General features: G+C 52.2%; 1 pseudogene; it reads right to left on the reverse strand.

Moving 5' to 3' along the window:
• Positions 1-12,767: 12,767 nt before the first annotated feature.
• LOC117030763 (uncharacterized) lies at positions 12,768-39,763 on the reverse strand (annotated as a pseudogene).
• Positions 39,764-71,854: the final 32,091 nt, after the last annotated feature.

The following is a 71,854-nucleotide window of genomic DNA, read 5'->3' on the forward strand; positions in this document are numbered from 1 at the left end:
GCAGGGGCAAAGGACAGTGTCTGGCCCAGGGCGTCTGGCCCTGTGGACCCGCAGCACCTGCTATGATGCAGGGATCCTTGGGACCCTGCTCAGCAAAGACAGATGTTGTCGGGGCTCTTTCAGTCTTCTCCAGAGGCTCCTGCCCTGACCGCTCGGACCCCCCAGGCCAGCCAATCAGCTCGCTCTCGCCTTCCTTCGCCTTCGCTCGCTCATGCCCTCTGTCTCTCACTACCGCTCGACTCTGTTCCACTTGTGTTTCTTTTTCCCTATGGCCTTCCCCATCCCCTGAAGCGTCCCCATTGCTGTTGAGCCAGACCTACTTGTGTTGGTGTCGGAGAAGAGAGACCAGACCAAAGTGACCTAGAAAGCCCTTTGGGGAGATGGGACAGGGGCGTCCTGGGCAGCAGTGCCCGTGGAGACTCGGCCCCAGGAAAGGAGGGCACCCCGGGCCAAGGGCAGGCAGCGCTGCTCTGACATCCAATGATTTCCCTGGATGAGGGTCTGGCTCAGGAACGTGGGCTTTCCTGGGACAGGGAGGTGAGTGGTGAGAGGGAGAAAATGTCCCTTGGTTTGGGGAATCCTGGAATGTGGCTGAGGCCAGAGGTTGAACCGTCACAGGAAGTAGAGGTGGCTTTTGGAGTTTTCCTACCACAAATGGGGGCGCATCGGGAAGGGGAGAGAAGTGGCCAAAGGGAGCAGCCTGTGTGAAACAGGCGGGAGGAGCAGGACACCAGCCAATCTCAGGTCTTCCAGCGGGTCCAGGGGTCCTCAGGAGACAGGTGGCCCTGGACACACCATCTGGGCACCATCTGCAGCACCCCCTCATCCTTGGGAGTGTTCACTGTTCCTGCAAGGAGCTCTGTCTCTCTCCCTGTGGGAGACCATCAGGGGCCAGAAGCCCCAGAATCCTCACCAGTGGTGACCAACCTGTGCAAACATGCCTCCATCTCCAGGGCTTGCATCTCTGTCAGGAAGTCCCCAGGCTGCACCTCCTGCATCACCATGCACGAACACCTCCCCCTACTGGTCCCTCAGCAGCCTAGGGCACCGACTTCTTCACCAAAAAGTGATGGGGCACGTCGTCGTCGTGTGGCCAGGCTCTGGGGAGCCTGCTTCTGAGGAGCTCAGAGCCTGCTCTGAGGGAGAAAATGCAGACACCGTGTTTGCCCGAAGAAAACGCCTCTAATTCAGGCTTGGAAGACCAGGGGATATCCCTCTGGGAAGGTGACTTGAGCAAGAGCTGAAGGGTGGTTCAGCAAAATTCCCAGAGGTCGGCATCCAGTGACCCGCCCAGTGAGGGCTCTGAGAAAAGAGGTGATGAAGTCATCCGGGAGCTGCAAACAGGGCCGTGAGCAGGAACGTGGGGAAGTGGCCATAAGAGGCGGCTTGGAGATAGTGCGGGAAGATCTCAAGAGCTGCCAATCAAGACGACAACAGCAGGGTTTTCTGGAAGGCAGTGTAAGGCCAGATGTATAGATCGAGTAGGGCTCTCAGGCTGCTGGGAGGAAAAAAGCCAGACTGGAGGCTACAAGGCCAGTGAGCTGGCGGCCAGAGGGGTCACGGTGAGAACGCACGGTGGCCTAACTCGGGCAGTGGGAGTGGAAAAGGAAATTTTGACAGATCCAAGAGCTCCAACAAATGTCAAAGGAGCTGATTTTGCTGATGGATCCCCCACAGGAAGTGACAGAGAGGGTGGCACCAGAGAAGACCCTCCAGGATTCTGTTTTGGAGAGATGGGCAAGTTGTGGTAAGTCTCCAGGTGGAGAACATAGGAGAGGAAGGTTTGGGGTAAGACCATGAGCTCTCATTTCTGGTCATGGCACAGTAACTCTAACTGGATCAAACTGTCTGTCACAAACAATGATAAAACTGGGCAGAATATATGAATCCATCATTTACAACACTGTATCACAGGCAGGGCAAGACTGTGATCCCCAAGAAAAGAGAAAACATAAGACAAGGCCTGTGATCTCTCTGGATCTGTGCTTGGGGACACATCCCTGATCGTGGTGCAGTGAGCGGACTTCCAGGTAGAACTCGGCGATCCCATTGAACCGAGGGGGCAGAGATGAGAGTTGGGATTTCTGAAGCAGCTAGACTCTACAGGGCTGGAAGCAAGAGAACAGGAAGGTGCATAGAGAGGGGAAGAAGTTCGTGTGAGGGTCCCTGGGCGTTGGGAAAACCACCTGAGGCGTAAGAGGTTGCCTCAATCCCTAAAGATCTGAGAGTGGAACAAAGATGCTGGATGTCAAACAGTGCCAGGGGACTTGGGTTCTTGCCAGAGTGAAGAGACTTCATGAGCACCAGCTATCTAGCTGTGACACTCCAAAGGCCTCACCTTAGTAATAAAGACCACCTCTTAGAGTAAAGACGACTGTAGACCTTCCATAACAAAGCTGAATTTGCAGTTCAGTGCTGGTTTCTCCCCAAGTTAGAGAAGTTTGGGAGACATGCCGGCTTTTCACTGATCTGCCATCACAAAGAAGAAAGCCAAGATCACAAACATTCAAGTAATCAGTCAGTAATTGAACTGCCTGAGAGAACAAAAATCAACTCTTTTCAGAGAAAGATACCTGAATCCAGAATTCCTACCTTATCATCCATATTGTCTAATACACACAAAGAAACAGGAAGATATGACTCACAGTCAAGAAAGAAAAACAATGAGCAATAGAAATCAATCCTGAGATGGCCCAGATAATAGATTTAGCAAACAAATCTTTCAAAGCAGCTCTTATAACTATCTTCCAAAAATTAAAGAAAAATATGCTTGAAGAAGTAATGGAAATTATAGTCTTAGTAAGGGAACAGATAAGGAATCTAGGCAGACAAAGAACCAAATGGAAATTCTAGAACTGAAAAGGTAGAAAGGTTAACATACACAGTTGGGGATACGGGTCTGAAATTCAGCAGGGAGGACTATGCCCCCAACCATAGCCTCACCCATTTTTGCCCCTTTTGATACCCAACTACTAATTCCAGGCTCCTTGTGGAGCAGAGAGAGGTGTGGGGATGCTTCTCTGCCAATCAGGGCTGCTTTGAGAAAACCACCAGGGTTCCAAGCAGATGAGTTCTCCTGCTCCCTCCTCTCCTTGCAAAATATGCTCTGTGATCTTACTTGATTCTGGAACCAGCAGGGACCCCCGATGGAACCAGAACAATGGGAGGGGAGTAGAGAGAGTGGCAGCTGTCAGGAGCTTCTCTTGGCAACCCAGTTCCCAGGGCCTAACGGGAAAAGGAATCGCAGCAGGGCTGCTAAGGTGAGCACAAGGAGCTCCCCATGCAGTGGACAGGTAATGGTTAATAGTGGCCTGTATCTGAGCCCTTACCTGGGCAGGCACTGTGCTGAGCATGTTACACGAATCGCCAAAACAGCCTCATGAAGAGATAAATCCCATTTTCCAGAGGAGGACACGGAGACTCAGAGAAGTTCAGTGACTAACACAAGGATAAGTAGAAAGTGGTAGGACTAGGATTCAAACCCAGATCTCTGACTTCAGAGCCTGTGTATTTAGACTGAGGTGAGTGCCCATCTGTCCTTCAAACCTATTTCTTCCAGAGTCATCCTGATCTCTGCAAATGACTCATCATTTCCCCAGTCGCTCAGACCTAACACCTGGCCATCGGGATGGATGGGAGAATAGACAGATGGGTGGATGAGTGGAAGGGTAGAGGGGTAGGTGAATGGGTGGGTGAGTGAGTCGGGGGGTGGGTGAGTGGGTGGGTGGCAGATGGTTGAATGAATGGATGGATGAATAGATGGATGAATGGATAAGTGAAGGGTAGACAGACAGATGGGTGGATGAGTGGGTGGGAGGGTGGATAAGTGGAAGGGTAGAGGGGTAGAGGGGTGGATGGACGATTGCGTGGGTAGATGACTGGGTGGGTGGATGAGTGGGTGGATGACGGATGGATGGATGGATGGATGGATGGATGGATGGATGGATGGATGGGTAGAGGGGTAGATAAGTGGAAGTGCAGAGGGGTAGGTGGGTGGATGGATGGTTCTGTATAAGAAGGGCCCCTACATCCTCCCATCCCTCCAAAATGGTTACTTTTATGGCTTCTTCAGTGTCACCCATTGAAGGACAGCTCTTTTGTATGCAGGGGGAGAGCAGGAGGTCCTGGAGGATAGGCCCAGCCCCTCCCACCTTCTCCACACACATTCCTCTTCCCTTTACGGTCACCAACCCCCCCATTAGGCCTCACACCCTGGCACCCGCTTGAGGGGCTCAGCTTTCCGGAAGGCTCTGCCTGAACCAAATCTTTGTGATCCTTGCTCGCCCACCCACTTGGGAGACGCTGCTGCCTTTGGCCTCCCCCTCCCCAGCTTCCCAAATCCAGCCCCCCAGCCGGCCCCCACCCCCAGCACAGAGCCAGGCCTCGTCACCGCAGCTGTCCTCACTTACAAAGCCTGACTGTTCGATAAGACTGTGCCAGCTGGAACGAGACACTTCCCGTCCGACGGGAGGTTCTGCACGGAGCCTGGGGGCAGCTGTCGCTGGGGGAGCACGGAACCGGATCTGGGGCCTGCTCGGGGCCTGCACCCTCCCTGGGTTCCCCCTCAGCAGAGGCTCTGCCAGGGACCTGGCATGGGGGGTCTGGGGGGAGGAGCTTTTGTTGTCTGAACCCTCTGAGACCTGATGCTCCGGTACCTTAAGAAAACCTGCCCCTTTAGGAGGCACAGGGGTCTGGAGCTGCAGCAGGGCGGGACGTGGCCCCCTCCCAGGGGTGACACTGTTCTTGGTGGTCATCAGATACCAGGGACCAGAGCAGAGACTGAAGGAAGAGGTGAAGGTCAGTATATACAACAGGCAACAGAGGATGGTCACCCACAGCCAGGATGGGCACCGGTGTTGGCCCAGGAGGCCAGAGCAGTGTGTTCTGGCCGAGTCCAGCCCTGAACCCAGCAGGAAGCTGCTGCATCTTTTCTGGAGCAGCCCCCTGCTGAGACTGCCCAGGACAGAGGGAACAGTCGCTCTCTGGCCCCTCAGCTGCTCACACCTTCTAAGCACTCATTCCATGGTGATTTCCTGAGTCCCTACTGTGAGTCAGGCATGACGTTACCAAAAGGCCTGGATCCCTGCCCTCATGGCACCGATTTTCTCAGAGCACAGCCTCCTCTGACTGGTGTCAGCCCTGCCCACTCACCTGGCCCAGACCCCAGGCCCAGACCCCAGGCCCAGACCTGAGACCCAGACCAAGACCCCAGGCCCAGACCCCAGGCTCAGACCTGAGACTCAGACCCAGACCCAGACCCCAGACCCAGACCCAGACCCAGACCCCAGGCCCAGCCCCCCAGGCTCAGACCCCAGGCCCAGACCCCAGGCTCAGACCTGAGACTCAGACCCAGACCCAGACCCAGACCCCAGGCCCAGACCCCAGGCCCAGCCCCCCAGGCTCAGACCCCAGGCTCAGACCTGACACTCAGACCCAGACCCAGACCCCAGGCCCAGCCCCCCAGGCTCAGACCCCAGGCTCAGACCTGACACTCAGACCCAGACCCAGACCCCAGGCCCAGCCCCCCAGGCTCAGACCCCAGGCCCAGGCTCCAGGCCCAGACCATAGACCCCGGCGCCAGCCCCTGGACCCAGCCCCCAGCCCCGGCCCCGGCCCCGGCCCGGCCCGGCAGAGCGCTGCTGGCTCTGATCCCTTCTGAAAGGCTCTAATTACATCCTGGGAGAAACAATTAGAATAAAACTAAGGTCTCTCCCCCCCCCCTCAGGCTGGGCCTGTTTAATAACGTAATTAAATACACAGAATTATAATTATAACGTTAATATTTCCTTTCCGTAATGCCGGCACATTCTGCTGGAAGAAATCTCTGTTGGGAATGAGAGCTTCCCACAGCCCCCAGCGCCTCGGTCCGAGGCTGGCCGCCCACCGGCCTCCCTGCTGGGCCCCCGCCTGGGCCCACCCAGTCCCGGGGCCCAGCAGAGCTGGCAGGAGCCCCAACCAGGGGAAAAGCCTCGTCCTCTCCATTCCGAGTGTTTACAGTGAAGCTCAAACCACACGATGGAAATTACTCTGAAGTTCCTAATTGCACATTTCCTTCCTACGACCATTTTCTTTTGACAGTCGACTTTGAAAACGTTCACCACTTAATTCTCCCCAGGCAGGAAAGGGGGAGAAGAAAGGAGGCTGCTGAAGTGAGAGACCGCTCCCCCTGGAGGGGCTCCCACTTCTCTGGGCATCTCCAGTGGGGACTCTGGCGTCCCAGGACAGTGAATTTTCCCCCCACCGCATCTCCCACCCCTACTAGGTGACCTGGAGCAAGGAAGCTTTTGTCTCCGGAGTCTCATGTCCTCATTCATAAATTGCGATTAAGAATATTCACCTTGCCAAGTAACAGTGTGAGGTGGGCTGGCATATAGTAGGTGCTCAGTAAATGTTAGGCTCTTCCCTCTCAGCTTGGACTCTTCCTACCAGGGCAGTGAGGACCTGGGACAGTGCCATGCCTTTTTTGTGACTCAGTTTCTAGATCCATAATAAGAGGGAAATAATAATGGCGTCGACGTCATTCGGTCGTCCCGAGGTGTGTGGGACTTACCCCTCAGAAAGGGCATGAAACAGGGCACAACACAGAGGAAGCCTTAGCAAGTGTCGGTATTGATCCCTGGTGGTCCCTGTGGAGGCGGCTGTGGGCTTGGAATCGCACAGACTTGGGTTCCAGTCCTGGAGGTACATGTACCTGGGAAAGCCACCCAGCTTCGTGGACTCTGCATCCCCGCTGGGGAATGGGAGCGGTAACACACGGTTGTTGCAAGGCGCGAGGCAGGCCATGAGCGTGAAGGTCGCAGCAGAGAGCGGGCTGGACCTCACACCCTAGTCGGCGCTTCAGACCTCCCAATGCGTGACACGTATTTATGCTGAATTCCCACTGGACGGGGATTCCTGGGGCATCCCATTCCTCTGGCCTCCCACTAATGAGGCCATGATCGCAGAGTAGAATAGACGATGATGGTTGGAGGACGGAGAATGAGATGGATTTGAGATTCATGGTAGGACATTGAAATGCTGGAAAGAAGTGGAAGAATCTGAGAGCTGGATCCAAGAGATACAATGGACATGACCCCCAGGATAGGCTTTGGAAGGAGACATCAGGGGTGACGGCCACTTGTAAGGCTTGGCTCCATTCCCTGGGATCGGGAGCGCCATGGAGGACAGGTTGGCGCTGGCGGGGGGATCACCAGTTTGGTTTGGGGTGTGTTGAGGGTGCCCTGAGCACCAATGGTGACACTGAGTAAATGGCTGAGAGAGAGAGAGCTGGAACTCAGAGGAGAGAGCACAGCTATGAGAGCGCCGGCAGTTACTGTCCGTGTTTTCATCCCAGGGTCACATCAAGAGCTGGACAAGAACCCAGGTCTCCACTACCCCTCACCCCACCCCGAGACTCTTTCCAGCCCTCCCTGCGGTTTTCCAGGAGGACCCAGGGTAGACGAAGCCCAAATAGGAATGTTCCTTTGAAAATACGAACACTTTCAGCTGTTTTCTCTTGAATCGTTGGCAAAAGCCCAAAATCTATACTTTTTTTAATGCTGCAAAATCATAGCCAATCTGCCTTGGTCACTAACACTGAGAAATCGGAGGCAGCAGACAAAGGACCCTTAGGACGTTCCCAGCCCTGGTTGGCCTCCTGCGTCAGAGCAGGCACAAGCGAGCCGGGCACCAGCGGTGAACGGCAGGCGCTGTCGCTGGAAGGGCCTGAGGGCAGCTAGTGGGCCTGCGGCTGAGGCACCTGCCCGCTCTCGATGGAGGGACCCTTCTGGAGGGACCACGTCCCCTCCACGCTGAAGTCACCCACTGCATATGAGCACTGGGACCCCACCTCTTTCTCTCTGTCCAAGACCTCCCGCTGAGGCCAGAACTGCTAACCACGCAGCCCAAGGCTCTCTCTCGCCCTCGAGAGACCTATACACAGCAAAGCCACAGCACACCGCAAACTGAACCCCCGTCGTCACCTCCCTTCCCCCAGGTACTCCTCCTGCATCCGAGCACGCCTGGCACAGGTTATACGTGCTCAGGGTGTGAGAGGAGTTTGGCTGGTAACTGATTAAAGTACCACGATTATGCGGGGACTATAGCAGTTACTAAGACCCAGGCACAGGGGTGTGGGGAGCCCGATGGAGGAGAAGGACACCGGTGGCCTCCAAGCTGGGCCTGGGGGTGTGGGTGATTTGGGCCAAAGAGGGGTTGAGGGTCATATGGTCCTGATGGGAGAAACTGTAGGAAGATACTTACTCCTGCCTACCCTCTGTCCAGTCCCACTGCCTGCTGGGCCTGGCTGGGCAGGACCTAGTGTCCCCTGGGTCTTGGAGTGAGACGAACCGCTGGGACCCAGCACCGCCTGGGAGGCACCGCCTGGGAGACACAGCCCTTTGCCAACGGGCCCGGCTCTGAGGGAGCTGGGTGCCCACTGGTTTCTGAAGCAGCACATTCTAATTCTACGGGCTGCTGCTGTGACCTCTGCACCCTGCAGCTAACTTCCTGGCAGCAAAGGGAAGTGGCATCCAGTCTCCCAGCCACACCCCTGGGGTCACAATGACTCCTCGCCCGAGCCCCTCTGATTCTCTCTCCTCTGTGCTCAAACCTTCCGCCCTCACTGGGGTCTCCCTCGGGTTGCTGCCTCACCGGAGTGAGACGAACCGCTGGGACCCAGCAACCTGGCCGGCAGGTTGCGGATTGTGTGGCTCCTGCTTCCTGTGTCTCCAACCCAGCCGCCAGTGAGAATATAGTGGTATGACTCCCCTATCTATGGCTCCGTGGGTGTTCCTTTTTGGCCTCACCATGTCCTGTGTTCTTATGTGGGGAGTGGGACCAGAGACCCCGCATGACACCCTGCATGACACCCTTCAAATATGTTCTTACCACTCCCCACCACCAGCTAAGCCAAATCTCTCTCCCTGTCACCTCCTCACAGCTCAATCCAGGTGCTTCTGCTCTGGGATGCACCCCCTCCACCCTCAACTGGGCGCCCCTGGAGCAGCTCGTATCCTGGGTGCCATCCGGAGGTCTCCACCCCTCGCCAGGCGGGACAGCCTGTGTGCGTGGGAGGCATTGGGGGCCTGGGTTGAAAGCTGGGTCTCACAGTCAGGCAGAGCCGGGTGCAAATCCACACAAGATTGGGGTGGGGGGGGCCTCAGGCTGATTATCCATCTCCACAACCTGCAGCTTCTCCAGATATAAACATAAGTTACGATATAATGTGTCTTATAGGGTTTTCTCTCATCCATGTAACAAATATTTATGAGCACCTATTATATGCCAAACATGGTTGTAGGTGTGGGAGAGATAAAACAGTGAGCAAAACAGCCAAAGCGCTACCGCCAAACTGCCGGCCTCCTGGTAGAGAGGGGCCTAACTGCATAAACTGTTCAGCATGTCAGATCATGCTGAGTGCTATTGTCTCAGGGGTGACTGCAAACAGGGGGTCAGGGAGGCTGACTGAGCAGGCCTTCATTTGAGCAAAGACCTGAAGGAGAGGAAGGAGCAAACCATGTGGGGGTCTGGGAAAAAGTGTCCCAGACAGAGGGCACAGCAAGTGCAAAGGCCCTGGGGTAGGAGGAACAAGCAGGGAGGCCATTGTGGCTAGAGGTGTGTGGGGTCAGAGAAGAGACAGGAAGAGGCAGGGCAGGGAGATGTGTGCCCTGTAGGTTTGGTGAAGATTCTGCCTGTTTTCTCTGAGGTGGAGCCACTGGGGGTGAGCCGAGGAAGTGTGCGACATGACAAGGCTCAGATTTTAACCAGATCGGTGCCCTGGGGGCCAAAGGAGGGCTCACAGGGCCGTGGAGGGTCTGTGCAGAAAGCCAGGGCAGCTTGGCCCAGAGGGGAAAGGGCAGGGGTAAGAAGTGGTCAGCTTCTGAATGCAGTGAGCCCAGCACAGGCCAGAACACGTAGAGGGCTTCCGAGCACGCCTGGCACAGGTTATACGTGCTCAGGGTGTGAGAGGAGTTTGGCTGGTAACTGATTAAAGTACCACGATTATGCGGGGACTATAGCAGTTACTAAGACCCAGGCACAGGGGTGTGGGGAGCCCGATGGAGGAGAAGGACACCGGTGGCCTCCAAGCTGGGCCTGGGGGTGTGGGTGATTTGGGCCAAAGAGGGGTTGAGGGTCATATGGTCCTGATGGGAGAAACTGTAGGAAGATACTTACTCCTGCCTACCCTCTGTCCAGTCCCACTGCCTGCTGGGCCTGGCTGGGCAGGACCTAGTGTCCCCTGGGTCTTGGAGTGAGACGAACCGCTGGGACCCAGCACCGCCTGGGAGGCACCGCCTGGGAGACACAGCCCTTTGCCAACGGGCCCGGCTCTGAGGGAGCTGGGTGCCCACTGGTTTCTGAAGCAGCACATTCTAATTCTACGGGCTGCTGCTGTGACCTCTGCACCCTGCAGCTAACTTCCTGGCAGCAAAGGGAAGTGGCATCCGGCAATACTGCCGACCCTCCTAGGCAGTGCAGGAAGAACATTCTGGAGACAAGCACACGGGTGGTTTATGGAGAGGGGCTCATAAACCGCTAGTCAGCGGTTTTCAGTTTGACGTGTTTGTCGATTGAGAAGTCGTAGGGTGACCCCAGTCCCCAGCTATTGTGTGAGGGGAGCAGGGGAGGACGGAGCTCCCGACAGGCCTCCCAGGAACTGGATCTGTGGCTCCAGGCGAGTCCCCTTCCCTCTCAGGGCCTCCGTGTCCCCTGCCTGTGTTACTGGGTGGATTCCTGAATGGAGAGCTTCCACCCTGACTAACGTCTGTGGGAGGCCTGTCCCTCCACCGATGGGGAGCACCCCGACTCCAGGCTGCCCAGTCTCCAGCCCTCTTCCTCCTCCCCTGCTTCCTCCACCACCCGTCCTGAGCCCGCAAACAAAACTGCAGCACCAAGAGTGGCAGGGCCCCCCGGGAGCCCTTCCTACACCAGCCTAGCCCTCAACGACTCTACTACATGCAGACGTGCCTACAAACGACATTGATATATCTCATAAAGCCAAACCAAATGGGTCCCAACGCACTTTCTCGTAACCGAATCCCAAATACGTCTGCGGCCATGCTGGTGCCACCTAACTCAGGGGAGAGGTGGCAGAGAGAGTGGGAACGGAGACAGTGGTTGTCACCAATTGCAGTTAAACTCTGCTACTTTTGTATGTGATGCAGATGTGTGTGACCCAGACCAGGCCTGGGGAGGACCCTGCACGAGGGGGTCCTGTCCAATCTGCCTCACCATGGATCGCCCTCTGGCTGCTTGGGGCCTTCTTTGGTCCTAAGCAAGTTGCGAGGTGCTCCCAGCTCCTGCCCCCGCCCCCCTAACCCAGGGGCTCTCCAGATGCCCATCAGGGTCCCTGTTCACTGACCACACTGGAGGCAAGGAGGCCTTGGAAACATGTTGCCATGTGCCCAGCGTTCTGCCAGCCCATGCCATTTTGGGAGAGCGTGCGTTCCTTCTGAGAAAGTTCCATGTGGAGAGGCCACCAGGTGAGGTGCTAGGGATGCCGGCCTCCAGAGCTCTCATAGGTCTCCTGTGCCTGTGAACAGGCCCCAGAGCCTCCCTAGCGGCAGTTTCCTCACCTGAGTGCTGGGACCTCGCCTCCCTCACGGCTCTACCACTCCAGACCCCATCTCCGCATGGAACGGCCGGAATCGCCTGTGCCTTCTGCCCATGGCCCTGCCCGCTCCCCTCACACGTGGGCCACTTTCATACGGAAACAGCTGGTACCACTTGAGCTCTCATTTCGTGCCAGCTGCTTTACATAGATTATATATCTTAGATCGGCTTACATACATTAGCTTATTTAAGTCTTAAAACCACCCTGCAATGGAGTTATTGTTACCAGATGAAGAAACTGAGGCTCAGAAAGATTGTCAAAGGACACACAGCTGGAAAGGGACAGCCTGAGCCCAGAGCCTCTGTTCTTAACCACTGAACTACACTGCCTCCTTTCCAATGAAGCAGAGAGGGTCCAGAGAGGCCAGGAGCCTGCGAAAAGTCACACAGCAGGATACTGGTTGCACCTAAAGCTGGGATTCCTAGCTCCCCGCCCTCTGTTCCTGCTTCTACGAAGTCGGACAATTAAGTTCGCAAACTTTCCACTGTGTAAGTGTATGGTGGGAAGTTCACGAACTTCATCATCTGACCTCTATGTCCCCATAATCCAGGTCCTTCTGGGCGTAACATGGGCAGGCTTTTCCTGGGAGAAGACACAAAGGAAATCCCTCCCACAATGAGGTACCCCATAGATTCCTGCAAAAGAGGAATACAATCTTATCAAAGAACATAATGACTCATGCCAACCCACCAAGTCAATCAAGAATCATCAGGACTGTAATTTCTATCAAACTATAATTAGCTGAATTTCCTTTTGTAATCTTGGGAGTCCGAAGAGAGTGCAGCCTCTCATCGAAGCCGTGAGTAATGATCCCACCTCTCGTACAAAATAGTTAGGAGTAAAAATGCGCTACAGCTCCCTTGGACGTTTAAAGAGGAATCATTAATGTAAAGACGCAAGAAAATTAGTGAAATTTCAAAAACAAAACAAATGTCGCCTTGTTGGGACACGGGCTCCCGGAGGGAGGGATGTTTGCAAGGCTGTCAAACCAGGATGGCATTCTGGCGACAGCCACCTGCTCCTTGGGCAAGATCCATGGAGAGTGGGTGAGGAGTGGGATCGGCGTCCCCCCAGCGCTGGCCCAGTGTTGGGCAGACTGAATGCATATGAGAAATATGTGCAGAACGAACGAATGAATGAATGAAGGAGTAGTGTGCAGGGGAGAAGTGAATTTGGCAGGTGAGCCTCTTCCCTCTCCTTGGCACAGTGAACTCCAGTGTGCTGGGGAAGGGACCGGTGTCCCCAAGTGCCCAAGTCTCCAGGTGGCAGACCTGGGACCCCACAGCAGTGGGGACCTGTACCACCCATCCAGGGGCCACCTGGTGCAGTGAGGGTCAGAGAGTTCCTGGACCAGCCCAGGCTCAGAGGGTGTCCGTCCCTACCTGGGAGGTTACACTATCCCACCTGCTGTCCCTGCCAGGGTTCCAGGGACTGAGACCCTGGCCCATCTGGCTGGGGCAGGCAGAGTGCTCGCCATATGCTTGGCGACTGCCTGAGGAGATTGCAGGAAGGTGGCCCTAAGGCTGAGACTCTGCATGAATGAAGGAATGTGTGATAGGAAGTGACAGTGGTGACTCAGGGTGACTCAGCCTGGAGCCTGCCAGGGGCCAGCTGAGCAGCTGTCTGCGGCCAGGGCAGCACTCACCCGCCCAGTGCCCCTTCCCCCAGAGCCACCTCTCTGCCTGGCTTCACGCCTACACAGTTGGAGGAAAGAAGGTACGTGGCAGGTGCCTAGGCTGAGCCTAGGAATGGAGTGGGGAGAGCCTGTGAGCAGCAGGGGAGATGGCTAACACAGGTCAAGCGGCTGAGAAAGCTGAATGGAGAAGAGGCCCCACGGCTCCGGGTCCTCGCTCCGATCGTCGATTCCCCAGGCTGCAGACCAGTTGGTGGCGGGCATGGGCATCGTGCCAGGCAAGCCAAACTTCTGTCCAGGACGACCTGCTAGCTCCACCAAGGTCTCTGCCAGAATCATTTCACATTGCCAACGTTCCATCCTTGAGATGGACTCAGACGCTTATTCCCCTATCTATCAACCCACAAATTCATCTATCCATCTGTCCACCTGACCACCTACCCATCCAAAGTGAAGTCTTCCTTGCGGCCTGGCCATGACCTCAGCATCTGGAAAATACACACTTCATCCTGTGGCCATTCATGTTCCATTCTCCACATCCATCTATCCAGCCAGCCAGCCAGCCATCAATCTATTCATCTGTCCATCCATTTGTTCACCTACCCATCCATCATCCGTCCATCTATCCATCTGTCATCCATCCGTCCATCATCCATCCACCTATCATTTATCCATCCATCCATCCATCCATCCATCCATCATCCATCCATCCATCCATCCATCCATCCATCCATCCATCCATCATCCATCCATCATCCATCCATCATCCATCCATCCATCCATCATCCATCCATCCATCCATCATCCATCCATCCATCCATCATCCATCCAGCCATCCATCATCCATCCATCCATCCATCCATCCATCATCCATCCATCCATCCATCCATCCATCCATCCATCCATCATCCATCCATCATCCATCCATCCATCCATCATCCATCCATCCATCCATCATCCATCCATCCATCCATCATCCATACATCCATCCATTATTCATCTATCCATCCATCCATCCATCCACACTCTCATCCATTCATTCATTCATTCACACATTTACCCACTCACTCATGTACCCTCACTTAGACCGTCCACACAGGTGTCAATCCATTTATTCTTCAACATACCAGTCTGGCCATCCATCCATCCATCCATCCGTCCCTCAATTTTTAATTTAGTGAACCAAGCTTCATGAGCCTTGACAAGGTAGCTGGTTCTGCACTTCCTTTCCCCCCAGTCTTCCATCCCCCACTTCCTCCTCTCCAGCCATGAAACCTTGTCCATTCCAATAGCTTTCATGACTCAGATCATGGCCCATGCCCTTCGGGAGCTCGCAGTCACAAGGGACAGACAGCATCTGGACCCGGAAAACTCTAGACCAGGAAAAACTGCTACCTCCTCTTTCCCCCTCTCACCTTGTCAACTGTGGATCCCTTGGTCGTCTTCTTCCTACTCCTGCTGATCTTCATTCTTCATCTGATTTGGGAGGGAGGAGCTCCCTAGTTCCCCATTCTCCGGCCAGCTGGCTCCAGGAGAGTGGGCTTGAAACCTCTGGGAGAGAAGGCCTGGGGTCCCAGACCCCGGGGCAGCAGTGAGTATGAGCAACGCCTGTGCTTCCTGCCTGTCCCCAGCCTGTCCTGCCCAGTGCTTCTAGGTACAGTCTACGGTCTTGGCTGCAGGTCCTAATTAATTCTGGACCAGCCCAGCACTTTGAGATTGCTGGATAAGAGGGAATTCCAGATGGACAGCTCAGCCTCATAAACCCATAATTGACTGTTTTTATAATCATAATAATACCTTACAGCTTTTGCATTTCAAAGTGCTTCACTTCCATGAGTGGATTTAATGCCAGCAAGCAGTCATGGCTGGGGGTCAGGAGGGCAGTGAAGAGTGACCCTGGACAAGACTGTCCTCCAAGAGCCTCAGCCTCAACTGTGCAGGGAAGGCAACGGCCACCGGGCTGGTGGCACGAGGTCGAAATGAAAGCCTCTGTTGGAGAACCCAGCGCAGTGCCCGCGGTGCCTGACAGGAAGCTGTGGTCAGCCGGGTGAGGGTGGCAGGGCCAACGGGCTGCCCCACCTGCCGTTGAGAAACCGCATCCTCTCAAGTGGTCCAGAAGTGCCACAGACTTGAGGTTCCATGGTGACATCCAGCGCCTTCCCCCTCCATCCACGTCCTACAGGGGACTCCTGAGCGTCAACCACCATCTTTTCTCTGTTAAATTGTCATTCTCTGTTATTAACTGTGAGACACAAACAAGCTCATTGAAACAGTCTCCACAGGTAACAAATGGCCATGGATGAAAGATGGGACCTGCAAACGCAGTCGGGACCAACGTGGCTGAGTGCAGGCGAGGACCCTGCACCATTAGCTGCAACGGAGACCTTGATGGCTGCTCAAGGTCACCTCTGAGCCCTGTTCGTCTGGGTTCCAGAGCCACTAGAGCCTACAGACAGGGAGCTGCTGAGATGTCCCCGGGGAGAGTCCCCGGGATGATGCCTCACCCCAGAGAAAGGGGGCTCAGGCCTGGGTGACAGGAGCAGGGCCGCCTGTGGCCTCTCACTCTATAGTCCTTTCTCTTTGGTTCAAGGTCAGGGGCGAAACTCTGTTTTTACCCTGCCTTCACTCTTCCCAAAATGGCCAAGCTACAGGGTCTTAGATCTCTCTCTGCTCATGGTCTTGGCCATCCCTGTCCACTGGGCCTGGGGGTGTCGCTGCCACCCCCTGGGGTAGCCCACTGCTCTGTCAGGGCTTTCCTTGGCAGGAGGGGTAGCCTTGCCTCCCCTGTCAGGCCCCCCTTCCCAGGCGGTCCCTCCTCAGCTACCTGGCCCACCAAGGCATCCAGAGGCCAGGCCTGACTTTCGACTCAGCTGGGCCCCTGCGTCCTTCCCAACCTCCCTTGTCTTGGGCCTCCACCCCCAGGGCACTCTCCTCCCTGGCTAGCCCAATGGCCCTCCAGTCCTCCAGCTCACCAGCCGTTCCTTGATTCCAAGCCCTTAGGCAGACTGTACCTCTGCCTGGAACCCCTCCCCCACTTTGCTGCCCCTCCATCTCTTCCCCTGGCTGATGTCTCCTCACCCTTCAGCAGTCTGTCCAGGTACCCCCTGGAATCACGTCAAAGACACCGGCATCCCAGGGGCTCCAGGACCAACTAATGAGTGAAGAATAAGTAACACTAGGAGACCCTCCAGGTTCCCCTGTAGACATCTGAGCCGTGGCCTCAAGAGGAGACATGTCGCTGGGTTTAGGAGTTTGTACCTTAATGGACATCATTCTCTCCTTGCTTCTTTATCTTCCTTCATCCTTGGATCCATCCCAGCCTGGAAGGTGAGAACCACAAAGAGGAGTGGGCCCATCAGGTAGGAAGCCGGCTGCCCCACCTGGGCCCTGGCCTCCTGGCTGCCGGGGATGAAACCCAGTCCCCGGAAGGACCAAGTCCTCTGTGGCCAGTCCCAGGCTCCCACCCCTGCCCCAGCCCGCCAGGGAGGGTGAGCCAGGAAGCGGGAGGGAGAGAGATGAACACCTGCCATTTAGATTACAAACGAAGGCCCTCTTCATCACCCCCCACCCCAGCACCCCTGCCGCCCCCTGCCAACCTGCGAACGCCATGAACTGGCCACAGGGCTGGGGGCCTGAAAACCCAGGCAGGACACGGGAACCAGGCAAGTCCTGTTTTTGTGAATGAAACAGCCCAGCTTCCTGCCAGCCTCGCCTGACCACTCTGTAACCTCGAGGGAAGCGCTGACAAAGAGGGGAACTTCAAAATCTAAGAGTGAGTCAGACAGAAGGGAAAAAGAGAGCAATTCTTCTTGGGTTACATGAAAGCCTCAAACTGAGGTTTGCCCCAGAGCTGGAATTGCAGACCTGGCCCCTGCAGGAGGTCCCTGGACTCAAGTAACCTTGTCTTGTCTGCTATATTAGGGGTCCTCTGTCCCCTTATACTCCATTTGGGTAGGAAAGGGGCGCCCTACATTTCCTGTCTGGGGCCCTTGACAGGGGCCAGCTATGGAGGAACACGTCTGGTCCTTCACCCATTCACTGTTCATTCAGCAAATTTGTGTTGAGCACCTACTATGCACCAAGACTTCTGCTGTGAACAAGACACGTAGGATCCTTGCCCTCAAACGGCTGACATTCCTGCAGTGGGGGAACCAGTTAACACACAAGCAAACGGAGTAGAGTTGTGCGTTGCTATTTGTGCTGCAAAGGAGGTAGCAAACTGCTTTTACAGGGAGAACCTTGGAGCAGGTGACATGAAGCTGAGCCCTAACAAAACCCTGCAAAAAGCAGGGGATGTGCATTCCAGGCGGCGGAAGGGGCTGCCCGGGAGGCAGCTCAGGGTGTTCTAGGAACTGCGGGAGGCCCCTGTGACCAGAACAAGGCAGGACAAAGAGGGTGGCTTGCAAAGTTCTGTGGGACTTCTGGATCAGAGCTTGGGCAGGGCGTCTGGCCAAGCAAAAAGCAAGGTCACCGAATGCCCGGGGGTTCCCGTCCTGCAGGCAGTCAGCTTTGTGGGGAATCACAGGCCCCTGTCCCTGGGAGCAGGCAGGAAAGCCCCTCCATCCTGGGGGAGGGAGCAGGATGGGAGAGAGGGGCTGCCCACCCAGCTCCGGAGGTCCTGCCAGAGATACCCCCAAGCTTCTCCTGACCAGGCAGACTCCCCCACTGCCTCGCCCTCTGCCCAGACAAATCGGCTCTGCTGTCCCTTTAAAGGGGCCTGAGTCAGAGTTAAGAATGAAACTGACTCATGGTGGAAGGGGTGGTCCCTGGGCTGGCCAGGTGCCAGGGCAGCAGCAGCAGAGGAAGCGGTGACGGTGACCGCAGCTGCCTGTGTGCTCTGCTGCGAAGGGTAGAAACCACAAAACGCCATTTGAATTCCACTGTGCAGCGTGACTCGTGTAATGAGGTAACCTCTCATAATGGGGGCATTCAGGACCCACGCGGGCCTGCGGGGCTGCGGGCCTGCCCCCCAGGGCCAGCTGATGGTGATGTCATCTTCCGTTAGGAGTCTTCCCCCCCACCCCCCCAGATTAAGGACTTGAAAAAAATGCACCAGGAAACTAAAGTGAGAGCCAGAGCGGAAGTCTTGGTTTATTTATAGTCGATAACTTATGTCCGGCCTGCTCCTCAGGAGGCCCAGCAAGGAGGATAAAGAGCCCAGAAGAGGGGGTGACAAAATGCCCCAAACCCTGGGATAATGTGGCGCCTTAGAGCAAGCCTAAAACTCCACTCTGAGCTCCCTAGCAGCCAAAGCAAGAGGGGAACAGGGTGCGGTAACATGACACCACGGGAAACTGGGACCCATGGAGCCTGGGTTCAGAACGTGGCCCTGCCACAGATGAGCTATGAGACCTTAGGCAGACTCTGCTTCCTCATCTGAAGATGGAGAAAAGAACGCCGAATTGGTTGGGAGGGCCACGCCAGGCACTCGGCACTGTTGTGTGTGTTTTAGAGCCTCTGCTGGTCTAGGGTTTATAGGTAGACAGCACAGTTAGCCCACTTCCTACATCCACCTGCATGGCAGACATCACTATACGCTGCAGCTCAACTTCCCGCAGCCAGATTCTGCCTCACAGTCCCACCCAGTCTCCAGGGGGCCGCCACCAACGTGTCAAAGTCTGCCTGGGGACACACCTGCTTGTCATACAGGCTTGTAACTAGTTGAAGAGGCCTAAGTATCTCAGTCATCGTAGGAATTCCCACCACCTGGCCCATGCCTGTGCATGGTGGGCCCTCAATAAAAATTGTCTAGTAAAGGAGGGAAGGGGAGAAATGGGAAGGAGAAGAAGGGGAAGGAGAAAGGGAGGGGTAGAGGAGAGAACAGGAGGAGCGAGGGGGCGGGGACATGGACCAGGGCAAGTTGTTGGGCTTCTCCGGGTCTCAGTTTCCTCATCTGTTAAATGGGGATTTTTAGTAACTGCCTCATGGAGTGGTCTTGACCATTCAATGAGGCTGGACATGCACACAGGAAGTCCCCAGTGGGTGAGGATGAAGGTGACAGAGACAGGCATCACTGAGAAAGGCCGGACACTTGAGGTGGAGCATGGTGGCCCCGGCCGGGCCAGTCCTCCGAACTCACAGGTCCTAGACCCCCAGGGTCTAAGCGCTCAGCCGGACCCAGAGGCCCCCAGCACAGGGCCCAGTCGGAGTAGAGAGGGGGTCATGGTGGGGGGTTTTTCAGCCCTTCTTCCCTCATCACGGCCAGAACAGTTGGAGTCAGCCCACGGCTGCAGCCTGCCCCACTCCCGGCCTAAGTTCACACAGATCCTCTTGCTGCTGGCCGTGAGGCTCAGCGAGGTGTCAGCCACGTGCTGCGTTCGTGCACGGCCAAGTCATTTCCGTCCCGGGCCCGTTTCCTGTACACCTCCTCACACCACGACCCAATGGCCTTTCCAACCTCCACATGAAAGGCTCATCTCTCTGTGAGCAACATTTGGACCTCGCAGAAGCTATTTCCCAGGCTCCCTGGTTCCCGACTCGATGCGGGGCTCCTGCTGATGTCAGTGGTCTGCCTGACGTGCGTCCGTGTCCCTGCCTCCTGGCCGGAGCCCGCATCACCAGACACCGTCTTCCTCTCTTTTATCCCCTGCACGGGATCCAGCAACAGCCGTCACCCTATGAGACCTGTTCCCCAGAGAAACAAATGTCTCCTGCCAGGCGGCCAGGCTGGGTGGGGAGGAGAGGCCACAGGGACCCAGCTTTGGATCTCTGGTGGATGGAAAGTCCATCAGTCCGCCAAGCAGACAAGAGGGGACAGTTCCTGTCCCCAAGGGGAACAGATAATAATAAGCCCAAACGTCAGCAAGTTGCCTTTATTGCCATGAAGGAGGCAGATTTGGGCTGAATCAGAAGTGTCGGCAGCTGCTCAAGAAGTGTTCAGGAAGGCCCAACTGAAAAGGTGACCTTGAAATAGAATTACAGGAAAGACGGAGCCACGGCAGGAGGGGGACACCATTCCAGGTGGAGGGAACAGCATGTGCGAAGGCCCATGTGGGGGAAGCTCAGGGAGGTGGACGAGCAGGGCCTGGAAAACGGGCTGGGTGGGGACAGTGTGTGAGCAGGACAGACCTCTGGGAACTCATGGTACCAAACATGGTCCTAGGAGCCCAGGGAAGTCATCGGAGGCTGTGAGCGTGGCATGACACAACTTGATTTCCTACCTGAGAAGAACATTCCTGTTTCTAGATGGGTCCTGACTTCCATAACCCACGTGGGAGTGGCTCGGCAGGAGCTCAGACACATCTTTGTTAAGGAAGAAGGACCAGACTGCTTCACCTCCTCCTCCACTGAAGAGGGGGACGGGAGGCTGCTCTGAGCCTGGGTCGCCCAGCCTCCAGGCCCCCTCACACCTTCACCCCACAAACCCAGAACCTGAAAGGTAGAGAATAACCTACCCAAATTCACGGGGACAGTCCCAGCCCAGGTATTCCTCCCACTGTCCCGGGTGCCGCAGTGTCACCTTCTCTGAGAAAGCGGGTGGCCTTGTCCCCTGGGTTTGCCTGCCCGAGTTTACTAGCTGTGGAGGCTCAGTAGGATGCTGGGGTCTTTAGCCCTGGCTCTGGGCACTTTGGGGACCGTTCCACCCTCTGCGTGAGGTAATGACCAGGCAGAAGCCAGCTGGGCGTTTTGGGGGGGAGGGCTGGAGGCTGAATGGCATGTGGTGGTCTAGCCTTGGCATTGCCTTGGGTGGGGGTGCCCAGCAGAAGAGGACCTGGACGCTCAGCAGTGGCCCCGACCCCTCCCAAAAGGTCTGTTGATCACACTTCCAAAATACCTCTGAGTCTCTACCTGCAGCCCCACCTGCCTGGTCTGACCACGTCCAGCTCTTACAGGGCCGGTGACCTCAGCCACACAGCGGGTCCGCCCCCCTCCCCAGCCAGTTCTCCATGCAGCAGCCAAAGGGCTCTCCTTAAAACATAACAAAGTCCCTGCTCAGACCCACCAGGGCCCGGCCACCTCGTTCTGGATGAAACCCAGACTCTGTGCCGCCTGGAGGCCCACGTGGTCACAGGGCTGCTGCCGGCTCTCCCCCGCCCCCCTACCCCAGCCTCACCGGGCTCTGCCAGCTCCTGGGGCACACTCGTTCCCCCCACTTCCAGCCTTTACCCAGGCTTTCACTCCCTGAAACTCCATTGCCCACGTCTTCCCCCAGCGCAGGCCTGCTCTTCCCATGTGCTTTTTCATTGCAGCCCTCCGGTCATCTTCTCCGAGGCCATCTCCATCCACCCAAGCTGAGAAAAGTGCCCTCCTCACTCCCTGGTCTCCTTCCTCCGTAGCGGCCATCTCCACATGTGCACTGACTGTCTTCTCCACAGGGCGGTGGCTGTTCTCCAGGGGTCGCAGCCTGGGGCACATACCCAACCCCTGCTCCGCCAAAACGTATGGCGCCAAGGGTGCCATGCACTCCAGAGTGCTCATGCACTCTGCCTGGGGGACACTGCTGTGGTCCCCAGATCTCTGCAGGGGTTGAAGGGAGGGGCCTGAGCTCCCCAACCTGGGAGAAAGGGCCCCAGGCAATGAACAGAATGTCCAGAAAGCACATGGTGGCTCACTGGCTGGCAGGACCACCTGATACACGTTGCCAGGAGCTGGACAGGGTGTCTCTGACGTAGTGAGCTCCCCAGCCCTACAGGTATGAAAGCGGAGACTCTCCTCGATGTGGGTGTGGGGAGGGGGGCTGACAGCTGGTGGAGGCACCAGATCCAGAAATGACAACATTGGCACGTCCCTCCCTCTGTCTCCCAGGGCAGTGGAGATGGCGGGTGGGGGATAGTCATAGCATCAGGTGAGAAAGACCCCTGGACACTTGCTTTCTAGTCTAGTCCCAGCCCTGGTTCACCGAGTCACTTGCCCTCTCCCACATTTACGTTGCCCATTTGTAAGACAGTGGGTAGGTGGGTGGGGATAACAGAAAGAGAACAGAAGCAAGACCTCAGATGTAAAGTGGGCAGGGCTGCGCTGGTAGGCGGGGCTTTCTTCCCTGTCACCGTTCCTTCTTCCCAAGATAAGGTCAGGGTGGAGCTGCCCTCAAACTAAGACCTGCCCGTGGTGAGTCAGGGCACCCCCTTCAACGATCCTGGAGGCAGCGAACGATTAAACTGGGGTACCATTCATTCATTCATTCACTCCTTTATGTCATCATCCCTTCCTTCCTGGGTAATATTAATAATAGTAGGTATACGAATGCAGAACATTCTTGAGGGCTCTGTATACACCAGGCACCCCACGAGTAAGACATGCAGTAACTCTTGTAACCCTCATGGCGTCCCGACGAAACAAATGGGTGGGAGGAGTGAGGAAAGTGTGCATGACCCAGAGGGAGAGAGACCGGGCCCTGCTCAGGCAGTTCAGTCCGCCAGGACCCAGCAGCACGCCGGCCGGTCATCAGAGATGTGGCTGCAGCCATGAGCCAGCCCCAGACCCCACAGGCCTCACGGGCCTTGTCAGAGCCTTGCATTTTATCCCTAGGGCTGGGGACCCAGCAAGTTACAGGGACAGGACCTTATCTGCCACTTTAGAAGTTTCATCTAGGTGCTGGGTGGAGGGAGTTTGGAGGGAGGGGGGAAGCAGGTTACCACAGCCACGCATGTCCCAGCTGGGAGATGATGGTGGGATAGGAGGTGACCCTGACAGAGCTCAGGGACAGAGACGAGATGAGGGCCGGGGAAAGGGGGGTGTCCAGACAACTCCCGGAAGGACAGAGATGTCATTCAGTGATATGGGGAGGTGGGGTGACACAGGAGGGGCGTCCCTCCTCCTTTGGTTCACGCTGCACTGGAGATGCCTGTGGACAGTTGCCCAGATGTTCAAGGCAAGATCTGAGGCTCCACTGAAGGGGACAGCATCCGACACCAGCCAGCAACTCTGCCCCCGGGAGTCACAGGCGCCCTTGCCAGTGCCCTGCTGGAGCTGCTCACATTGGCACCTGCCTCAGTGCCCCTGCAGCACCCCTACCCCCACTGCCCCAGGGTGGCTTTCATGACCATCAGCACAACCTACTGGCTGCCGAAGTAGGCCCAGCAGTGTCTCAGTATGTCCTAGTGTGTCCCCATTTTAGAGATGGGGAAATTGAGGCCCAGAAAGGCCCATTTGGGGTCATCCAGTGAGACAAGGATGGAGCTGTCATGAGACCTACCGAGTCCTGACTTGCAGCTCCTCTCCCCTTCTGAGGAGCAGATGGAAGGGGATAGGTGCCAGGAGACGCCTCATCCCATCCTTATCTGCTCCGACACTGTCAACATTCCAACAATTCTAGATACTTCTGGCGTCCCTCCACTGACCCAAGACAGTCCCATGTGAGCCTGGGTCTGGTTAACAAAGTTCATTCCCTTAGGCCAGTGTCTGCTTCTGTGAGCACACCCCCACCGCCAACAGCCCAACTGGGCCCTGCTGGGAGGAGGTGGATACTGTAGAAAGTTGTCCCTGCTTGACTCTCTCCTTCTGCTGCCAACACTCAGGGTGCAATCCCATCTCTTAAACCAATGATAGATAATGATGGTGATGGTGATGGAGAGATGGTGGTCATGATGGTGATTGTGATGATGGTGGTGGTGGTGGTGGTGATGATGGTGGTGGTGATGGTGGTGGTGGTGGTGGTGGTGGTGGTGATGGTGGTGATGGTGATGGTGATGGTGGTGGTGGTGGTGGTGGTGATGATTGTAGTGATGACGGTGGTGGTGGTGATGGTGATGGTGATGGTGGTGTTGGTGGTGGTGGTGATGGTGGTGGTGATGGTGGTGGTGGTGGTGGTGATGATGATGGTAATGATGATGGTGATGGTGGTGGTTGTGATGACGGTGATATTGGTTGTGATGGTGATGACAGTGATGGTGGTGGTGGTGGTGGTGATGGTGATGGTGATGGTGATGGTGGTGGTGGTGGTGGTGATGGTGGTGATGGTGATGGTGATGGTGGTGGTGGTGGTGGTGATGGTGGTGATGGTGATGGTGATGGTGGTGGTGGTGGTGGTGGTGATGATTGTAGTGATGACGGTGGTGGTGGTGATGGTGATGGTGATGGTAGTGATGGTGATGGTGGTGGTGATGGTGATGATGATCACAGTATGGATGGAGATGAGAATGAGCATGAGGATGATAACAGTGAGGATAACTTTTATTGAGCATTCCAGTTGCATTCTTACATTGTTTCATTAAATCCTCACTACAACCTCATGAGCTAGGTCTGCTATTATCTCCATTTTACAGGGGAGAAAAATGAGGCACAGAGAGGTGCAGTTACATAACTAGTTAGCAGTAGAGCTGAGAGGTATACCAGTTGGTGGCACCAGAAACTGCTCACTAACCATTATCTGGCCTTGCCTTTGGTTATGTAACAGCCTGTCCTTACAGATTCTTGTCTGACACTCCTTGTCCACCCCCAAAAGTCAGTTCTCTCCCTCATCAATACCAGTCTGGCTTTTCTTCCCCAATAAGATATGAAGAGGAAGCTGAGGTGCCTGGAGAGTGGGGCAAAGAAACGTGGGTGCCCCTCAGGGCACTGCCAAGGAGAAGAGAAGTCACCGTTCCTCTGGGGTGGGCATATGAATGCACCATTGCCTACCACTCCACACCCAACATTTCTGCTCTGATGGCTCAGGCATGGCTGTGATATCCTTTCCCTCATGAGCAACTAGCCAGTGGCAGGGTACAATTGCAACCCAGCCCTCTGTGTTGTTTAAAGCAGGATGTGACCAGTGAAAAAGCATATTTTCATATGACCAGTACATATGAAGCATTTTTCAAAGTCCAAGTGTGGCCAGAGAGGGGTGTGACTGCTGGCTATGCCATGTGCTACCAGTGCCACTGGCTAGTTGTTCATGCGAGAAAGGATGTCAGGGCCATGCCTGAGCCATGGCACTGTGGAGACACGAGTTTTCCAGGCAGACCAGGCAAGAGAAAACATCTCAGGCAGAGGGAACAGCCTACACGAAGGTACAGAGACTGGAACAGACGTGACGTGTCAGGAAACCACAGCTGCTCAGTATGAGAGACGGGCCACTTCCTTCGAGAAGGAGCCCTGGGCCTTGCTTTTAGACAGGACTCATGTCCCAGCTTCTGTTCCTTCCAAGACTTACTCAGATGATTAATGAACTAAATGCACTCTTTTCCTGGCAAGCTTTGCAGACTATGAGCTGGCAGCCAAATGGGGTCCAAGGGAGAGCCCAGAGGGTGAGAGCAGCAGCCGTAAAGCTGGTGATTGTGGGCCCACTAGGTGTAGGTGTAGTCCTCACAGGTGTCTGAAACAATCAGGTGACTCTGGGCAATGCGCAAGGCCAGTGTGAGTTTTTATCTCAGGACATGTCACAAGCTACTCCAGGCCCTTGAGATAAGAAAGTTCAATGGCTTTGTCCAGTTGCTCTCATGAATTTTCCTCAAATACTACTTCAGTTTAGCTTTGAGAGCAAAGTCAGCATGTGCAGAGCACGCATGCCATTGTTTCTGAGTCTGCACTTGTGGCAGACAAGACTAATCGATGGTAGAATCCTCAGCCCAATACTCAGACAACCGATCCTTGGGGATGGTTGCAGTCTGGGTGACTCTTCTCAATAAGATGGATACCCAGCTTTGTTATGAAGCCCACCAGGATTTGATTCTCCTTTCTACCTTCTGGCCACTTTTGTCCAAGACAATGGAAAATTGTAGAAATCAGTACAAAGGGAGAATGAGATAGCTGCCTCTCTCTCTCTCTGTCTCTCTGTCTCTCTCTCTCTCTGTCTCTTTCTCACACACGAAACACACACACATAAACATGCACACGAAAGCGTGTGTGCAAGAACAGAGGCAGAGCGAGGCCATGTGCATCCCATGTCATCTAAAGCAGAGTGAAATGTAAGCCTCAGAGAGGAGGGCACAGGTCAGTCCCGTTTGATGCTCTAGCCCAGTGTCTAGGATAGTACCTGGCATATGGAAGTCACTCAATTAATGTCTGATGAATGAAGGCCCTTCTATGGGTCCACGCGGTTTTTGGACCAATCATCTTGTCCCAGTACTGTGTCTTAGTCCCATCTCAGGGACCTCGTGTGGGCCCTCCTGATTTTCATCTCTCCCATTAAACAGTGGATGAACTAGGGGACTGGAAATGTTTTCCTGGAGTCTTTAAATGACTGTTGAGATAAAGTTCTAGATAAACGCAGAGTGAGTGGTGGGCGATGGAAGAACCAGGTGTTCTGAGGGGTCTCCGGCAACCCCTCCCATCCCTGGCCCTTCCTCGGGGGAATTAATTGGTATCAAGAGAGGATTTTAGGAAACGGCCATGTTTAAAAGGCTCCTGCTTAATGTTCCCTTAAATTAGAATGGGTTTCACTTGACAACGTTTCTGCTGACCCGCAGGGAGAGGGCAGCCCCTGCCCGCGTGAATGCCCACTGACCCAGGAATCCCTGCATCTGAGCTCTGCCCCATTCGTGGACTCACTTAGCAGAGTTCAAAAGAATGCCTTTTTCTGCAGCAACACTGCAGCCAGAGCGCAGAGAGTCACTCCCCTCGGTTCAGGCACCTCTGTGGGAACCTGAATCTGGGACATTCCTCTGGAAAGAAGAATGTGCACGTGGGGGACAGATGGGTCCCTGCCAAGTCAGTCACTCAACAGGCTCAACAGGCAGAGCCTGAGCCCCAGGGAGGACAGACTCGGCCAGGCCTGGGGATAGAGATGTGGGCAGAGCAGGCATGTGCCTGCCTCAGAGTGCTCCTAGGGGGGTGGTCCCGTGACCTGGCCACTAGGCAAAGAGGCACAAGATGGGAAAAGGCAAGGGCTGGGGGAGCCCAGGGGAGGCACCTGATCCCACCCAGGGCAGAGCACATTCTTCCCAGGGAAACTCCTGTCTAAGGTGGGACCTGGAGCTAGTCTGGACAAGCGAGGCACTGCTTCAGTAACAACGCAAACCTCAGTGTCTTCACACAACAGAAATCTGTTCTTTACTCTGTCAGGGTCCAGCGAGGGTCTTCACGGTAGGTCTCCTAGGGCAGTGACAGGGGATCCAGGCTGCCTCCAACCACGTGGTGGGAGCACCCAGCTCTAACTGCCTCAGACCGGAAGTGACCTGAAGAAACTGAGGTCCAAGGTCTCAGGGAGGCTGGGAAAGGGGGAAGTGGCAGAGTGGGACCCACAGAGCAGAAGGCGGAGGAAGAGTTAGCCAGGGAAGTGGGGGATGGGAAGAAGGAGATTCCAGGCAGAGGAAACTACATGTGCAAAGGCCTAGGAGTAGGAGAGTGGCGGAAAAGCACAAGAAGTTCGAGCCCCTTTCAGCCACACCTGAGTTTATGTTAATGAGATGATTTCAGGAAAGACCCTGGACAGCCTCAGGAAGGGGGCCAGTTGCCATGGAGACCAACCAGAGGCTAGAGAGTTGGAACTTTCAGCCCCCACCCCCAATCTCCAAGGAGGTTGACTAAAACACCAGTGGCCAATGACTCACTCAATTGTGCCTATATAAAAAAACCCACCCCCGAGGTCAGGGCGCTTCCCAGTGGGTGAGCATGTGGAGGTGTGGGGAGAGAAGCACACCTGGAGAAGCTCAGGGCCCCAGCCCCACACCTTGCCCTGTGCGGCTTCCAGCTGGCTGTTCCTGACATATCCTTTTATAGTAAACCAGTAATCTAGTAACTAAACTGTTTTCCTGAGTCCTGTGAGCCGTTCCAGCAATTCTCAAACCCCAGGAAGGGGTCGTGGGAACCTCTGATTCACAGCCAGTGGGCAGAAGCACAGGTGACAACCTGAACTTGCAATTGGCGTCTGAAGTGAGGGCAGTCATGTGGGACGGAGCCCTTCACCCGTGGGGTCTGGGCTAACTCCAGGTAGACACCGTCAGAATTGAATTAATTGTAGGACAGCCAGCTGGTATCTGGAAAATCTGAGAATTGCTTGGTGTGGGGGGAAACCCACACGTTTGGTGGCTAAAAGTGCCTTTTTGAGAGTGGTAAGAGTACAGGGATTTTCCTGTCCATTCAATGTTTTTCTCATTCTGACTCACTTAGTTCAAGTCGCAGGGAGGCCCTCTGAGAAGGGACTCTTTCAGATGAGGCCTGAAAGATGAGAAGGAGCCAGCGATGCAGGAAATGGAGCAAAGGCCACTCTAGGCAGAGGGAACAGCAAGTGCAAAGGCCCTGGGGCTGTGAAGCATCCGGGTTGTTGGAGGTACTGGAAGGAACACCATACCCAGAGCCAGGAGGCGGAGCATCCAGGGAAGTGCTGATTGGATGGCAAGTACAGGCAGAGAGAGTACTGAGGTCTCCAGGAAATGGTGATGGCAATCTCTCTTGGATGATGGTGGTGGGATGAAATTGAGAGATATCAAGGAAGGAAGAGGCAAGGGTGTGGGCAGTGTGCCAGGAGGGGCCAACAGTGAGGTTCTGGCCTGAGGCCCTGGGGACAGTGGTGCATTTGCTGAGCGGAGAAGACAAGGGCAGGGGCAGGGGGCGGGGAGGCTGAAACCCAGAGCCCATGCGGAACATGCCGGGTACACAGCACCCACAAGCCATCCAAGTGGGAATGACGGTAGAGGGTCGGATACACAGAGCTTAGGGGAGTGGACTAGCTGACATCTGGGAGAAACACGTTTGAGAAGCTCCCCCACTCTGGAAAGGCGACTTCCCCAGCTCCCCACATCTAAGCGGGGGATGGGAGACAAGGAATAAACAAGCCATCTATAAAAGGTTGGGTGAGGGTCTCCCCAAGTTACAGACAAAGCACCAAGGCTCAGAGAGGAGGAACAGAGCCAGGAAGGCTCACGGGTACTTAGATGTGCCAAGCATGCCCCAGTCTCAGCTTGTGCCATCCACAAGAACCCAAGAATATGGTGGGATAATGATTATCTCCGTTTTACAGATGGAGAAACAGGCACAGGGCAATTCATCGAGGTCTCCACGGTCACCTAAGGAGCTAGTGGCTGACCTGAGGTGTCATCCAGGCCATCTGAGCCCACGGCCCCTGTTCTCACCTCCAGGTGACTTGTCAGCCACCGGACTGAACACAGAGCCGGCTGTCCTGATTCAGACTCCCTCACCCTCTCCTGGAGGAGAGTGGGAATTCCAGAACTTTCAGCCACCAGAGGAGCTATCACCATTTCTCTGAAATGACACCGTGGGTGAAGGAAATGTGGGTCTCATTCCACCTCTGCTATTGTTTCCATGAGCATTTCTGGGCATCTGGCGTCTCAGCTTGGCCCCCGGGTCTTATCGATGGAATTAGCAGGCATGGAACGTGGGACCGCCTGCCTTATCTCCGAGCACAGGTGGCGATTACAGTAGCCCACGCCGCCATGTTGAAACCACAGATGTCACCACACCTGCCCCCTGCTGAGTGGCACAGCGGTCAGGCCGGGGTCAGGCAAATGGGAGTCACCTTTTCTGGCCTTGGGGGTCAGATCAGGAAAAGTCTGCACCCCCGTGCGCCCCACCATTTGAAGTACAGTCATCACATTGGCTCCCAACAGCTGTCCTGTGAGTGTGTCACCATCCCCATTCTATAGATGAGGAAACGGGAGCTCAGGGAGGCCAGCCACCTGCCTGAGGCCACCCAGCCCACAAGTGGCAGAACCAGGACACAAACCCCAACTTTTGGACTCCAGTCATTTCTTCCACAGATGCATTTTGTGTCAGGCCTATTCAGGGCCAAGTTCCAAGCTAGGGGCTGGGAGTACTGATAAATAAGACTTCATGTCTGACCCAGTGATCTCTCTCATGGTCGGGTCAGAAGAACATAAGTAGGAAACTATTCACGGTGGAGTATGACCCAGCCTCAAAGAGGAAGGACGTCCTGACACCTGCCACAATGTGGACAGACCTGATGGATACTGTGATGTGTGAAATGAGCCAGTCACAGAAGGACGGATCTCCTGTGATTCCATTTAGATGAAGAATCTAGAGCCGTCGAGATCACCGCCATAGGAGGAAAGGCGGGTGCCAGGCTCTGGGGGAGGGAGAAATGGGGGGCTGCTATTCAACAGGGATAGAGTTTCAGTTTAGGAGGCGGAAAGCTTCTGGACATGGGTTGCACAACCATGTGAATGTGCTTAACCACGACTGAACGGTACACTGCAAAATGATGAAGATGGTAATTATATGTGATGGGTATTTTATCACAATGAAACATTTTCTAATTAAAAAAAACCCATTTGCTTCATTCATTGGTTCTATAGCAGTGACCGAGAGCCCACAGTGCCACCTTCAGCCTGGGCCAGGTGTGTGTGTGTGTGTGTGTGTGCGCGCATGCACATGTGTGCAAGTGTTCATGTGTACATGTATGTACATGTGTGTGCACATGCTCACATGAGTGTTTGTGCATGCATGTGTGCTTGTGTGTGTTGTGCATGTGTCCATGTATGTGCATGTGTACATGTGCACACGTGTTCACATGAGTGTGTGCGAGCATGTGTGCACATGCACGTGTGTGAGCATGCCTGTGTACTTATGTGGCATGCATGTGTGCATGTGTGCATGTATATGCATGTGTACATGTGCACACGTGTTCACATGAGTGTGTAAGCACGTGTGTATGCATACGCGTGTGAGCATGCCTGTGTACATGTGTGTGCGTGTGTGCCATGTGTGTGCATGCATGTGTGCGTGCATGTGTGTGGACATAAGAGGGATGTAAGAAGGTGCCCCTGCTTGCAGGGTGCTGACATCGCAGGCAGGGAGGCCAGAGGCCTACCCTGCACACATGGTTGCAACAACAACAGCAGTGTCAGGGCCACCTGGGGAGGCCAGGTCCAAAGCAGGAGGCCTTACACACATGTCCATTCGGTTCTCAGACACACTGTACCCATGGAACACAAGTGTACTGGTCCCAGTGAGCGAGGACTCTCCTCCCGCACTCTTGGCTTAGCCAGACTGGTCACCCTGTCTGGTGTGCTTGGGAGAAAGTGCCAACATGGCTTGTGGTTACTGGAATGCCCCATTCATGACAAATGAATCTGGACAAATATTTCACACCGCTCTTGTCACATTCCAATGGGAAAATGACAAGGAATGTGGAATGCTCCCCCCCAGGACGGCTAGTAAAGGACACGGCCCTTCCCTTATCTCCACTGTAAGTTTTGTTTTCCTTTTATCAAAAAGGTGTTATCAGTGCTGCTTAAACAAGAAAGAAATGTGCCACTGGAAACGGAAAGGGGGCATGGCTAATTAAAGAAAAGCAGGCCTGGGAGAATGAAAAACTGCAAAAAGAGATCACTTTTTATCAACCTGGCGTTCAGTCTTCACAGTACCCTTTCGCCTTAAGCACAATCAGACACAGTTAGATAAGGCAGTCTCTGCACGTGACCATTAATTGTGGCACCAATGCTGTCCTTACTGTGGGCTTTTTCTTGTTACAGTGACACAGCAAACAGGTGCTGGTGTGACTCTTCACACTCTGTGAGACATGGATGGACAACTTGGTTACATCGTCCAAGGTCCTGCAGCTAATAAAGGGCGGACCCAAGCCCAGCTTCCGACGCCACGCCCTTCAACCCCCCAGGCAAGGAAGAGCAGGCACGGCTGGCAAGGGTGCTACAAGGGCAGCCACTGAAAGTGTTCACTTTTCACCAGTTTGGTTTTTGCCACCTCACCCAGAATTGACACCCGTCTTGCCGGTGCGCACGTACGACGTCAGGTCTGCAGCAGGGACTGGAGGGAGAAGATAGGTGTGTGGTCACATCAGTGGGTGGACAGAGGACAACTCAGTGGGTTAACAGATGGACTGCTGAAGAGGCGGAAAGATGCACCCGTGTGCTCGGGTGGCTGGTGGATAACCGGATGGGATGGCTAGATGTGTTGGGGTGGACGATGGTGAATATTGGCTAAAAAGGTGGGTAAGTGGATGGGCAGATCCAGAAGTAGGTGGCCGGTGGGATAAATGAGTGAGCAGGGCTGTGCTCAGGGCGCAAGAAACACGTTGGGACGTGTGCCTGACTTTCTGTTTCTGCAGCCAAGAGTCGGGAGAGAGGAGGAGGCTGGCCGAGGAAGGACTGGGTCAGAGGCCTGCCCTCAGAGGACAGGTCATTTCCGAGCCCCTGCCATGTGGCCACAATGTCCTTGGTTCCTGACCTTGAGAATCTGGAATCGGAGAGGTGAGGGGGGCCATAGGGATTGTACTGTTCTCATGGCTGGGGTGTCAGAGAGGAGAGCTTCGTCTGTGGCCACATAGCCAGGACCGATGCTGGGCCTTCAGCCTCCGCCCACCTCTTGGTTCTGACTGTAATCTGGGCTCCAGCAGCTGATACTGGCCCCAAACTCCAGCCTGAGCGGTGCCTCTTTGATCTGTTCTAACTGTCACGACCACGGGCTGTAAGGAGGCCCCAGACTGGTACAGTGGTAACCCAGGGCCACTGCCCCGTTGGGAGGGAACAGTCCCTGTGAGGCAGCTGTGTGGCCATTTCCAGGGTTTCTCTTCTCTGAGACCCAAAGGCCCAGGGAGGGAGCCTCTTTCCCCAGGGGCATGAAGTGACAACTCAATGACCCAGCAATGGCTCCAATCATTCAGCTGGCTCCACCCGCACACCTACTGTGTGCCAGGCACTGTGCTGGGTGCTGTATCCCTGGGAGCCCTGAGCCTGCGTGCAGCATGTGCTTAATCAGTGTCACTCAAGGGAAGGGACAGTCCTGCCCTATCGGAGCTCCGGTCCAGGCACATTTCTCAGAGTGCCTCTGGGAGAGGTGGCCCACGTGTGGCTCTGGCCTGGGCGTCCCTGGTCTTCATTTCACCTGCTCCTTTGGAAGTGGACACTCATGGTAGTTACCCTGACTTCAAGTGAAATCGCTCACCGCCGCTGGCCAGAGAGCAGCGGAAGTAGCAACTGGGAGACAGAACATGTGTTCCTCCAGTGCCTTGACCCCACGTCGTGTGTGCTATCCTATCACCTTCTAGCATATTCTGCAGAGGTCAGGTAAGGGGCCCACTGGGCCACGGTGCAGATGGAACACTGGTCACTACTCGTGTGGACTCTTGCTGTCACGTGGGCACCAGGAACCCCCCGGGCCATCGACCTCTGCATTCCTATCCCAGCCCCTGACAGTGTGACTGGCACGCCGTAGAGGTTCAGCAAAGATTTGCTGAGTGAACACGGGACAAGGCTAAAAAGCACAGACTTTGGAACCAGAGGAGCCTGAGTCCAAATCCTGATTTTTCTTTTTATTGGCTGTGTGACCCAAGGGAAGTCACTTAACCTCTCTGGGTCTCAGGTTCCTACACTGTGAAATGAAGATCACAATGTTAACTTAGTAGGGTCGCTAGAAGGTTTCAGGGAGACGATGCTGCAAAATGCAACACGGGAGTAGGTGCTCCTCAGACCTGCGCCCGCTGGCCCCTCCCCCAGGCAGTGGGGTTCCAGGCTCACCTGTAGGTGGCTCAGGCTCCACCTGCCTTACAGCCCCAGAGCCGCAGGTGACTGCAGTAGCTCCAGGCACCAGCCCTGAGAGCGTGGGAACTTCCTGCCGCCCTGTTTGTCTTGGGCGGTTCGTAGGGGCCGGCCGACACTCTCTGTCAGCTCCAGCAAGCTCCTGCCAGGTCACCCAGAGTGAAAGGGAGGAATTGTTCCTCTGACCTTTGCTTTCCTTGTCAAAGGTGATTTCAGACACCTCCCCTCTTCCCTAAAGGCCAGGCCAGCCATGGTTCCCCACCCAAAGTGGCTGAAGGAGCCACCTGTGCCCTGGGGGAACCTACAGCCCCAGCTGTCCTGTCAGCAGGTGTGAGGCCCCATGCTACTCCATCCCTACCCTTGAGCCAGCAGCCATCCAGGTTTCCTCTCCTGTCTCAGTAATGCTCGCTTCCCTGGTCCTCATTCCCATCTGTGCCCCCCACGACCCAGCACAGGATCCAGCCCAGGAGAGATGCCCCCACCCTCCCACCCACTCAGAGCAAGGCACCCTCTCTTCCTCCCACCTCCACCCCACCCTGCCCTGGGAGGGTGTCTCCAGTGTTGGTCTCTGGTGGTGGGCCACAGGTCTCTACACAATTGGAAATGCTTTCTTCACCAAGTTTTCATCTCTGTGCCTTAGCCTCCTCTATCCTCTGGTCATGGGGCCAGCCCACTACTTACTGCCCACATTCCCTGCTTTGGCATGGCTGGTGGCCCCAGGGTGTGACCTCGGCAGCCATGGAAACTTCAGTAGATCAGCCAGACGCTGGCCACTTCAGGCAGCACCACTGGGGTTAAGGGCAATCTTGGATCACAGAGGCTTCCTTTCCGATTTTCCAGAAGATGTCGATTATTAATGATCATTGTTCTTTCCTTCTGGGGCATGAAATAGCAGGTTCAACTCACAACCGGAAAAGCAGTAGGTCAAGGTTCCCAGAGTATGAAATGTCAGCCTCCAATGGCAATGACATTCACCCAGAGGCACTAAAAATAGATGTATCAGGTCTCTGGAGGCTGGAGAAAGAAGGTGAGCTCAGGGCAGAAACGGCACTCACCGATTACGTCTGTGGCCACATGGCAAGGCAAGGGGTTTACTTTTGTTTTTTTTCTTAAGAGACAAAAAGAAAGTAAACTTGAGAAGGGTCAGCCCAGAAGGACTTTGCTCTTTCAAGTAGGACCTTGCCACATGTAAAATTCAAATGGAAACAAAGCCTGTAGGTGAGATGTGAGACCAAGGGCAAGTCTGGGGTCACGCAGAACTCACCCCCACTTGGTCCAAGGAGGGCGGAGGATTTGTGCTGCTTCCTGGTACGATGGACAGGCCATGGAGGACTGACTGAGGCCAGCACAGTCCAAGAAAATGTTTGTGAGGATGGAAATGTTCTTTACTGCTCTGCCCAACATGGAGTCACTAGGCACGCCTCAATATCAAGCCCTTGAAATGTGGCTTTTGCGATTGAGTGACAGAACTGTTAATTTTCTTTCCTTTTTATTGGTTTAGATTTAAATAGCCATATTTAAATGGTGGCTAGTGGCTATCATATGGCACAGCACGGTTTTAGGCTTTAGGAGAAGGAGAACTGCAATTGATTGGCAATGTCTTCCAGAGACACAGGACGGGGAGGGGAGGTATGAATGCTGTGCTGCTGAGTGACCAGGGGATCTGGTGTGACCAAGGGCATCTGCGGCCTCAGTCATGGATTCCGGTGCCTGCACAGCTTTAGCATTTCGGAGAAAGAATGTCTGTGAAATTTACGGCCACAGCCTCCTGTCCTATAGTATCCTGGTCTTTACTCTAGGTAATGTCCGTTCTCCTAACCGGTTCCCTTCCTTGTGAGATCCCATTTCTGATACATTCTCCACACAGCAGCCAGGAGGTCCTTCCAAAATACCAAGCCAACCACATTCTTCCTTGCTCAAAACGCTGAGTCTAGTCTCCCCACCACGGCACTCCGGACCTTCCCTATTGGCCTCTGGCCTCATCCCCTTCGTTCTTCTCAACCTCCACTCCAGCACCGACCCCACTGACGCTGGCTGCTTCTTTTTCAGCTCCACGACCCAGGAAATCCCAAAGGCAAGAGCCACCTCTTACCGTCTCTTGGCGCTCCCACCCTGCCACCCAAAGCGCGGGGCCTGAAGAGCTCCCACTGGAAACCTCACATGATTCTACAAATTCCCGTGGATATTTTCTTATTGTGCCTCAAAATGATAAGGCAAGTACTATTAGCGCCCTGTGTCACAGATGAGAAAACTGAAGTTCAAAGAAGGGAAGGGTTTGGCCAAGGACAGGAGGGCAAATGGCATCCACTCAGGTCTAACCTGAGATTAGACCTGAGTGGATGGAACTCTTGTTTTCTGCACAGAGCACCACGCTTCTGTGCTGAGAAAGGAAACCTGGTCACAGGACGTCCAGTCCAGTATTTCCTCTTCTACTAATTCAGTACGTTAGGTGAAGAAAGGGATGGATGGATGAATGGATGAGTGGCTAAGTGGATGGATGAATGGAGCAGATCAATGGATAGATAACTAGATGGATGGTAGATGGGTGATGGTAGAGGGATAGATAGATAACTGGATGGGTAGATGGATGGGTCGGTATACAGGTGGGTGGGTGGGTGGATGGATGCATGGACAGATGGATGCACGAGCAGATGGATCCATGCATAAGTAAATAAACGACTGAAAGAGCAACAAAACATGTAACAAGTGAAGTAAAAGGTCTCATGCCTAGGGCAGTGGATGAGATAATGTTCCACCTTTTTCTTAACCATTTCTCAGGTTTATCAAAAATTCAAGTGGTGCAAAAAAAAAATTCTTTGAGGCTTTTGTTCGTAAAGAGATAAAGTAAATGGTAAGTTGTGTGTATATCCAGAAAGCGCTGGGCTGTGCGAGGGCGGGCTCTCCCGTGTCCTCATCCCCTGCCACCCCCACCCCTGCTGGCTCATTGAGCTCCTCCCTAATGCCACTTTCCCATGGGAAGGCTGACAAAACAATAGCAATTTCTTCTGAATGGAACTCTCCCCTGAGCCAAAAAGTAAACATGAACGAGGGAGGGAAGAGCCCGAGTTGGTGTGTGAGTCCTCCTTGATTACATAACCAGGACATACCTGGGAGAGGCACTGATCCAGGGGATTTTAAGAGGCTAAGGGGGGCTGTAGGGGAGGAGGGCAGGGGCACGCCCCGTGCAGGAATGGCTGGGCAGGTAGCTGGCCTTGCTGGGAACCGGAGCCCGGTTTGTCCTGGAGGGAAAGGGGGCAGGAGGAAATTCAAGTGTCAGTCACTGAGGGCATTTGTACACATCGATCGGCCCTGCATGACAGTTTTGCTTAATCTTCACTATAGCACTAGGGATAGGCACAGTCACGATCCCTTTTATAGATAAAAAACAGAAATGAGACACAGAGAGATGCAGTCCTTAAGCAAAGTCACACAGCTGTTGTGGGCGGAGCTGGAAACATGAGCCCAAGTCTGGGGCTGACCAAGCTACACCGCCTCCCCCAGCTTCCTTCTCTCTCCATCCCTCCCATTAAATCATGTATCCATTTACTCTTTTAACTTCCCATGCATCCGACCACTCAACCCCCCCGGTGGTTTTTCCCTGCCCTCCATACTGGACCTGCCCCGGGAGAGGGGCCAGAGAGAGGTAAGACGGCCGCGTAAGACGGCAGCTGCCTGCAGAAGAGCCGGTCTCTGCTGATGAAGTGAGGTCACTACCGGTATCGGTACCAGTATCCATCTGTGATGTGATTTTAAAGCTTTGCGTGTTGGGCCATGTCTGTGTGGGGAGGGCACAGGAGGAGCTTTACAATGGTTTTCTGGCTTTATCTGTGAGGCAGCCCCCAGGTCAGGGTCTCTCCCCTGTGGCAGAAGAAAACAGTGAGGTCCACAGAGACTCTGGAGCCTCGGCCTTGGGACTTGGGGTCAGGGGGGTGCTTCCTAGAGGACTCAGGGTCAGGGGGAGCCTCAGCCCCCCTTGGGGTGAGAGGGGCTTGGGTAGAGCACCCAGGAGTTCCTTGAGAAGAAGTAGGAAGTGTAGGGGCTTTTTGTGGTGGAGGGAGGTGGAGGGAGGATGGAGCCGAGTATAGTCTGGTTGCCCCACCAGACCTGGCAGCTGCCAGCCTCGGAGTTACTGGGGCCAAGGGGCTGGGAGAGCTCCAGGGACACCAGGCAGAGCTGGGCCAGGCTGAGGACAGACAGCCCAGAGCAGGGCCTCAGCCCCCAAGCATGGTTGAATCAGACCAGCCCCTTCTCTGAGTGACTTTGGGGCAGGGAAGGCGGGAGGCAGGGCTTCCCTTGCAGGCAACCAGAGGACAGCTCAGGGCCATGTGTGGGTGGCGAGCATCCAATGGCCCCCAAGTTCTGCCTGCTGTTGGCACCAGTCAGCTGCACTGGATGGACAGATGGCCATCTGCACAGGATGGCAAGTTGCTCACAGACTAAAGGAACAAGCCCTGGGCACAGTCCTACCTGCAACAACCATTTCTCCAGGGTATTAACTTGGATTAAGAAGCTACCAGGTGTAGAAAACTTACATACTTTATCTTTAATTCCCAAAACAATCTCAGTGTTCATATTCTTGTTTCACACAGGAAGAAAGTGAGGCTCAGAGAGGTCAATGACTGACCCAAGACCACACAGGTAATGAGATGATGGAGTTAGAGTTTGAATCCAGGTCTATCTGACCCTAAGTAGTTATTTCTAAAAACTATGCTGCCCCCATGCCTCAGTGTTTTCATCTACTGAGGACAGATAATCATACAATTCAAGAAATGGCATCACTCCACACTCTGTGACCAATGTGGTAGCCTGTGTCATTCTCTGTTCATGGATACATGGCTGGATCAGTGAAGGAACAGGGGGGTGGACAGCTGAACAGAGAGATGGGTAGTTGAATAAATGAGTGTCACACTTATGAATGGGGCAGGAAATGGAGGGATGGATGGATGGATGGATGGGTAGATGGTAGATGGATGGATGGATGGATGGATGGATGGATGGATGGATGGATGGACCTTTGAATGCATGAGTCAGCAGATGGATAAATAAGTAAGCGATAAATGGATCAATGAACCAAATGAAAGGCTGCGTGGAGGACGGGAATGGAGAAGGCTGGATGGAGAAATGGATTGAACATTAGGTGGCTGAGTGGGTGGGTAGGTCCTCCTGACCTAAGTCTAGTTGCACAGGAGACTTGCAAATACCCAACGTCCATCCCAAGCTGAGGTCCAGCTTTGCAGTCTGAGTGCTGTGTGGGGATTTTCAGAGTCACCTTATAGAGCCAGTGTCCCCTCTGTTCTGCTGACAACCCTATGGCAGAAGGAAGGTGAGTGGAGCCGCGGCGTGGGCTTCTCTTTCCTCCTCTCCTCTGTGCCAGGTCTAGGCTCCTAAGTCACAGCCACAAGCCGAGCAGCGTCCCTGCCCTCCGCTGCCCTCCCCGCCCACTGAAGCAGGGCGGCTGCCCGTAAACCAGCAGCCCCTTTTCCTCTCCTCTAAGTAAGCTGGAGGGACAGCCCTGGCCTGACACCGGCTGGACATGTGTCCCTGGAGGGCAGTGTCCATCTCGGGGACTCTGTCACAGGTGGGCAATCAGACAGGACTGAAAACACAGGCAGACACACGCGCAGTTGCTTTATCGCAGCCGATGGAGCCCTGGAGACCCTGACACAGTCCGTGGTGTTCCCGCTTAGAGTCCAGAGCTCTCTGGATCTGCTGCTGGGACCCTCTCCAGGGGTCCTTCCAGCTCAGCAGACTGAGATTCTGGCCATGAAGACCAGGTCACCACACACTACCAGGGAAAGATAGCTGGAAAGAGAGATGACGCTTGGTTTGTCTGGGCTCCTGATCTCCCCTGGCCAAAGGTGTCCCCTTGGACATGTGCTGGGCCAGGCTCATATTCCCATCTCTACCTGGAGCCCATCTGGGAAGCCAGCGTGGGTTAGGAACTTGGTGATTTTTATAGGGCAAGTGTCTGGGTGGTCCCGGACCTGGCAGGCCGGGGTCCTCCGGAAGGAGTGGAGGGAATATGGGAGCCATGATGGGTCCCGTGTGCTCCAGAGTGAGGGGCAGGAGGAAAGGGGGCCAGTGGGAGCAGGAGGCCCCGAGCCAGCCAGCCGAGGGAACCAGGGCCCCTTCAGAGAGAGCCTGCATCCCCTTCGGTCTCTTCATGACCTTGATCGGGTGGATGCCTGGCTGACTTCCTGCCATGATGCAGACATCATCTCAGGGCCACCGTGGGGCCTCAGCCTCTTCCCCTCAGATATCCTAACTGAGGGGCCAGGGACAGGCCTGGGGGGAGAGGGAGGGCCCCGGAGGGAGGGGGGAGGCTCACTGTTCCCAGCACACCCTGCCTGGGCCGTCTGCCCCCCACTGATCAGCCATCAATCCTGGCCCCTGGGAGGCAGCGCACAGGCCCTGGACCTTGTCAATCTGTGGGAACGTACGAAGCCCAAGCTGGAGTGTTCCCACGCCGTGCCAGCTGCTGAGGAGGGGCCCTGAGTGGCAGGATCCCCACCTGTGACAGGCCCGGGGCCCCAGCCCCTCCACACAGAGGCCCTGTGTGTTCCCACTACACCACGCAGCAAACCGAGCCCACTCAAGACCCTTGTGATCCCCCAGTCACGGAGCACGTGGGGCTTTCCCAGAGTCCCTGCTCACGCCCACACCTGCACTCTGCCCTCTCGGTGGCCAGGGCAGGGGTCCACCCAAAACCAGCAGCACCCCTTGGCCTGATCAACGGCTCAAAATGCCCTGAGGGCTGTTTGAAATCCCAGTTTTCAGATTCACTCTTTCCAGTTGGCCAAGAGATGGAAAATACACACACTTCTAGTGGGGAATCCGGGTTCAGAGAAGTTAAGTGACTTGTCCAAGGTCACAGAACGAGGAAGGGGAAGAGCTGAGATTCAAACCCAGAACTGTGTCATGCACATAGTAGGTGCTGAATAAATGAATGAATGAATAAATGAATGAACGAATGAAGAATGAATGACGACCACAACGGCCGTGCTCTTAACCCTTAACCTATGCTGTCACTGTCTGGCTGACAGCCTGACGGGGCCTGGTTCTTGCTGAAGTACCTCTAGCGACCAGTACTCCTCACACTGCCATGCCGGCTGTCTTCTGGCCCTCTGACCGCTGTGACGTTCTGCCCCACGCCCCACCCACCATGGGTCCCACCAGGCAGCTCACATGTGGCCCCCAAGCATGTTCCAAGTTAAGTTCTCAGAGTGCCTGGACCCCCGTCCCTTCCCAAATCCTCTTGCACCCCACCTGGCTCCCCAACTCTGACCTCCGGAGCCTCTCCCCGGCCCCACCCCCACACGCCTAGTCCTCTGTGGGTCAGTAATTCCTCGCTGGTGTCTGCTCAGCCCTGGGTTATCAGCTTTGAAGCTGAGGTCTGGGAAGCCTCTCCCTGCCCAGTGTCTGATTTCCTGGCCTCTTCTGCGCGTGGTCAGCACTGCTGCGCCCAGGAGTCCTCTCGGCCCTCCCGCCTGTTCTCCCTCCTGGGCAGAATGGGGGAACCCCATCCCCAGCCTCCCCAGGGGCCAGCAGCCTGAGGAGAGACCCCTCTGCCATGTCGCTGTAACTGCACAGGACCCCTAACACGGGCCAGGACAGAGCCCTTACTGTGGCTCGGTCATTTACTGTCCCACCACACAAGCACAAAGGGAGCAGACGTCCATCTGCCCCATACAGCACGGAGGATTTCGGGCCGCCCCGTTCCCCGACGGGGAGCAGGAGGTGTCTGCAGCATGGAGCAGGGGCGGCAGCTGATCCACCCTCCAGACAAAGTCCACATGCACGTCCAAGGGCTGGGAAATAAAGCTCACTGTGTCTAACACGGGGCCAGCACAGACGCACAGGGTCACTGTTTCCTAGGGCGTACTCTCCTGCCACGGGGTGTCACTACGATCAGAGAAGTTTGGGAATCGTGGGATGATGCAAAGTCTTTACTGCTCTCTGGTCAGAGCCTTTATTATGCCCCTCCAAGAGGAGGGAGCAAGCAGTTTCTCAAGCCAGTTTGACCTCAGAAGTCTTTTTCCTGGAATGTCTCATGCGTCCAGTGTTCCCTGGAATCCTCTTTGAGAAACACCGCCCAAGCTGCTTCCAAAGCCCTGAAATGCTCGTTTCCTGTGCTCTGACCCAGCCCAGTGTGTGGCTGGGGTCAGAGGACGATGCTTAGAGAGCTCCAGTCACCAAGCATGGGGTCCTGGAATCCTCCACCCACACTGAGTGAGCGACACTTAGAGTTGCCTCCTCACTCTGAGAATGTCGTGTCCCAAAGCCCACGAGTCCACCACACCACCAAGGATGTGTGGGGGCCAAACGACAGCCCCTTTTGGGCACAGCACAGCCCCCAGAGCCCAGCAGAGCCTGCAGCTCACAGCCTGGGACCAATATTTCAGGAGGCATCAGAAAGGCCCACACAGGTGACTGTCCCCAGGGGAGGAATGAAGCAGGCTGGGTCTGCTCCTGCCTCCCCGCCCCCCAGGGACTTCGGCCTGCCCTCCCCTCCTTGCCTGTTGTGTTCTCCCCCAGCCAGGAGCCTCCAGCGGGCAGGGACCCCAGGGTCTGGGAGGGCTGGCTGCCACAGAGTGGGCCAAGGCAGGACCCGGCTTGAAGAGCCCCCGGCAGCCTGTGAGTGGGCTCGCCGGGCACTGAGGTGGGCACCATCTGGCCCAGTTCCCCAGACGCCTGGGCTGGCAGTATGGCTGGTTACCCGGGGCCCTCGTCCTTCTAGCCTGACCCCAAATAACCTACCACATTTCCCCAGCAGGGCCTATGATCCCCCCAGGGACCCTTCTATTCATTCGGCACCTTGTCTGGCTTCCCACCTGATTTGCAAAGGGCGCTCCTCGCCTCTTTCCGCTGGGCGTTTTCCTAATCCTTTGGGCACTGCTGGCTTAGCGCTCCCTCTGAGCACAGGCCGACCCCTTCTTCTCCCCTTGACATTTGTGCCTTGTCTCCTTCCCTCCCGGTTAGGACCCCAGCCGGGCCACCTTGAGTCGGGGTGCACTCATGGAGCGTGAACCATCCATTCTTTCCTCCCTTCACTCATTCACCCAACTTCCGTTGAGGGCTTGTCCCTGCCAGGCACAGGGGCCACATCTGTGGTCCTCTCCAGAAAACGAGCTTTGTGCTGGGGGCAGAGACTGTACGAAAGAGCACGTCCCCAGTGTTGCTGGAGTCTCTCACCAGGCCTCCCTCTGAAGCAGTTACAAAACCCGTCGCCCACCTCCTGGAGCCAGGTGAGACTACGCCCCCTGTGCAGGTGAGCACCTTGAGGCCAGGCCTCACCTCGCTTGCTCTGGTCACACAGCTGTGCAAGCCAGGACAGGAAGTTCCGCCCTTAGGATTAATTGGCTGTCCCGACTGGCATCTGGGGGCCCTGGGGATGCCCCCAGCGAGCCCTCTGACTGCTCCGCGCCTCGGGCCCCAGGGAAGCCATCTTTTACAGAATGTGGCCCAGGTCTGACATTGTCCTGACTTGAAAAGTCCTTGCCCCTCCCTTCCAGGCACACTCTGCTCCCCAGTGCAGGCACCCTGGGTAGCACCCTCCACATGAAACGTTGGGCTCTGATGCCTGCTTGGGGATAAATGATTCTGCTCCTAATTGGTGGTTATCTGCAAGGGTGGGGGGCGCAGGCAATTGAAAGACCCGCCTGGCAAACCTCCATCCTTGCCCAGCTGAGAGGGCACATCCCAGGCACAGCCGCAGACCCCAGCCCCCCGCTCACACAGCAGGACGGGAGGAGGTCTGAGGCCCTGGCCAGGTGTGGGTCCCTGGGCAGCACCAAGACAGGCAGGACCCACAGGGCCCGGTGCAAAATGAAAACACAGGGCCTCTTGTTCAACCCTAAATCTGCCACCATGGTGTCCCCCAGGATGGCCCCCTTCTGCCCAGATATGCAGATGTTTAGCAGGTCTCTAGCAAGCCACCGCTGTGGTGGGTGGACTTGACCCTGAGTTTCTCCCATGGAGCAAGTCCGGAACCTTCTCTTTGCCAAGTCCCCTTGGTCAACCTCAGTTCTGGGCCTTGGAGCCACAGGGCCGTGAGGGAGGCTGAGGCAGCAGAGAGGGATGCTCGCACATCCTCTATCGCTACACCTTCCTCCTGGTTGCCCACAGCCCTCTACCTCCAGCGTCCAAGGCTAAACCAGGGAAGCTGGTGATTCAGCCTGTCAGTAAACACAGACACAGGACACTCGGGGCCTTGTTCTCTTCAGATCTTTCTGGGTCCTTCTAGATCCTTCTAGATCTTTCTGGATCCTTTTAGTACCTTAAAAACGTCCCAGTGCTGGGGTTGAAGGGCAAAAGCTCCCCCTCTGCCCCTTTGTTTTTGTTTTGTCCAGGAGGGGAGGAAGTTCTCTGTCAGATTCCAGGGGCCCTTCGGGCCACAGCCACACATTGTCTCATGACGGCCCTGGGCCCTGGATGTCCCCAAAGTAGCGAAGATAGCCACCAGAGTAGAGTGTCCCAGGGCATCTGCAAGAACCAGTGAGCCGCACACGATGCGTCCTGGTGCCAATCAGCGGGATAAGGGTGATCTGAGGGGCACATTCCACAGTCTGGGGACACAAAGCGGGGGCCCGGTGGCATCCAGGGAATATCTCCCAGGAGGAGATTTTGAGCAGAGACTCAGGATAAGCAGAGCAAGAAGCGAGAGAGAAGGTGCATGGGTGACAGTGTGTGGCATTTAGGGAAATGTTGAGTAGTGTGGGTGGGGCCCTCCACCCCCAACACAGAGGACGCCCCCCCCCCCAACTCCAGGAAGTACATGAGAGGCATTGCTCAGATTTGTGGAGTGCTGTGCAAATCCACACTCCTGCCAGCCCTGGAAGCGGGAGTCTTCGGAGTGGCTTTGACCTCTCTGTGGCCTGGTCCAAGGCCAGGCCCGTCCATTGCAAAGCCCCTGGCACACACGCTGTTCTGGTGCTTGTCAGTGTTGGCAGGTACCATCAACCAGATGGAAGAGATGCATAGGGCAAGGTGTGGGGAGCCTCCCTGCCCTCTCTGAGCTCCCCACTGTCCCCAAATCTCCACGTGTTCAGCAACCCATCAGCTCTCCAAACCCTGATCTTTTCATACATAATCATGATTGATTCAATCATCGACCACTGGCCACTGGCCACTCCAGCCTTCTCCCCTCCCTGGAGGCGGGACTGAAGGTTCAACTCTCTAATCACATGGCTGGCTCCGCTGGCAACCAGCCCTCATCCATAGGTGGTTTTCAAAACTCACATCATTAAAATAACAAAAGACACCTGTATGCTCTCATCACAGGAATTCCCCAGGTTTTAGGAACTCTGTGCCAGGGAAGGGGATGCAGACCAATTTACAATATCACAGCAGGATGGCCCCCAATTCTGCCTGACCAGCGCCCCTTGGCAGCCATGCCCATCCCTGCCCCAGGTGCCCAGAGGAGAAATAGCCATGGTATAATCTCTGCCCATTCTAGCCGTCCAAGGTCTAGACCTGCACCCTACCCCAGTCCATTCTTCTCCCTTGGACTTTAAAGTTCGCTTGCAAGTCAGGGCTCCTCAACCAGCTCAGCCCCCTCTTGGGGATGGTCAGCAGGCCCCAGACAGCCACGCCAGCCTCAAGTCCTGTCTCCTCACCCAGGTCTCTAGTCACACTGAGCGACCCGGTGTCCTCCAGTGAGGCACACTCTTACCCTGGGCCTTTGCCCATGCTCTTCCCTCTGTCCGCCAGACCCTCCCCGTCTGTCCTTTGACTGTCTGCAAACATTCCTCCCCCAGGAAGCCTTCCCCAACCGTCCATTCCCTGGGCTGAGCGAGCTCCTTGTTCCCTGGAGCTTCTGCAGAATGTTCTCCTGCACTTCCTGCATGGAAGACCCTGGACTTCACAATAAACAGGAGCAGCGAGGTTCACTATCATATGCATTGGTGCCTCCCCCAGGGCAAACCTCTCTTGGCCCACAAAGGCTCAAGAGGGGCAAAGGGTGTTCCCCAGACCCAGGGTGGCCAATTAATGTCTCCTCCGTCCCTGGCTGTAGTAGTTGATTCAGAAGTGGGCGTGTGACCTCAGTCTGATCAATCAGAGCTGATCCAGGGATCAAAGCCTTCTCAGAGGAGGACAGAAATGAGAAACAGAAAGTGAGATTGAGTTCTGATGATAGCATTTGAGCCTATGGATCCAGCCATTCCTGAAGCTGAAATCCCTGGGCTTTCCAATGACACAAATGCATAAGCCATGAAATGCCCCCAAAAGATTCCTGTCCAATACAAGATGAACCATGAGTGTAGTTCCAGGACATTGCCCTGGTCTGTCACAGTAAGGGAAGGAGCTTGGCTAAGGGGCAGCCTCACGTTTCCAGGAGCCTGGGCACCTGTGGTTCATCGTCCAGCACTGACTGGCAAGTGTCTGGGTCCCAGCTGAGGGGACACAGAGCTTCTGAGGGGAGCACCCATCAGCAGAGTCAGCCACGTCACATGGTCCCTCCACTGGGCTTCCCAGTGACAGAAGGGATCTCTGGGGGGGGGGGGGTTGACAGAATTCACAGAACAACAGATGAGAAATGGATGGAAAAGGGGATCTGGACAGGGGCATTGTGGTCCACCCAAAAAGTGCCAGCCTGGGAGTTAGGCTGACCCCAACTGTGACCACTGCCAACTCCCTTTGTTGGCTTGGTTCAAGCCACCTCCCTGTACTCAGACCACTTCCTTTGTCTCTCAACAAGAAGACTGAGCGTCCCTGTACCTGGCAGAGATGACCTACACCCACCAGCTCCCGTTTCACACCCCTCCGCCAGGTACTCACTGTGCTTCTGGGGAGTAGAGAAGGCAGAGCGCAGAGGAGCAGTTCTGGACGATGACAGGAGGGTCCAAGGGATGTGTCACTTCCAAGCCGAGGCAATGAAAAGCCACATGGGCCCCTCCTCTGGCAGAACCATGAGATGAAAAGAGCCTGGGTCACAGGATCCCTGTGTGGGGGACAGACGCCCTGAGAGGCTGCGTCCTTCACTGTGGACTCTGCATGGAAGAAAAATAAATCTTTGCAGTACGGTGCCCTTGAGATTTAGGGGTTTCTTTGTCATCGCAGCAAAACCTAGTTTATCCTGACTAACACACCAGAGATGGCACATACGTGACACATGCACCGTAGAGCCGGCCTGGCACCCAGACAGACATTACTAATCCATCTTGGCACTCTCGCTTCCCCATCCCAGCACGTGCTCCAGGCAGCCCACACCAATGGATCTACAAACTGTAAGATGCATCAAGATCTTTCCAGCTCCCAAATTGCCACTCAGGTGGCCGAATAATTTGATTGCCACCCTCATTGGACACGCAGAGGTGGGCAAGGGAAGCTGTCCCTGGGGAAGCTGTAAGACCTTCTTACCACTCACCATTCAGGCTTGTCAAAGCCTGCCTCCCTCCCTGCCTGCCCTTAAGGGGGGCTGGGCAGAGGCCCCCACACCCCGGCCCCTTCCAACTGCCCTTCCCTCATTGCTGGCACAGGAAGCTTCGGCAAGTGATTTCAGCGTCGGGGACATTTTTCTCCCCCTCATACCTGCTACTTGTAAAACCAAGTGAGAGCTTGTTCCCCTGAGACACAGGGGAGGAGCCGGGCTGCCCCACGCTTTCTCATTCTTTCTCAGGGTGTGCCCAGCCTCAGACCCAGGAAACACTGTTTCACTTTCAGTGGGTCACCTTCCAGAAAGAATACTGGGGCTCCAGCAGGGGCCGTGTCTCAGTGGTCAGCTCTCTCCGAGTGAGTCTGAGCTGGGAGGGCCGTCCCAGGACATGGGCTGCAGGCGGCCCAACAGAGGAACATGACTTTTTACAATGGGGCTTTGATCTGCCTAATGTCACAAGGCAGGCCAGGGACAAGTGCCAGGTCCTCTGTGACTCCCAGTTCCCACAGGAGATGCCCTGAGCAGGTATTCACACGGGGAAATTCTTGGCAGGCCCGGCCCCTGGGTCTGTGCCCATCACAGACACAGAGCGGCAATTAGGTTTTGGAAACTGGTGGGCGAGGCTTGTTTGGCTGAGGCTTCAGCCTCCAGCCTGAAGGCAGCTTTGAAAGAGGGAGGCTGGCCCAGCAGGAGGGGGAGCCCTGCTGGGGTGACAAGGGGGAGCCGAAGGAATTCCTGTGGTCGGGGCAGCCGGCAGGCCACAAAGGCCGGGCTGGCACCCTTGACAATATACATTCTGTCCCTGGCTGACGGTGACCTTCTCCAAAGTGCTCAATGAATGGGCCACGCTGCTCCCAGGTGTGTCCAAGCTGCCGGGGCTGGAAGCACATGAAGAGGCCGGGCCGTGGGGAGCGCTCACAGGATGTTTTGCAACACAGGTGCCCACGAGGGCTGCCCTGGAGCTTGGGCCAGGTCAGCGGGGCTGCCAGGGGCCCATCCTTGGAGCTGTCAGGACACATTATCCCCACCCTGTGCCCAGGAACAATGGCCTCCCCTGTAACACACTCCCACCCCAGGTGGGTGAAGTGCCCGCGCCTCCTGCCCGCGGCTCTGGTTTCCTGGAAGGAAGGCTGTGGCGAGATGGATGAGGCGCCCGAGAGATAGCGGCTGGTGGGTGGGGGCCGGCCCCTCTGCAGGCCGGGCGTCAGTAGAGCATAAGGAGACAAGACATCCTGAGGTCTTCCTGCCCTAGCCTTCCTGACCCCCTACTCCAAGAGGGGGTCCAGTGTGGATCAGCTCCCTCGCTGGTCCTTTCTTGGAAATTCTGACCTCTGGGCCCAACAGGGACAAAATCCCCGCTGACCTCCCATGTTCTGCATCCTGGCCTCAGCTCAGTGTGGGGACGTCAACCCCACAGTGACACAGACACAGTTGTACATCAATAATAAACAGTGGGACGTGTTAACCTGGCACTGCACCGAGCAGCATACAAATACTTATTTAGTCCACACAAACTTCCCCTGAGCAGCTGCCATCAGTGTCACCTCCATTTCATATTTGGGGAAACTGAGGCACATAGCTGGTCCAGGAAGTCCCAGTTGTGAACCCTCATTGCTCAGGCTGTCACTGCCATGCCCAGGGCATTTTGGTGATGCCCAGAAGGGATTCTCTGAACACACCTTTCCCACCATGCCCACTTCCCTGGGGTAGGGACCCACGGCATGCAGGCCAGGTGGCTGTTGGTTAAATTAGTAAGAAAGTAACTGGATGATACAGGCACCATTTCTTGAGCCTCTCCCTGGGCCAGGCAGGTCCTAAATACATCCAAGTATGCCCTTGTTTTCCTTTCCCAACATGCCAACATGAGGACACGGGATGACCACTCCCATTCTACAGATGAGGACACGGAGGGTGAGTGTGAGGTAGCCAACTGAGGGCACAGCTCATCGGTGCTGGGGATGGACTCCCAACCCTGCTTTTTTGCCTCTATCCTAAATGAAGGGAGGAGGGGGCAAAAAACAGAGAAAAAGAAGGGGTGCCGGGTCACTTGGAGACCTCACGGTAGAGAAACCTCCCCAGCTCTGCCTGTGATGGCTTCACACCAGCTGGGGCCCCCCCACACACTTCTGGGAGGACAAGACCAGCACGGCGCACTCAATGCCTCAGGAACGGGTCCGTTTGGTGTTTGTGGTGATTTCCACTCGGAAATCTTAACTGCAGGTGGCATTTCCGGTCCGGAGGGTGTGTTTGGAGAGGTGATGGAGGGCAAACAATGACCCACAGAGGAAGGAAATGGCAAGCAGGCTCCCCAAAACCCCAGCGTGCACAAAGCTGTCGTGTGCAGACAGACGTGAACCTGCGTGTCCTCGGCAGCAAAATATTTAGATACCAGAGAGCAAGCTCGTCTGTCAACAACAGACCCTTTGTCCCAGGTGCAGGAGACAAGGGGTGGGTGGGAATTTGCATTTTTGAAGCATCCTCCGACTCTGGGATTGTGGACACTACCTGGACTTGGCGTCCCCTGCGTCTGGGCGACCCTGTGCGGGCGGGCATCTGTGTGCCGGGCACTTAGCCAATGTGAGAACCCCGGGAATGGAATAATGAAGAATTAATTTACCCAGCAGGGCCCTTTCAGTGTCTGGGAAGCTCTCGCACCTTCTCCGAGGGACAGACGCATTTCCTTGGGAGGAATGCTGTTACACAATCAGTCTGTCAAGAGGCCACATTCAAGAATCCGGTGAGGTTGCTTCAGCTGCGCCCGGCCGGCTCCTTTGATTCACACACTCCCCATGGGCAAACCCACACCCCTGGCTCCCTGCTGCCCTGCTACAGCACAAACCACTCGCGAGGGAGCCAGAGAAAACACGGCGGGAATGGGGCTGCCCCTACGATGTCCAGAGGCCACACAACCTGAATCCCACAGGTCCACAAATGTCGTCATGGGGATCTAACACCCACAGTGCAGATGGGCACACTGAGGCACACACAGCCTCAGGGCCAGCAAGAAGCAGAGGAGAGATGACTGAGCCCACAGGACAGACGCACGGTATTGCATAGGACAGGTGGGGACCTGGAGTGGGAGATGTAGTTGGTGGGCTGAGACCAGGAAATAAGAAAAATAAGATTGGTTGCATCAAAATCTAAACATAAGGAAAGGGAATCCAGTGGGAGGTTTATATGTTTAGGGAGGGTGCTTCCAACGTCACATTGCTGGGGACCCCAGCCCACTTGAGATCCAGAGGCTCAACCCAGCTCCCCAGTTTCATCACCTGATATGTCTATATTATTCGGTGATAGAAAGAAATTAGATAAATACTTAGAGTAGTCAAAAACATAAAGACAGAAAGTGGAATGGTGGTTGACAGGGCTGGGGAAGGGGGAGAAGGCCCTAGGTGGGAGGAATTCTCATCTCATTTCTCAGGTAGAGAAACTTAAAGGTGGAATTTCCACTGCCACCCATGAAGGAATAAACGGTATGGGACTTACCCTCCTTCATTAAAAACAAACAAACAAACTAGAAAATCAAACAAAATATATGAAACAACTTTTTTCAGGTATCAGACCATAAGCAGCTCAGGACTGTGATCTAGAGAAGGAGAAAACAAAGTTGAGCCTTGCAGTCACCTTGGCTTTCTGGCTGGGGGTCAATTTGCAGACCACAGTGAAGGGAAGGGGTGTCCGGCAATTTCACTGAGTTGAGGAAACACAGACAGGACCTTAGGGAGGTCGGGAAAGCTAGAATTGTGAGGCAGAATATACTTAAAGGGAGGAACTAACCAGAGAAGGAATTCCAGAACTATCCACAGGGTATCCTTGAGCCTTTGCTTGAAGACTACACTGTAAAAATGTGTAGGAAAACTGCATGAAGCTGGGCAAAGCGCAACCGGAGGGCTGTGAGTTGAACAACTCACAGAGCTCACCTAGAGCTGAAACGTATGCAAGTTCCTACCAGCTAGATCCAAGAGGCCTTAGTCATAGACATAAACCAGTCCTACAGTACTGGCTACTCTAGAACTGTACTAACAGACCTTAATGACAAGCTTCAAAAGGATTAAACCTATTCACGAAGAGTTTTACTGACTGCCAAAACAAATTTCAATCCACTGTAAAAGAAAGACAAGAACAACATCCAAACTCAGAACAATGTGGCCTCCATGATGATGCTCAGCATAGAATCAAAACTCACTAGACATGCCAGCAGGCAGCAAACTGTGACCTGTGACTTGGAGAAAAATCAGTCACAGGAACAGAGATGATGGAATTAACAGACAATGACTTAAAAAATCTATTAAATTATGTTTAAGAATTGAAAGGAAAATGTGAACTAATGAGAAAGAAATAGAAGATACACATATTTGTATATGTGTGTACACAAGTATGTTTATACCCAAATACATATGTACAAATGGAACGTCTAGAATGACAAATACAGCATCTGAAATTTAAAAACTTCACCACATAGACTTAATAGCAGATTGAATACTGTAGAACAAAAGATCAGGGAACTCGAAGAACTATCAATGTCAAAACCACCCCAACTGAAGGAAAGGGAGGAAAAAGACTGGGGGAAAAAAAATGGAGACTCAGTGACCTGTGGGACAACATCAAGAAGTCTAATACTCATCGTGATGGAGTCCTAGAGAGAAAGGAAATGACAGTAAAAATATTTGAGGAAATAATGGCTGAAACTTTTCCAAATTTGAATATTATACACATACATCAATAAGAAGCTCAAAATGAAACATAGAATTAAGTGTAAACTCTAAAGCTATAAAAATTCTACAAGAAAGCAGAGGAAGTAAATCTTTGTAACCTTGGGTTAGGCAAAGATTGTTTTGATGTGACCCCAAAAGCACAACTGATAAAAAGATTTATATTTAAAAATCTATAAAAGAAGACATGGATAAAAATGGACTTTATCAGAATGAACAACTTCTGATCATTGAAAGACACACTTTAAAAAATGAAAAAGACGAGAAAATACTTGCAAACTGCACATCTGAGAAAGAGCTTGCAGCCAAAATATTTAAAGAACTCTCAAAAACCCAATAATAAGAAAACAAACTACACAGAAAAATGTGTCAAATATTTGAACAAATATTTCACCAAAGAGGATAAGTGATTGGAGAATAAGCCCATGAAAATATATTCAACATCATTAGTCATTAAGGAAAGCATATTAAAACCATACCGAGTACAACTTATCTCTTGGAATGGCAAGACAATAATGAATGTTTACTTATCTTGGAAAAAAAACTGACAATACCAAGTGTTTTGAGGAAGCAGACGAAGTGGAGTTCTCACACAATGCTGGTGGGGATGCAAAATGGGAAGGCCAGTGTGGAAAAGAGTCTGGTGGTTTCTTATAAAATCATACATTTACCACAGGACCCAAAATCACATTCCTGGGTATTTAACCAAGAGAAATGAACCCTTATATTCACACAAAAACCTGTATGTGAGTGTTTTGGGTGGCTTTATTTAAAATTGCCCCAAATTGAAAACAACTCAAATGTCCATCAACTGATCAATGGATAAATAGACTGTGCTATATCTGTACAATGGAATACTACTTGGCACAGAAAAGGGATAACATATAATACACACATTGAAATATTGCTACATATTATGCTAAGGGGAAAAAAGTCAGACTCAAAAGCTTATATACTATATAATTCCATTTATATGACATTCTGGAAAAGGCAAAATTATAACAGCAGAGAATAAATCAGTGGTATCACAGACCGAATCGTGTCCTCTCAAATCCATATGCTGAAGCCCTATTCCTCAATGTGAGTGTGTGTGGAGACGAGGCCTTTACAGAACGAATTAAGGTGAAATGGGGTCATAAAGGTGAGACCCGATTCCCATAGGGCTAGTGTCTTATACAGGAAAGAGACACCACACAGCTCTCTCTGCACCAGCTAACTAATCTCTGTATGCTAGGGTGTGTGCATCTTCCTCTATGTATAGCATATCCAGCTAAAACTTGACTTTATAAGGCAGATCTGCTCATAGTCCTCCTCCGTTTGAGATTCCTGACTTCTCTTCTGCTCTGATCAAGTCAAAATTCACAGTGTGGTCTGCAGACCCAGCCTGACCAAGCCCCCATTGGCCTCTCCAGCCGGGGGCTACTCGGCTGCAGCTGCTCTCACTTTGTCTTAGTTGTCTGAACACACCAAGACTCACCTGCCTCAGGGCCTTTGCACTTGCCGGTCCCTCTGCCGAAAACACTTTCTCCACCTTTTTGCCTGGCAAACTCCTACCCATCCTTCAGGTCTAGCTTGAACATGTTTTCCTTGAAAAAGTTTTCCTGATCCCAAGCTAGGTCAGATCCTTGAAGCATCTGCCTTTTCCTCCATTGCACCCATCCCAGGTGGAAATAAATGAACTATTGCTGCCTCTTGTCTCTCTTCCCCACTAGACTGTGAACTCCCTGAGGGCAGGGGCTGGTCTTGTTCTCCAGTGGGACCACAGTGCCCACTGTGAATGAAAGGATGGATGAAGAGATGGACAGATGAGTGGATGGATGGATGGATGGATGGATGAGTGGGTGGATGATGAATGGATGATGGGTAGATAGATAGATGATGGGTGGATGGGTGGATGGATGGACGGATAGATGGGTAGAGAGGTGGATGGTACATGGATGGACAAATGGGTGGCTTTTCCTTTATTTCTCCTGGCATAGTAACTGCTTGGAAGTCTTAGAAATCCCAAGCCAAGAGAGACTTTAAATTCATCTCCAGACACATCCCTGGAATCGACAAGTCAAAGAGCCATCTTGAACTAGGTAGGTATGAATCCCAGGGCTGGTGAGAGGAGGTCCTTACTCTCCGTATGATCTGTCTCCTGGCAGGGTTACCTCTCCCCCATCACCCACAACAACGTGCCCTCCCCCCTCACACATGGGCACACCCACAAGGGCACACCCACAGGCCCCAGACAGCAGAGCGTTTGCAGCCTGCATTCCCGGATGCTCAGCAGGAGCTGGCCAGCTTTCGCTGGGGCTAGCTACACCACATGAAGCCAGCTTCCTCTGGCATCTTGTCCTTGGCTGGGCAAAGGCGGGACACAGAGATCCCTGGGGAAGGGGTGGGGGAGGGTATCCTTGAGCCCTGCTCCCCAATTCACCTGCTCACTTGCTCACCTGCTCCTGCCATCTGGTCTGACCCAGATCCCGCAGGGCCCCGCCCCCAACCCTCACAGCTTCCCTGGCTTCCTCTTTCACCAGAGGCCTCTGTGGGGACCCAAGACCGCCACAAACCCTAGGATCGGGGAATTGAATACCTGCAACAGCTTTTGCCCCTTTTAGAACAATGGGGAAATACTCTTCTAAGCAGATCTCCTAGGGGAAGTGCAATAATACAAAACCTGGGCCTCCACCTCAGACCCCAAGTGAAAGGAGGAGGGCAGCAAATGGCAGGGCTGGGGGCAGGGGCAGATCGGGACTTTGGGGGCCTGAAGCTTATGTGATCTGGAGGTCCTGTTTAAGAAAAGGAAATCAAATTCCAAATATGAATTAAGTCCAAAAGTAGTCATTTAGAATGAGAAAGAAATCATAACAAATGACACACTTTAAGAAGCCGACCAAACCGTAAGATTTGTTTATTATTAAGGCCGTATCTGAAATGTTTTTTGCAGCTTCTTGCAGGGAGGGTATCTGTCTGGGGGGACTTCTTGCAGGGAGGGTACCTGTCTAGGGGGTACCTGTCCAGCCGTTTGGCATCCTCATGTACCTGAGGACCGCAGCTGTAGTGCAGGGGATCCTGCCAACTATGCCATGTGTCGTGCAGGGCATCCTGCAGGGTCTCAGCTCCCCGCACAAGAACGCAGGACATGGTGAGGCCAAAAAGGAACTCCCATGGAGCCGTAGGTAGGGGAGTCATACCACTATACTCTCGCTGGCAGCTGGGTTGGAGACACAGGAACCAGGAGCAACACAATTCTCAACCCTCACTGCGCCGCTTGCAGGCTCAGCCACCATCTTCTTGCTAGCTCCCCCTTTTTCTGCTAGCGTAGCCACCACAGTTATATTCGTGGCCAATTGCTCACTGGTTACAGCTGACGGCCAACTAGCCACAGCTGCTGGCCATTTGATCACAGTCGATGGCCATTTACTACCTGAGTCAGCACCTTTCTATGTGAGGCCGAGAGCCTGGAAACTGCTTTTTGGGGCTCTGTCCCCACAGCAGCGGAGCAGCCAGGCCAGCTCAGCCAGGTCCTGTCACCTTAGGTCCTAGAGGGAAGAGACGACCTTGAAGCCTGGGCATTGTGGCCCTGAGCAGTAAGCTACGTGAGGTCCACCTGGGGCAGGTTGTCCTGGGGGCCAGTCCCCAGCCCAGAAACAAGACCCAGGGGCAGGGGTGACTTATAGGCTGGAGCAGAGAAGCCCCTGCCAGAACTTGGGGTGGGGCCAGGCAAGTGAGGGTCTTAAACAGATGCTTAAAGTTCATTATCGTCATTTATAATCAGCGGTGCCTCCTGAAAACGCGCAGGGAACAGGTCAGGGAGGAATGCCGATGCCTGCACCCAAGAAAGTGGCCGGGACGTTGTCTTGGAGGGAAGGCAGGGAGAGGACAGCAAAATGAAGGATGTAGCCACACCCACAAGTACTGGGCCTTGGAGAACTGTCCTTCATTGGCCTAATCCAGGCTTTCAAAACCTGCAATTCCAGACATGCCCACGTGGAGGCGCTCAGTCCTATGGTTGGAGACATGGAGGCCTGTCGCAATCCAAGTGTCTCTTCTGGGTCTGTAAGGGAATGTGGTGGAGGTGGTGAACAGCCCCCAACCTCAGCAGCCTTTGCTGAGCACAAGGGTGGGGATTTTCACCCTTGTGGGAACCAATAAAAGTCTCGGTTTCATGGGAGTGGAAGAAGTTGCCCACCCCTAAACCCCCTCCCTACATTAGCCCCACCCCCCGTGTCACCCCCACTACACACACTGACCCCACAAACTCTACCACCATGGGGAAAATACACATGCCTGAGTCAAGTTCAGGGGCAACATCACTCCCAAGGAAAAATAGTGCCCACGGGAGCGTGAGAACCAGGAATAGAAAGACTCCCATGAGGGGGAGGCCTGGCGGTCTCATCTTTGCTTGCCCATGTATTTGCCCCATGATTCCAGAAAGTTCCCCATTCCCCCTGAGCCTCAGTTTCTTCTCTGTAAAAGAAGTACACAAGAAAACAACTTCTCTGAGTCCCACCCAACCCCACGAAGCTATGACAAATGTGATTTTAACAGAAACACAGCCATGATCACCATGTCAGAACGCACCGGGGACGGACTCAGGGCCAGCCTCCTTTTTACCCCATAACTCATCGTCCCAGACCCTTTGGTCAGCTCACACCGGGCCACTTGCTGTATCCGGAACAGGGCTTGGGCAGCCCAATGCTAAAGCCACACTCACTGTTTCCCACCAGCCGCACCCCCACCCCCACTGGCCTTTTGGGATGCAGACCCCTCCTCTGAGAGGCTTTGCTTTGCAACTATGCCTGAGGTGACCCCTAGCCTCAGTTTGCACCACTGTGAAATGAGGATTGTGAGATCTGACAGGATGGCTGGAGACGAGCAAACGGACCCTGTATGTGTGTGTAAGACCATGTGTGGAGCTCAAACTGTCAAACAAGAGAGGACAAGATACAAGATTGTTTTCGCTTTTTGACAATAGGTACAAGCTGCCGTCTCATCCTGGGGCATCTGTGCCTCCTTTAGGAGCACATGGTAGGTGCCCCATCATGTTCATCAGACTTGCTTCTCAGTCCCTTCTGTGACTCTGGAGCCTCCGTCACTTAACAATTAGGGGACCGTTTCTCGTGTCTGAGCCCTGGGTGTCCGCACACTCCTGTGTGTCTCCACCACCTAACGGTGGGTCCCCCAGGGCCAGTTCAGGTTCACCTTTGCGTCCGCACGGTGCCTCACAGGGGTTCCCTAGACTGGTTAGGAGGTACTTATGGTTTCAAATGCCCTTCGATGTTTGACTGGAAAACCCAACGGAGGCATCAATGCCCTCCTGCTTTATCTTAACAGATGAAGAGTGTCATTCACAGACATGTGGGTGGTTTCTAGGGCTAACGTGAGCTAGCAGAGTGGGCGGGAGGGGAGGGCGGGAGCAGATCGGGTGACCTGTTTTAGGGGACCTTCCCTGTCCGCCCACCTCCAGACTGTGGCATGGGGGCAGCAGTCCAGATGGGGCCCCATTTACACCACACTCAGGCAGGACACATTGCCTTTGATATTTGATCCCCCTGAACAGACAAGCTCAGTTTCCCCTTTTGCTCCATTTCAGCTGCACACCAGGGAGAAGAAGAAAAAAAATTTTTTTTTTAAATTTTAAAAAAATAATAAATATATATGTGTGTGTGTGTGTGTGTGTGTGTGTGTGTATTCCCAAACCTCTTTTAATTATGCTCATTATCCTAGCACTGAAGATGTGGGAAGAGGTTTACAAGACTTTTTTCCCCCTTTTTTTAACAATAGGTACAATCTGCCAACTAATTCTAGGGCAAACCTACCTCCTATAGTTTCTGGGAAATTCATGGCAATATCAAAAGAGAAAACATACCTCTGATGTAGTTGGTTAAAGAATTCCTTATCATTTCAATTTGAATGCAAAATGGCCCCTATCAATTCATTTATTTGTGTAAAGAGGGAAGACTTCCTCCTGGGAAGGTGGAGTCTCCTTCCCTACAGCTGTGTGGACAAGCACTCTCAGTGTCTTCATCTATAAAACGGAAGTCAATCTCCCTGGCCACAGAGGACCCACTTGAGATGATGAATGAGAGGGAAACACACTCTGGCGCTCTGAGAAAATGTGACATGGAATGTTTTGTGGCAATTTTAACTCAGATGAAAGTATTTAGTCACACTCAAAATCCTGGATATTGTCAGACTGGATAATAGCTCAAGATCCAACTCCATGCTATACACAAGAAACCCACTTTAGATATAAATACACAAATAGGTTTAAAGTGGAAAAAGATATGAAGAAGGACATTTCACAATGCTAAAAAGGTCAATTAACCAAGATGTGACCATCCTAAATGTGCATGCATTGAGTAAGAGATTCAAAATACACTAAGCAAAAACTGACAGAACAGAAAACAGAAATGGACGTATCAATTACAGCTGAATATGTCAACACTCCTCTCTTTAATTGGCAGAAGCAGTAGACAGAAAATCAAGGGAATACAGATAACTTAAACAACACTATCAACCATCTTGACCAAATTAAACTTCTAGGGGTGAAGAATACAATATGCGAAATAAAGTCTTCACTGGATGGAATGAACAACTGATTAGACACTCTAAAAAAAAGATTGGGGACCTTGAAGACATAGCAACAGAAAGTATCCAAAATGAAGTATAAAGAGAAAAAAAGGATGGAAAAAGCAGAGTCAGTGAACTGCAGGATGATATCAAGTGGTCTACTGTACATACAATTGGAGACCCAGGGGACAAGGAGAGAGCTAGGAGTGTGGTAGCCATACTCCAAGACAGAGCAATGATCCCCATCTCTTGGGATCTATGCCCTTGGCAGCCCCTCTGCCCGCCCCACTCCCCGCCACCCTGAATAAGTCTGATCTGTGTAACCAGTCAAATATTGCAGGAACAATGCTGTGTGACTTCTGAAGGAAGGTCATAGAAGACTTTGTGGCTTCTGTCTTATTCTCTCTTGGACCACTCACTCTGGAGAAAGCTGGCCACTAGTTCATGAAAGCAGTCAATAATTAATTATATCTTCTGGGCGGCTGGATGGCTCAGTTGGTTAGAGCACGAGCTCTAAACAACAGGATTGCCAGTTCGATTCCCACATGGGCCAGTGAGCTGCACCCTCCACAACTAGATTGAAGACAAAAAGCTACTGCTGAGCTTCCAGAGGGGTGGCCCTATGGCTCAGTTTGTTAGAGCCCAGGGGTAGCTGGTTCAATTCCCGCATGGGATGGTGGGCTGCACCCCTTGCAACTAAAGATTGAAAACGGCAACTGGACTTGGAGCTGAGCTGCGCCGTCCACAACTAGATTGAAGGACAATGACTTGGAGCTGATGGGCCCTGGAGAAACACACTGTTCCCCAATATTCCCCAGTAAAATTTTTTTAAAAAGAATTATATCTTCCTTATGAATGTCCCTTTACTATTTATTAAATAATTTATTATATAAATGTATTTATTATTATGAAATATTCCTTTTATGTCAGTTACTCCACTTTGTCTTGAGTTTATTTTATCTGATGCTAATACAACCCCTTCAGCCTTATGCTTAATATGCTTATTTGCATGGCATATCATTTTCCAATTTACTTTCAGTCTATCTGTCTTTGCATTTAAAATATGTCTCTTGGTTGGGTCTTGCTTCGTTTTTCTCAAATAGAGTATTTAATGTATTAGCATACAAGTAATTTTTACATAGTTGGATTTAGATGTGTCTTCCCTGTTTTATTTTCCCCTGCATTCCTCCTTCCCTGCCTTTTTTTTTTTTCTTTTTAATTGGTTATCTTTTGGAATCCTATTTCTCTGTTGACTTTAACTATACCTACTCTCTGAAGAATTATTTCTTCTAATAAAATCAGAGCAATTCAATCACATTTCTAGTCATCAACAACAATCACAAAAAGATAACATTTAAAGTAGCACCAACTAGTGAGCAGCACCTAGTAACAAGTCTAACACAAGACACGCAGGACCTTTGTGGAGAAAATTATAAGTCTTCATTGAAAACCATAAAGGAGGTTCTAAATAAATGAAGAGATATGCTATGTCCATGGATAGGTGCACTTAATTGTGTAAAGATGACAAGTCTACTCAAATCACTTATGAACTCAAGGCAAATCTAATCAACATTCCAATAGGCTCTGTCATGAATTGTGGCAAGGTGATCCTGAAATGTATGGAGAAGAATAAGGTGCTAAGAACAGGAAGACAGTCTAGAAGGAAAAAGAGGAGGAAGAGGGAAGGAAGGAAGAAGAGAGCATAAAAGGCCTTTTAAAGATGGAGACTTACAGTAAAGCTATTGTCAAAACTGTGTGGTACTAGTGCAGGAATAAACAGACCAATGAGACAAGTCTTATGGGAAGAATATGTAAGAATAAATCTGTACTGGGTGGCCAGATGGCTCAGTTGGTTAGAGCACAAGCTCTGAACAACAGGGCTGCTGGTTCAATTCCCACATGGGTCAGTGAGCTACACCCTCCACAACTAGATTGAAGACAACGAGCTGCTGCTGAGCTGTCGGTGGGGCAGCCGGATGGCTCAGTTGGTTAGAGTGCGAGCTCTGAACAACAAGGTTGCCAGTTCAATTCCCGTGTGGGCTGCTGGGCTGTGCCCCCTGCAACTAAAGATTGAAAACGGTGACTGGACTTGGAGCTGAGCTGCGCCCTCCACAACTAGATTGAAGGACAATGAATTGGCGCTGATGAGTCCTGGAGAAACACCCCAATATTCCCCAATAAAATTTTTTTAAAAAGAAGAAGAAATCTGTAAAAAGGAAAACAAAGAAAAAGCATTCAACATGTGGCTCTGGGACGATTGGCTTTACAAAGGAAAGCAAGATAAAGTGTGATCCTTTTGTCACAGCTACAAAAAGAAATAAATTCCAGTTGAGTAGGAGATGGAGCTATGCAAAGACTCTGAGATAAACTGTATTAAACCAACATAAAATGTACAAACAATTAATTAAGACAAGATTGGTAAATTTAACTATATCACAAGTAAATAAGTTTAGTGTAACAAAAGATGCTACAGGAGAAACGAAAAGAACCGCCACAGTTTAGAAGAAGATATATGCAATGCTTATAATTGACAAAGGATGTGTGTCCAGAATATATAAAGAATATCTACAAATCAGTAAGAAAAGTGAAAAAATGGGCAAAGGCAAATGAATCAAATTACAGAGAAAGAAACTGAAATAGGCACCACAACGCGACTGGTAATCAAAGGAATGAAAGTGAAAGTAGTGATATCACGCTGCCTCCATCAGACTGGCACAAAGAGACGTCGATGGCATCACATATGGACAAAGATGAGGGGATGGGATCCCATCACATCTGTGTTTTGGGCAGGAAGAACAGGGAGGTTGAGGGAGGAGTCATCTCGCAGCCAAGAGGTTTTCCTATAAGTCCTACTACATGTCACCGGACACTACTGTATCTCATTTTCACATCAGTAAAGAAGGCAGGAAAACATCATTTTTTAGCTAGATCAATAATTGCCCAAATCATGTTTTTGACATTAAGAAAAATGGAAGGATTGGGTCTCTGCCACACTCCCGGATGCTCCTTCTGCTGGGCTTGTCCATGGCCAGAGACCCAGGGTTCAAAGGCATCTGCTCAAACCACTGACCCTTTGGCTCGTGGCCCCCGTGCTCCAAAGCCACCACCCCTGGCAAATGAGGCCTCAGATTTGCAGCGGTCTCCAGACCAGTGAGCCCAGGCTTCAGAAGACTGACTAACTGCCTTCCCTGGCCCACCAGCCAACAGTCTGCCCTGGAGAAACACCAAGAGAGGCCTCACAAGCCCATCAGGGCAGCATGATGGCCACGGAAGTGACAGAATCACAGGCTGAAGCAAAGAAAGACCTCTCCGGTTCCAGTCTGTGGGCCACCAGCTGCCACTGTGAATCTTAGGCCTATGAGACAAGGCCTTTAGCTAGAGACCAGAGCAAGTATCTGTTTTTCGGGCTACCCTGCATCTATCCACCCCTCTTCTGGGCACCATAACCCAATTTTCCTCTGGAGAGGGCTCCCCCAATCCAGGGTCCCCTTTGGGTGTGGAATCACAATCCAGGCCTATGATTGGTCAAGGATGGTCATGTGGCCCAATCACAGCCAATGAGCTCTTGCTAGGGAATGTTGGGAAAAGACTCTTGCTCGGTCCTGCTAGACTTGAACCCAAGAGGACCTGAGGCTCCAGGTGCTGCTGCCATCCAGTCACCAGGAGGGAGCCTGGGGTGGAGCCCGGCCCTGGGCCCCGTGGAGTCCGGGGTACGGGGCACGCTGCTCCTCCGCCCCAGGACTTCCTTTTCCTGTTCAGCAGCCAATACACTGTGGCTGAATCCACTTTGAGCTACGTTTTCTGCCTCTCACAAACAAGACTCCTAAATAGCACGAGACCAATAGTCCAGGATGGTTGGTGCCCGTGCCCGGTAGCAAACCGGGCCCACCTGTGGCAAACGCTGGCCTTCCTATGGCAATGCAGCCAGGCCGTCCCCTCCCTCGACCACGACCACGGAGTGATGGGCTTAATTTATGATAGGAAACCCTTAAAGGCGCAGGAGCTTTGCAGAGCCTGTGACAATAGACATAAAGCACGCATTTAACCCATCTGAATGGAGGCTAGATTTACTGTCTGGGCCAGACGGGATTTTTGTCCCCAAGTCATCTCGGAGTACATTGGCCACTAAAGATCTCAACAGAAGATGCAGACGGAACAAAGGAAGTAAATTTTAAAAGGAACTTTGTCAAGGAGTTTTAGATGTTCACCAGATAGAAACCCACGGCTGCCCTCACCGAATGACTGCTGGATTTGCCCAGTGGTTATGGGTCAGAGGGAGATGCTAATGAAGTAGTTTAAATGCACGTTTGATGGACCCCGGAGAATGCGGCCAATTTCATACAAGCCTGCAGCAAGGTTAAGGAATCAAAGAAGGTGGCCGTCAGATTTGCTGCCGGGGACAAGGCTCCATTGTCAAGGCTGCCTTTTGCAGCCAGGAAGCGTGTTTTTTAACTACAGTGTTTACCAATGCGTATATCCTAGCCTGCCTGACTGGGCCTGCAGAATTTATGACCAGGAACAAACCTCTTAGAGGGGAAAAGAAAACAGCTCCTACCAGCTGGGGAAGGTCTGTTGACGAGGGCCCCGCCGAGCTGCATAAGCGGTCTGCACTTCGCCCGGCTCCATGGGGGGTGGGCAGCGTCGCAGATGGAAGGGGTCTTGCCTTTCGTGAACAATCAAAGCGGGAAGGAGGCTCCCTCTGAGGCCGCCTGACGGGTTTCAATATGGCTCGTCTCAGTTTTGTCTCCTTAAGACAATCCAAATCTGGGGCCCTTTCAGCGGAGTTCGTTCGCCTGGGATGCCAGTGCCCACAGTTGCAGGCTGGAGATTTTGAGAAACCTGCGAGCACTGAGCTTGGTTGACAGATTGACATTTGTGAACTGGCTCCCCCCAGCCTGGAGGTGGGGTGCCCTCTCTAAACTTCCATGGTGGCAGCCACCAATCCAATGCTCAAGACCCTCGACCCAAGGTCCCAGCTTGCTCACTTGGCCCCCCAAGTCCTGTGCTTTCCTTCCTGTGCCTGGCCCACGCATGGCTCCTCTTCCCAGAGACAGAGCCTGGACCCAGCTTCCTGGACGTGCACTTCCCACCTGTAACTCCATTACCAGTCTCTTGCTCCATGAGCGGGTACTTTCCAGCCACAATTTTGCTCCACCATCTCTCATCGCACAGCCCCAGCCAAGCCGTTCCCTCTGCCTGGAATGGTGCAATTCAAAGTGTGGGCCCTGGACCAGCAGTATGAACGTCCCTGGGAGCCTCTGCGACACACACATTCCCACGCCCCACTTTCCCGCCACGGAATCAGAACCTCTTAGGGGGTGGGGCCCAAGGATGTGTTTCAACCTCTCCAGGTGATTCTTATGAATACTGACGTCTGAGACTCTCTCTCTAGTCCTCTCTCTCTCTCTCTCCCTCTCTGTCTCTGTCTCTTTCTCCTCTCTCCTTCCCTCCTTCCCTCTCTCAGTTTGAAGCCATTTATACGAGTTCAGGTCAGGCCCTGGAGGAGCAGGTGCCATCATGGAAGTTCCTTGGGAAAAACAGGGAGGAAGAACAGGAGTCTCTTCAGCCTCCCGCTCAGGTCGGCTGCTCCGGGTCATCCCAAGCTTTGTGAGAGGCTGGAAATGTGGGGAGTTCTGTCGGCCAGGGAGCCAGCTCTCCCTGGAAGGGACTTGGGAGATTATATTAATATCCTAGGGCTGCTGTAACAAATGACCACAAACCAGATGGCTTAAAACAATAGAAATTTATTGTCTCCCAGCTCTGGAAGCCAGGGCCTTAGATCAAGGTGTCAGCAGGGCCACATTCTCTCTCCATGCATCTCTCCCAGCTTTGGGGGGCCATTGGCCATCCCGGGCGTTCCCTGGCTTAGAGATGCTTCACTCCAGTCTCTGCCTCCTGCTTCGCTTGGCCTTCTCTCTTCCGTGTGTCTGTCTAAAATCCCCCCCTCTCCTTTCTCTTACACGGGCACCAGTCATTGGATGTACAGCCCACTCTAAATCCACAATGATCTCGTCTCATGATCCTTAACGTGATTACGTCTGCAAAGATGCTATTTTCAAACAAGGTCATGTTCACAGGGACCAGGAGTTAGGACTTGGATGCATCTTTTGGGGAGGCCCAATTCCACCCACCCCAGATGCTTAGAGCAGTCTGCTGAAGGGCATGTGCCCGGAGCAGACTACCTGAGCTCAAAACCCAGCTCCACACTTCCTAGCCCCGCGACCTCCTGCAAGCTGCTTCACTTATGCAAACCTCAGTTTCCATATCTGAGAACAAGAAATAACGAAAGTATCTCCCAGCCCTCATCTGGCCTCCCCCAGTTCCGTTCTCTACATACAGATGATGGAGTTATCGGGAAGTGTCATTCCCCTGCCTGAACCTTCTGGGCTCCCTACTTACCCCAGGATAACCCTCTCCCCCAGTCCCTTAGCAGGGCACCAAGGCCTTTCATGGCCCCCCAACTTCTTCTTCACCAGCTGCATCTCTCCTCACTAGGACCCCAAGCAACATTCCAGAATACCACATGCTTTCTCTGACTGCTCTCCAGAATGTTTGTTCCCTCCCTCCTCCCCATTACCCAGCTAAACACTCTCGTCCCTCCAGCTTCTCTCTCTCTCTCTCTCTCTCTCTCTCTCTCTCTCTCTCTCTCTCTCTCTCTCTCTCTCTCTCTCTCTCTCTTTCCCACAAGCTGCAATCCTACAAAGATGCCCAGTATCAGGACCTAAAGCCTCTGAGCAACAGCCAGCAAGGACCTGGAGCACATCGACAACCAGTGAGTAACCTTGGAAGTGATGCCTCAGGCCCCAGTCAAGCCTTCAGATTATGTAGCCCCAGCTGACCGCTTGACCAAAGCCTCATGAGACCCTGAGCCGGAACCTCCCAGCGAAGCTGCTCCCAGAAACGGTGTGAGATAATAAACGTTTACCATTGTTTGAGGTGCTATGTTTGCGCACAGTCTTTTACACAGAAGTAGGTGACTGACACAGTTCCCTTGGATGCACACCCAGAGTTTGGATTATAGGGTCATTTAAGCAATGCAGCGATGTTGGCCGCGGCTCAGCCCAACAGCTGGCTCTTAAGGGCTGCAAATAGAGGAACCTTCTCAGGCTGACTTAGACAACGTGGTAGCTCCTATACAAGAACATAAGGTCTCACACCCGAGGACAAGGCTCTCTGCTGCTCTCCATCCCTCCATCCTCTGCTTCCTGGTGCATTTGCCAGGTATAAATGGCCACCCCTCCAGTGTGACCCATTTCAATTCTTCTGGTCCAGAGACAATATGATTGACACAGGTAGGGTCAGGTGGCCATCCTGACCCCATCTCCAGCGGGAGGGGCAGAGAATAGATCAAGGGTGGGGTGCCCAAGTGAGATTCCAAGAGCGAGGCCCATTCTAAGAGAAGGGATGCTAGAAAGACACCCAGAAAGTATCTACACTTAGCACATCCTTTCTTTCAGATGGCAAGTCTGAACCACAGCAAGTCTTAAAAGACAGGAATTGAGCAAATTATTTTCTCATGCCTCCAAGCACTGGGGAGAGCTCTGTTTGCAAATCCGCCATCCAAGGGTGCTCATCACCTGCCTTGCTTACCTGATCATTCTCACACGTTCCCACTTGACCTGAGCTGTGTTCTGTCTACTTTGCTTGAGTATCGCAGGGCCTTGGAGAGAGCAACATTTCATATGCAACCGCCTTATACCTCAGCTCTCTCCCGCATCAGGTGGTCCCTGTGCCCCGTGCACCGGTGGTCAGCCTCTATCTCCATGTGTCGAGAGAACTGCAGTCAAGAGATCGGGCGTCCACTTCAGTCCTGCAACCAGGATGACTGGGGGACTCATGTTAAAGCCCAGCTGCTCCTTTCCGGGCTTGACAATTGCCTGACAGGTGCCACCCGTGCCTCCTTCCCCCAGCCCCATGCCACAGCTTGATTAGTCCCTCATCCACCCTTGCATTGTTCACCTGAGGGGTCTTCCAGCCTCTAGCCTAGTCTCTCCAATGCATCCTCTCCCCTCTGTCCCCAAGCATCCTCTGAACATGTCCCTCCCCGGCTGTCAGCCCTGCCCTGGCTCCCCATCACCCCCCAGGGTAAAGCCCAAGCTATGTGCCATGGTCAGTCGTGCCCCAGGGATCCATCCCTACCAAGGTCTCCGGCCTCATCTCTGAACACTCCTCTTCTTGAGTCTCCAGCGCCTGCTAAGCTAAACTGCTAACAGCACCCCTGGACTTCAGGATGTTTCTTGACGCCTTGTCTCTGAAGCTGTCGTCCCCTTTCTGGCCCAGAGTGTGCTTCTGCTGTCACACTCTTCTCTTGGACAATTCCTACCCATCCTTCCACACACTTCTGTGGGGTCATTGCCTCCAGAACACCTTCCCTGTCCCCTACCCCACTCCAAGTTATTATGGGGTCCCCTCCTTCATGCCCCTGTAATACAACTTTTAGTTTCTTTGCCATTGCATTTACCCCCTTTTTTTCAAGATCACCTCTTTATAAGACATTAAGCCTTGGATTCTGGCACATAGTTGTCACTTTAACAATGAAGCAATGCGTGTAGAACTGACTTACACCTTCACAATTGCCTGGTTTAAGACAAAAGGACCACTGCACTCCAGTGGTGGAAAGGATGACCTTTTCAATAAATAGTGTTGGGTTGACCAGATAACCAATGTGGGAAAATTAAACCTTTACCTCTAATTTTCACCATGTGCTATAATTAATTTTACCTCCACTTGGCAATATGAGGCAGCATCCCACCTTATCCTGCTAAAGCAGTGTAAAAAAACAAACAAACAAACAAAAAAACACAGCCAAAAGAGGGAGTCTAAATATGATCCAGAGTCTCAGAACACAATACAAAAATGCACAGGTTTTAACTGAAAATCATTCTTCATACCAAAACCCACAGATATCTCAAGTTGAGTGAAAAATGCCAATCAATAAATGCCAACACTGAGATGACAAAGAAGTTAAAATTATCTGACAAAGTTTTTAAAGCAACCATAATAAAATGCTTCAATAAGCAATTACGAATACACTTGAAGCAAATGAAAAAAAGAAACCCTCAGCAAAAATAGAAGATAAAGAAGAACCAAATGGAAATTTTAGAACTGAAAAATACAATAATGGAAAAATTTTAAAACTCACTGATGGATTCAGTGGCAAAATGCAAGAGACATAGGAAAGAACCAGTGAACTGGAAGACAGAATAATAGAAATGTTCACATCTGAACAACAGAAAGAAAATAGACTGAAAGAAAAATGAACAAAGCCTCAGGTATCTGTGGAAGTATAACAAAAGATCTAACATTCAAGCCATCATCTTGCCAAAGGAAAGGAGGAAGAGAGCAGGACTGAAAAAATCCTGAAAGAAATAATGGCTGAAAACTTCCCAAATTTGGGAAGAGACATAAACCTACAGATGGAAGAAGTTGAGCAAACCCTACACAGGATAAACCAAAGAAATCCACACCGAGACACATACTAATTAAACTTCTGAAAAATAAAGACAACATAGAATCTAGAAAGTGGCCAAAGAAAAACCAATAAAACTGAAAAGATAAATAGGCAAATACAGAATTATAGTTGGAGCTTTCAACACCCTTCTCTCAAAATTGATAGGATAACGAGACAGTCAATCAACAAGGAAACAGAAGCACTAACAGCATCAACCCACAGGAGCAAGGCAATATTTATAGAACACTCCACAACAGCAGAAAATACATTTTTTTTCAAGTGTTTGTGGAACGTATACCAAGATGGACCATATCCTGGGCCATAAAACAAACCTCAACAAATTTAAAAGAATAGAAATCATACAGAGTATGTCCTCCAACCACAACGAAATCAAACTAGAAATTAATAACAGGAAAATCTCTGAACACTGGGAAACTAAACAATACACTTTTAAATAATCCTTGGGTCAAAAAGAAAGTCTCAAGTTAAATTTAAAAAAAAATGAATTGAACTAAATGAAAATGAAAACACAGCATGCCAGCATTAGTGGAACACAGCTAAAGTAGTACTGAGAGGAAATTTTATACCATAAAATGAATATAAGAGAAAAGAGAAAAAAGTCTCGTGTCAATAATCTAAACTCTCTCCTCAAAAGCCTAGAGAAACCAGAGCAAAATAAACCCAAATAAAATAAAAGCCAAGAAATAATAAATATAAGAGCAGAAATCAATAAAATTGAAAACAGAAAAACAAATTTTAAGGTCAATGAAATAAAGATCTGGTTCTTTGAGAATAGCTATGCAATTGACAATACTCTAGGAAGACTGATGAAGAAAAAAAAAGAAGACACAAATTGCCAATACCAAGAGTGGAACAGGAGATATCACTACAGATTCAAGAGACATCAAAAAGATAATATAGAGTACTATCAACAACTCCACATAAATAACCTTGACAACTGAAGTGAAATCAACTAATTCCTTGAAACACCACAAGTCACCCAAAATGAAATGGATAATTTGAATAGCCTTATTAAGAAAATTTAATTCATAATTTAAAAAACACTCCTCCAAAAATCTGCCAGCCCAGATGATTTCACTAGAGAATTCTGCCAAATGTTTACAGTAGTACTAACACCAATTCTACACAATATCTTTCACAAAATAGAAGAGGAGGGAAGACTTCCCAATTCATTTTGTGAAGCTAATATTACTCTGATACCAAAATCAGACAAAAATAGTACAAGAAAAGGAAGGGAAAGGACAGAAGGAAGGAAGGAAGGAAGGAAGGAAGGAAGGAAGGAAGGAAGGAAGGAAGGAAGGAAGGAAGGAAGGAAAGAAAGAAATTATTGACCAGTATCCTTATAAATACAGACACAAAAATCTTTTTAAGCTATTAGCAGAGAGAATTCAACAATATATAAAGTGAATTATACACCATGGCCAAATGGAGTTTATTTCAGGAATGCAAGGTTTGTGCAAGACTCAACAATCAATACAACCGATCAGAGTAATAGGTTAAAGAAGAAAAAAATACATGAGTATAACAATTGACGTAGAGAAAGCATTTGACATTTAACATGAATTTATGATAAAAACTCTGAGACAAATATGATCACAGGAGACCTTCCTCAACTTAATAAAGAACAACTATAAAAAAACCTACAGCTGACATAATACTTAAAGGTGAAAGAATGAATGCTTTCCTTTGAAGCTTTGAAACAAGGAACTCCGCTCTCACCACTCTTATTTAACATAGTGCTGAAATTTCCCGCCAGTGCAATAAGGCAAGAAAAGGAAATGTAAGCCACACAAATGAGGAAGAAGAAATGAAACCATCCCTATTTGCAGATGGCATGATTGTTTATGCAGAAAATCTTAAGAAACCTACACACACACACCCCCTAGGACTATTAACCAAGTTCAGCAACATCACTGGATACAAGATAAACATACCCATATTGATTGTATTTCTATATACTAGCTAGAAACAGGGGATATCAACATGTAAAATACAATTTAAATTGCTCAAACATAGGTGTGAATCTAACAAAACATATACAGGACTTGTATGCTGAAAAATATACAACTCTAATGAAAGACATTTCAAAGATTTAAATAAATGGAGAGAAGAATTGGAAGAATCAACACAATAAAGATGTCAATCTCTCTAAATTGATATAAAGATATTGATTGATATACATCAATTCCTTTCAAAATCCCAGTAAAAATTTTGTAGATACAGATGTAGATATAATTTTATTCTAAAATGTACATAGAGAGGGGGAATTATTACGGCTAAACTTAGAGAAAGAAGAATACAGTACGAGGTATTAGTTTACCTGATTTCAAGGCTTATTATGTAGCTACAACAACCAGAACTGTGTGATATTGGAAGAGACTCGTAGATCAATGAAACAGAATAGAGAACCCAGAAATAGACCCACAAAAATATGCCCGACTAGTTTTTGATAAAGGTACAAAAGCAATGTGGTGGAGGAAAGATAGCATTTATAACAAATGATGGTGGAACGATTATTCAGCCATAGGCAATAAAATGAACCTGACCTAAGTTTCCCACCTTTTACAAAAATTAACTCATAATGGATCATACACATGTAAAACAAACAAAACTGTAAAAGTTTTAGGAAAAAAAACATGAGAGAAGACATTCAGGCAAAGAGTTCTTTGACCTGGCACCCAAGGCACAATGCATAAAAGGACAACTTGCTACATAGGACTTCATACAAAAAGAAAACGTGCCCTGCCAAAGACCCTGTTAAAGGCAAGCTATACAGACTGGCAAGAAAACAAAACAAAACAAAAAATGCAATCTATAATACATATCCAACAAAGAACAAGCATTTAGGATATATAAAGAACTTAAAATTCAACCGTAAAGAAGCAAACAATCCAGTTAGAACATGGGCAAAAAACATGAAGAGACATTTTGCAGAAGGAGATATCCAGGTGGCAAGTAAGAACATAAACAGGTGTTTGAGGTCATTAGCCATCGATTATGCAATTAAAACCATGTCAAGCTATCGCTGCACACCTATCAGAGTGTACATGAGTGTTTATAGCAATTTCATTTGCAATAGCCCCAAACTGGAAACAACCCCGAAGTCCTTCAACAGGTGAACGAGGTAACAAACTGTGATCCATCCAACCCCTGGACGACTACTCAGCAATACAGAGGAATGAGCTACTAACACACACGGCAAGCTGGATGAATTCCCAAAGAAGTATGCTGAGTGAAAAGGAGAAAAAAAAAACACGCTAATGTATTATTCTATTTACGTAACATTCTTGAAATGAGAAATTATAGAAATGGAGACCGGATCGTGGTCCTGTCATGGTTCAGACTGTGTCAGTAGTGCTTGTCAGGAAGTAAGGAAGGGTTTGGGACAGGAGGGGAGTGGGTGTGGCTGTGAATCTCGTGGTGATGGAATGTTCTGTCGACTCACTGTATCCACGTGAATACCTTGGTTGTGACATTGCACTATGTAGTGTTGTGTGTGGTTTTTTTTTTAAGAAGAAGTTTAACAAATGGAAAAAGGCAATTAAAATAGTGAAAAGGCAAGCCATGGTATGGGAGACGCTAGTCACAACACATAGGTCCAACAAAAAACTTGTCTTCGGGATATGCAAACAACTCCTAAAGATCAATAAGAAAAAGACAGGCAACCTGATTTTCTTATACGGAGAGGAAAAGCTTGAGCATCCACTTCACAACAGAATTGTCCAAATGGCCAGTAGGAACAATGCTCGATGGTACCAGTCATCAGGGAAAGGCAAACAAGCCATGCGTACTGCATGTCCAACAGCAAGGCGAAAATGACAAATACTGACGCTATCAGAAGGTGACGAGGACGTCTCGTGCCTTGCCACTGGGAGAGTAAAAGGAAACAGAGCACTATGGGAAAGTGAGTGGCAGAATCTACTAAAGGTAAACAAGGGCGATGCATTTCCCAGCCTCTCCGGTCCAAGAGAAACGATGCACATGCCTCCCACAGATGTGTGCTGGAGGGTTCGTGAGAGTTATTAACAGCCCCAGACTGAGACCAAGTCAAACGTCCATTAACGGGCGAGTGGGCAAACTATGGTAACTTCACCCAAAGGGCTACTATTATTAATTATTAAAAGAAGGAGCAAATCACTGACCTACACAACAAGATGAATGATTCTCAAAGATTG

The sequence above is a fragment of the Rhinolophus ferrumequinum genome, chromosome 11, assembly GCF_004115265.2.
Source record: "Rhinolophus ferrumequinum isolate MPI-CBG mRhiFer1 chromosome 11, mRhiFer1_v1.p, whole genome shotgun sequence".
In the NCBI taxonomy this organism is placed as follows: Eukaryota; Metazoa; Chordata; class Mammalia; order Chiroptera; family Rhinolophidae; genus Rhinolophus; species Rhinolophus ferrumequinum.